This window comes from Suillus plorans, assembly GCF_016647745.1.
Source record: "Suillus plorans strain S12 chromosome Unknown HD556scaffold_83, whole genome shotgun sequence".
Taxonomy (NCBI): domain Eukaryota; kingdom Fungi; phylum Basidiomycota; class Agaricomycetes; order Boletales; family Suillaceae; genus Suillus; species Suillus plorans.
In genome coordinates this window covers 806-67,258 of record NW_024537467.1, presented here as the reverse complement: position 1 = coordinate 67,258, position 66,453 = coordinate 806, and the positions used below count along the sequence as shown (strand labels likewise).

Sequence of the window (66,453 nt, the reverse complement as noted above, 5' to 3'; positions counted from 1 at the left end):
ATCGCATCAGCAACAGCTCTCTCCAATTGGACAGAGTGGATATGCTGGACCGGGGTCTGAGGGACATGGGTATGCGCAGCCGGCAAGCGATGGTTATGGGGCGCCCGCACCAGATGGCTACGCTCAGGGTCCGCCGTCAGGGCCAGGGTATGGGAGTTCTCCGTCCGAGTACCCACAAGGTCCCGGAGCACATGGTAACGTGCATACTTTACAAAACCAATTTTTGGATATGTCAATTGGAGGTCCGCAGGCTCCGACGTCATGAGTGAAGATGCATGGATAAATGGACGAGTGTTTATAAACGTTTCTAGGTGACCCTAAATTATTGTCTCAAATCTGTGATATGCGAATTATTCTCGAATTTTGCGGTGAGGGTATGAACGTTGTTGTAGGGTCTAATCATCGCATATCCTTGGGCCATCTACAGCTGTGGCTGGTCACATTGTACTCTGTATGACTCAACAAACGAGCAATCGGTAAACGCCTTCGCATTTCTTTTGATCTCCTGCGTCATTGAAAGCGTGTTGGCGGCACCATCTTAGGAAATCATCACACGTATCATCCCACTCCTCGCTTTGTGGAACCAACTTATGGCGGAGATATTGCCATCGGCAGATGTGAGGTCCTCCAGAAATTGCTGTCCTCCGCGACTGGCAAACGACCAATCAATTCCTCAAAGAGGCCTGCCATCATCATGGACTCGGTTTCACAACATCCCCGTTGAAGTGCCTGATCTCCTTCACCTCGTTAAGTCTGTTAGAACATTACCAAACTCACCCCGTGCTGCAGCCTCCTCGTCGCCCCAAGTCTGGATCCAGGTCGATGAATTGCGAAGACAAGGAGCAGGGACGGTAAACATGGTCAATCAAGTTCATTCACAGACCTGGCGTGCCCTCGAGAAGCAGAACCAGGTGGCGCAGCAGTTGATGGTCTCTACCTTTGCAGCGCTCTCTGCAATACATGCGTCTTTAGAATCCACCTGCGGTTACCTTAAAGAACGGATGATTCGGTATCGGAAGACCCCTGAAATCAGACAATCTCTGCTCAGCGAACAAGGCTCGACTCTCTTTTATCAGAAACCGAACACGAACACGGTCGAGTGGAAAAGGAAAAAGATACTGTTGCCCAGCAGCTATCTGCTTTACAATTTGCACAGAGCGCACAGTTCCTTGATCAATCAGCCTGAGATTCTTGGGCGAGTCTACCATAAGATTACTGCATGAGTGATGTCAGGACGACTGGTGGTCAGCATGAACTTGCCCGCTGCATCAAGTACAAGCTCAAGTGAATTGTCAATGTCAGGACCTAGCGTAAATGATTCGAATAAATACTATGACGAAAATATTGCCTAAACCTACTCATTGAAATCTACTTTAGGACACCAAATAATTATCTCAGTACATGACAAGGCTTACAAAACACGAATTTTCCTGCTTCCTGCAGAGCACCAGACACCATTCACATCTCGTGTGTTATACACCACTGCCAGTTGATATATGCACACGCTCCTGGAAAGCGATTGAGGTCATGCCGGTTGCTGCGTCAGAGTTGGTCACGAGGTTAGCGTGGTATGTACGAACGCCAAGGATCAGGCGTGGTCCCAGCACAGACATCTCCACGACCTCCAAAATGTGAACCAAGCCAAAAAAAGTCTGAACTTCTAGAGAACTTAAGTCCTATAGAAATGATGAACCGTGGTCGCATGCAGAGGTAAGTGAAAGATCGACATACCGTTATGGGTGTTGGAGAGAAATTAACAATGAGCTGGAAGCAAGAAACAGCAAGAACGCTACCACGTCCGACCCTTCAGTGAAAAAAAAGGAACAATAAGCACAATATGAGCTTACCTCGCAGAGTAAACCACGTGAGTTTTCATCAACGTCATAAAACAGTCCCTGATCATTCCTCCTGCCGAATGCTGTCGCAATTCACGAAAGTGTTTTACTGCAATCCAGAATGCGAGACACAGTGTGAGGACCTCCCACACAACGATGAGTATCCAAGTAATGGAAACCAGAGGTGGGATATCTTTTGCAGAGTCAGTCGAGCACTGATAGCTGTCAGAGAGAAGGAATTCCTCTATTCATCAGTGAGCCACATGCACGTTTGCTTTCATCCACAATGAAGCGTACTATGCATCGTTGCAATCACGTTAGATACTCCACCGAAGGTGTTGATAGCCAGGAAGGTGACAATGAGAAATATCCGGATCTTTCTGGACCGCTGATACATGGCATGCAACCGAGTGATGATGATGACTTGCAGCATGTGTCAGTCAAGTCGATATCACCGAGGTCTCACAAGTGCCAAGCTCACCCCATAGCATCACAAATACTAGACCGCCAGTCCAATTCCACATGACGTACACGATCCAGCCTGACGAATCCAGTCAGTGATCGGCCTTCGGTAGCACACACCAACGACTCACATCTGTGCCATTATAACGTGACAGTTATTAGTGAACCAACAAGTTAGCAAAGAACTACACGCACTCCTACGGGGCATCACGATTAATCAGAGAGAAATAGCAGGCATCTATGCAGAAGACTCACTGTATCCGTCAGCGAGATGGTCGGAACACCCGCTGTATGCCGTTGGTCAGAAGAAGCGGAGACAGTGGATGTACTGAGGAGACATACTCAGCATGCTCAGGCTGATTATGACAGATGGACGATTAGCACAACACCCATTACTTAGCCTTCCAAACATACGCAGCATATAAGATTCCAAGGTAGCGCACCTAGTAGGGTGATTTCAATTCAGTACAGCATGACAACCGTGAAAAATCGGCTACGTACACCGAGATACAGAACCGTCATTAGGGACCAACGTTGCCTCTGTAATTGAGTTTATTATCGTGGTTATTCTTTTGACATATGACTCTACTTACCCAGACCAACTCGACCTATAAGAGGATTCTTAGCGAGATGGCTGCTCCGGTCATAGTGTCGACATACCTCTTGCCCGAATGTAAGTGCTGAAAATACTTTCAGAGATATCAGCAGTCATTTAATGCTTTCATGCTCACCCCAATCATATGTCACTCCAACAAATGCAGCAACTATGAAACCGCCGTCAGGTTCAGATTAATACATCGGCTTCAACATCCGACTGTTCTCTACGAACCTATGAAATAGCTGGAAAAACGATATGCATTGATGGTCAGCCACCAAGTGGGATCATTTGAGACCATGGCCATATTGGTAGAGAATGGGTGTGGATGAGAGGCGAACTTGGTAGACGCATGACAATGACATTCGCGCTATTATATACCACTGAATCCAGTGCTTACCAGACTCCGCTTCCAAGTTGGAATTCGTCAACGTTCTGTCTATTAATGTGAGTGTGAAAGTCAGGACGATCGGCCGCAAAGTTTACTTGATTGTGAACGTGTCGGGTGCCATTCGCCGGACACTTGGAGTTCCTGTATTCTTTATATAGATTATAGAACATTGTTGCTGACTATAAGACACCTTGAAAGCGTTACTAATCAGTAATTAGGAGAAATTTAAGGTGGGAGGGGTTTCCTGATGTTCCTGTAATCAAAGATACAAGAGCCTTGAGTTGTAGACCTCGATCAACCCTGCGCCCCAACATCTCGGTCGATGGTGAGAGTGTGAGAACCATTTGTATTGAGACTCATTGATGCAGCAATTGAATAAGGACTACGACCACCATGCCATCATTAGGTGCAACAGATCCAGTAACTCGATCACTATAAACAATGTCAAGGGGTCGCAGTGCGTGGCGGAGAACCTGGAACCACAGTGACCAGTCTCTTGCTGATTCTCTTCCCCATTTCGTCAGTTACATCCTCAAAGCGAACGATGATGTCCTCCCTATAGTCTTCCTGGTCTTCATCGTCATCACATAGCTGTGATTCAAGTCTTCCGCCAGACGCCGCGATGATCAGATCAACGGGATCAGAAAAGTCGAAAGATGGATCGGAGGCAGTGGGTTTTTCTTGCATGAGGCTGTACCCGGCGGCCAATATGGTGGCGCCCCAGATCACGGTGAGCACCACCAACAGAAAAATGTACGTGTAGGATTGGCTTTGCCAGCCGTACGTCGTGATATACATCGTACCGCTCGTCGACCTTGCCATATTCGACGGAACTCCAGAAGCAGAGTATCCGGATCGAAGTTGCTAGATGCTATTTTCAGTGATATCCACGGAATGCATCAAGGTCACTTACAGTAGAGGAGAATTCCGCAATACCGCGCCAGTAATCTTCCTGCAAATTAATCAGTCATGCTGATGCCAGAGGAAGGGGGAACACTTACCAGTTCACTATACATCACTGATACATTGCTCGTACCGTACGCGGTCAAAAAGTCACCAATTGTATTCTTAGTTACGGCTTGGTTTGACGCCGCCTGATAATTCATCACAGTCGCGATGTACTGAGATAAAGGAAAATTCGAACTGCTTGTTGAGCCAGAAGACGTGCCAATCCGATCAACAGATATGATACCTCCATTATAAGTGACGCTGATTGTGGTCAGGTAGGGGGTGACCTCGCAAACGATCGTTGGCAGAAAGCTGTACTTGTACAAGCCAGACATGAAGATATCTGCAAGCAGTTCAGTCGCAAGACACCGAGGAATATAGGAAAAGCCATACTAAACTTATATGGGTTGAATGCCGTCGAGTTTGGGTCGGGACATACAACAGTGGGGAGAATTCCATCAGTTGCATTGTTTGCCTGACCGTTCGCGTTGCCAACGGTGAAGGAGGTTATTGAATTTAAATCTGGAGCTGATTAGCTGTGGACGAGTCCATGACTGAGATGGACGCACTTCCTGAACAATTTGCAACGACCTCCCACGTCAGGAACGTGATGTTCAGGCCCGTAGGTCCTGGCACCGCTGTTGGGATGAAAGTAAATGTGTTCTGGCTGCGGTTGATCGGCCGGCATGTAACATTTACTGTGACACCTTGCTGTGTAATGCTGTAGTTCTTCGAGATGCCTTGAGTGCCTGAATCATGTCCGAGGTGTGCCCAGTCAAAACTGGTATTAACTGGTACTTGGCCTCCAGTGAACGCCAGGCCGACGTCAAAACCCGGCACAACCGATGATCCAGAGTACTCCTGTATCGCGGGAAGAATTCCACCTTTCACGGTTGCAGTGAGGACGTCATCTTTGAACGCCAAGGCACTCACCAGTCGACTGATTGTATGAAACTCCGTTGAAGCTAAACATACTACTCGTGTCCACACCTCCCTGAATGTCAACCGCAGCAGTACCACTGAGGAGAGTCAAGACATTCAAGACTTCAAAAGCAGGTGCTTGAACTGGAACGCTTCTTCTTCAGCACCCCAACTATTGCTAGCCATTGAAATTGAAGCGGTTACATACCGGAGTTCGCATTGGGGGTAGTAAGGTCTGTACTCAACTGGTCTACAAAGGCAGCAGATCCTAAGTCTAGTTCGGTTCCGAAGGTTCCCACAGGCCATTCGACAAGGGTGGGTAGGAGCAAAGTGCTCCAACTGCATAAACCAGCGTCAGATATATCTCTGCTGGGTTCATTAAGAATAATGCAGACCTCGTGCTCAGAAATGTGACCATCGCGTAAACTACCAACGTGAGGAGCGACAGCTTGAGAAATCTCCATCGCAATACCCAGGTCGGCCTGCTCAGCGCTATTGCAGTACGAAGCTTGAACAGTGTAATCGATGGCCCCTAGAGATGGTGCCGAAACGCTTCTTTGAGGGCAAATGTGGAGAACCTGTACAATAACAGCAGGGTAGTATTTCGGACTGAATTTGTAAAGGAAAACGCACATTGAAGTAGTGATCGACAAGGCAGTTGAGATCAACGTGACTATCAAGGTCAGCACGGTCGGATGCTCTACGATCAGATGAACGACATTATCAGGTAGCGCGAGAACCCCTGTGTACAAGATTGCTCCGGTGAAGCCCCATGCAAAACCCATGATCACAGTCTGGCCGAAGATAGTGAAGAGGAGCAGAGAAGTCGCACTCAGGCGCTGCAAGAAGACCCAATCAACGAGGCCCTGGAGAGTAATGAAGGTTGGCTCACGATTTGGACAAAGTCTGCGAAGTGCATCTTGAAGGTAGGAGCGGGGAACCGCGATGAGAACCTCTGTCTGACATCTTAAATATTGCTGCAGGGCGGTATTAACTCAGTGCATATCACGGAAGGCGAGAAGCGAACATCGTGATCTTTGGACTGCAACACACGTTGATCCATGCTGATTTTGAAACAGACTTTCATATCAGAACCCTGACTTACCATTTAAGTTCAGGTCAAGCAAGGTTTCTACTGATGCAGGAGGCTATTTTTGAGTTCCTGTGTAGCAGGATGACGGTCATCCACATGCCGCGGTGTATTTTCAGCAAGGAGAAACTTTTTCTCTGCTTGCTGAGGCTGCCACGGAGTGCCACGGTGAGGGTCCACTTTCCAAGCTAAAGATTCAGGTGACCTGGGCCCAGCATACTGCAGTGGTGGAGGATAATATGGAGCATTCTGCCAGTGATTCTATTTTAGTGGTGTAGTGCAAAGCGAAAAAGATACGGTACTCTGTGCAATGCGCAAACGAAAGTGTGAATGATGGTCGACGGTAACTACGTAGCACTGCTAGTGTACTACTTGGACATGTACAGCCGGTACCTATGACTAAAATTCAAACTCCGTGCTCGAGACTACGATAATTGGCTACGGCCCAAACTCGCTGAACTCGCTGTGTCTTTCCCCGATACCAAAACTGTAAGAAAATCAGCAACTCCGATCCATTCGACTATGTAAAGTCAAACACGTCCCATGATGTGATTATCGATAGCAGAATTTTACCAATACCTTGTGATTCGGAAAGTTCAAGCAGCTTAATTATCGAAAGGACTCTGCCAGAGTGCCACACTGCGTCCGAGCCAAGCGCATCGTCCAATTTGACATGAATTTTCTTTCGAAGCCGTGAGAGACGTTCACTTGATATCGAATCGAATTACTGTTAACAACTCCTGTATCTGATCCAATAGCGACTCTACCAAATAATCTCCTCTGCCTCGTACACGTCATGATACGCACGGTTCGAAATACAATGTTTGCAAAACGAATGTCTACTTGTATGACTACCAGGCTCAAGCTCTTCACAGGAACTGGATTTCGGCGCGGCATGCTAAGTGGAAGTGCATTCAACGCCGAGGCTCGCGCAATTCAGACATTCGATTATTACGTTCATCGCAAATCGTGTCTTGCCACATGAGGTGTTATGCCAGATCAGCGTTTTGCAACTTCATTCTTACCCACAAATCATCAGTGGACCTTATGAGCGATCATTTCTGGCTCCGAGGCAACAAATCGGAAAATTGAAGTGTAAATTGGTTGTACAAATGAGTAGAGGTATACAGTCCTGAAGTCCGGAATAAAATAAGTCCTTGGTAACAAGTTCTGCATGGTCATGACTAGATGCGAAGTCATTAGAATGGTTTCATCAATAAGGTGGCAGGACGCACGGAATTGGTCATATGCCGATATGCACGAACACTATGCGCTGGGCCAAGGGAACTTGAATGACCCTATCGCTAGCTAACGACTGAACCGCTCGGTGCAATGCTTGGGCAGCTCGTTTGGAATCCATCGTGCCATCCCCGCACAAGTTTTTGTAAAACTTCTCAACAAAACGCTGCACAGTGCTGTCATCGACCTTCCATAACGTCCCAACGACACTCTTAACCCCGGCAAACTGCAGGCCAGCTGCTAGGTGTATCACTTCGTCGGGAGTTCTGAAGTCACCGACTGCGGTTTCACAGGCAGAAAGGAATGCAAATTGATGCCGAGACATATCCATTTGTGCGATATCGAGGAGCGAAAGCGGTTGGTCCTGCATAAGAAAGGCCGACTGGAAGGGTTCGTCAAATCTCTGCGTCCCGTGACATGCAAGATGGAACCAGGTATTGTCTTGCAATGCGCGCAGTGCTGTCGATTTTGTGGCATCGACACTGGTTATCTTGGAGAATGAAACAGTTGGGGGAGGGGGCATGAGTCTGCGCACCAATTCCAGCTCAGGCTCCACAGCATCCAAAGTGAATAAGGCACCGGCTGGGTGATTTTGACCAATAGCAACAAAGGGCACCAACGGGGACCTATCATGACTCGCGCGAGCCTTGATCAGCGCGGTGAGCGATGGGGTGTATGAAGAAATATAGAGCCGTGAAAGGGACCCTCCGTCCTTCTTGTATCTACCAGCAGCGTGCAATGGCAAGAAATTGAAGATAGACGTCGGACACCACCATATCCGAGAACCTTGCCGTACAATTCTGCCCAGATTTTCGACCACTGGCTGGACAACAATGTCCCACAACTCTGTCAAAGCCCCCATCAGCGCTCGTTGCTTCCCATCGGGATCGGGATCTTTGTCAACTGCCTCTCGGAATCTGAGTACCAATTCTATGAGTTTTTCCAAATTGGTAGGGAGTTGAATGCTAGTAGGATCTTGTTCGTGCGGGATAATGATGGCATCACAAGACGATCTGCTTGCGATGAGCATGATGATGGGCCCATCACGACCTGCATCTTGAAGATCAGATCATCAGAGAACAGAGGGGGAAGCAGGAAGCGAGAGAAGCCCTCGATCTTCCGGATCTCTTCTACAGTTCCATTCCATTCCTCCACTAGACGTCTGTATCGAGTTTCTTCTGCTTCTACAACAACTCTTGAGGCGCCTTCTGAATGACTCGCAGGAGGCTTATTGAGGAGGGAGCTGAGGTCTCTGAATTTCTTCATCAGGGTCACTGCATGATCGCCGCAAGTCTCGAGGCTATCAAGAGGCGTGCGGAGTCGCGCCATCTGGGTCCAAATGATAGTCCTGCCTTGCTCCAACAGCTCAATAGCGCGACGCGCATCGCCACTGCGAAGGGCACATGACGCAGCATCCACAGCAAGCGTGCTGGGGAATTCCTTCATGACATCATGACGAGACGACACAGAGGCCGTCACAGACATGTAAGCGTCCAGGAGTTGCATAGAGGTCACATAAGCCTCCAGTTGAGTGCCATGTGAATGTTCACTAGCATGGCGCACCCAACGCAGACTTCTTCGCAGGCGGGATAGCAAGCCTCCAGAGACAACATTTGCTGCTGCCTTCAGATGACGCATGGCAGCATCCAGATGGTCTGTATTGTCACCTGCGACGGTGCCGGCAAGCCCTGAACGATGGAATAATAGATAGACCTCAGCTAGCGACTGATGGACTACCAATCGACGAGGATCATGCTGCCTCAGCAGAGTCAATGCACAGAGTAGGTTCTCTTGTGACTCATTGAGGTCTTCGTCATTGCCTCGGTTCTGAAAGCGGGAGGAGAGATGATTCGCGAGGTTGTTTAATGACCCAGACCGATCTGTGTGACCGACCGGGAGCAAAGCCAGCGCTTCTCTGTGAAGTGCGATAGCCTCATCCAAGTCTTCGTCGTTGCCTCGGTGCTCAAAGCGGGAGGAGAGTTGAATAGCGAGGTTGTTTAATGACGAGGACCGATCTGTGTGACCAACTGGGAGCAAAGCAAGCGCTTCTCTCTGAAGTGCGATAGCCTGATCCAAGTCTTTGTCGTTGCCTCGGTGCTGAAAGCGGTAGGAGAGTTGAATAGCGAGGTTGTTTAATGACGAGGACCGATCTGTGTGACCGACCGGGTGCAAAGCCAGCGCTTCTCTGTGAAGTGCAATAGCCTCATCCAAGTCTTCATCGTTGCCTCGGTGCTGAGAGCGGGAGGAGAGTTGAAGAGCGAGGTTGTTTAATGATATGGACCGATCCGTGTGACCGACCGGGCGCAAAGTCAGCGCTTCTCTGTGAAGTGAAATAGCCTCATCCAAGTCTTCGTCGTTGCCTTGGTGCTGAAAGCGGGAGGAGAGTTGAAGAGCGAGGTCATTTAATGACATGGACCGATCTGTGTGACTGACCGGGCGCAAAGCCAGCGCTTCTCTGTGAAGTGCGATAGCCTCATCCAAGTCTTTGTCGTTGCCTCGGTGCTTAAAGCGGGAGGAGAGTTGAAGAGCGAGGTTGTTTAATGACATGGACCGATCTATGTGACCGACCGGGCGCAAAGCCAGCGCTTCTCTGTGAAGTGCGATAGCCTGATCCAAGTCTTCGTCGTTGCCTCGGTGCTTAAAGTGGGAGGAGAGTTGAAGAGCAAGATTGTTTAATGACCCAGACCGATATGTGTGACCGACCGGGTGCAAAGCCAGCGCTTCTCTGTGAAGTGCGATAGTCTGATCCAAGTCTTCGTCGTTGCCTCGGTGCTTAAAGCGGGAGGAGAGTTGAACAGCGAGGTTGTTTAATAACCCAGACCGATCTGTGTGACCGACCTGGCACAAAGCCAGCGCTTCTCTCTGAAGTGCGATAGCCTCATCCAAGTCTTCATCGTTGCCTCGGTGCTCAAAGCGGGAGGATAGTTCAACAGCGAGGTTGCTTAATGACATGTACCGATCTGTGTGACCAACCGGGTGCAAAGCCAGCACTTCTCTGTTAAGTGCGATGGCCTGATCCAAGTCTTCGTCGTTGCCTCGACGCTGGAAGCGAGTTGCCAGCATTAGAGACAGATTGCCCAGCAATTGCCCTTGGCTAGCATTCCCGGTGTTGTAGAATCCCAAGGCATCATAATGAAGGGATATCACTTCATCTAAGGCACCAGGTTCAATTCTCTGCAAACACCACTCTACTCGACGAACAAGTTGATTCGGGGATAATGGAACCATCGATGTGGTGGGCCGCTCCTGCCCAATCTCATTTGCATCAATCCTTCCAGCAGAATGCAGAGCCCCCATTTCCATTGCGATCAAAGCCGCTCTGTAAATGTGGCTGTTGGCATGGCAGACTTTGAGAACTTCGCTCAGCAACCCCTTAGCTGCATCAGCATCTGTTTCAAATCCCCGTTTCGCGAACCGCGAGAGCAAAGCGATGGCAAGATGGAGCTGTGTGGCGCTTCGATCCGGATGATCAGTTGCACGCAACTCAAGGGCCTTTTGAAAATGAGAGATAAGAATGTCGAGGTCGAGGTATCTTCCGTCAGCTTGGCAACTAACAAACTTTGCCGTGGCCAGATTGAACAGTGCTGCAGGGTGGTAGGGATGATCCATGGGGCAGAGATTCAAGGCTCGTTCAAAGTGCTTTATGGATTGTTCAATATCCCCGCTGTTCTGTGTCCTGCGGTATCGTGCGAGAAGACTATGTCCGGCGTCCGTCAGCAGTGCTAACGCTTCCATATCGTGGCATGCAACCTGCACATCGTAGCTCTCAGCGTCAGAATGCTAAACTGTATTTATCACTCACGGTAGTAAGGGGACGAAGAACTGCAGCATCATTTTGATCGCAAAGTTGCTGCTCCACTCTCATGAACAGTGAAGTACAGGCCGATATGACTTCCCCCTGCTTTGGCTGAAAGGTAATGGCTGAGATGCTCGTCAGCATTTGTCAGGCGTCGTTTGCAACTGACGATACTGACAATGCAAATTTTCGCTGCGATTCAGTAATTCTCCGACGGAGATCTCGAATGTGCGGAGGCCTTCTCCGTGACAGACCATGGGACCCAATTCAAATGAGGCATACACGCTGACTCGAACTTTAGAAGATGGATCGCACGGCCTACAGTCTTTCTCAATGCCTGCAGGACAGACGAGGTTAAAGGTTGACTTACAGAACGATGCGCTCTTGCCATTCGACGTCAGTCTGGTCTACGTTTACAGATTTATTGCTTGTCTCGTATTCACCGCTGTCAACCTTGACCACGGTATGGAAGCCAGCGGGGATCCGTCGGAGACCAAGAGTGAGATCAGTTGCGCGTATGGCTTGGGGTAAATGATCAATATCAGCCGAGCGGAGATAGACATCACATACCAGTGATGACGACTTGTTGCGGTCCACTGAGTTGCATCTCTCCCGAGTCCTGGGTGGGTTCCCGATAGCTTGGCTGCTCACTAAACAAAAAGCAAGTTGTCAGGCATGTGGATGATCGGTGCTTCATATACTTACTCGTTCTGTTCTTGCCTGGAAATGCAATTAAGTTCATGCACGTGCTATATAACACATCGACATACGATCGTGGACGTTTTGGACTCTTCATCTTGTTGTCGTCATGGCTGTCTGATGACTTGCGTTTACGTTTTCTCTCTTTGAAGGGCTCAGTACTGGTAGCGGAATTCTCTATTAGAGGAGTTGGGGAAGAATTATGCGGAGAAAAGTTTGATTCTGATTCTGATGAGCCTGAAGACTCGGAGGTGACACGTGGAGGACGGACCATCATAAAAATGATGGCTGATGGATGATTCAAACTAACACTTGAGAGTATATAAGCAGTCACGAAACAAATACTACAGCACCTGGAACGTCCTGAAGGATTATAATGGAAGGAACTACAGCATGCACATGGTATCCACGCTGTGCAGTGCCAATGCAGTGAACAGATAGAAGCCACTCGCAGAATCCACCCATAGCCTTCATCTTTACCGTGAGGCCGCATCAGATTTATACAGCAAGAGGCATGTTGACTCGTAGGTGTTATGTTACATGTAAAACAGGCGAAACCAGAACTTCGGCCGAATTCGAAGAAGAAGCACAAAAATTCACATGCCTTGCATACTATATGGAACACCAGGAAACCTGGCCAAGAACCTTCGTGGACTCGGGGATCAGATCATATCCGATTTGTGATCTCGCTCTCTATGTTCGCCGCCCGTACTCACCGGGCTATCTCAAACAGTTTTGCTCACAATCTCAGGCTAGCCCGGCATCCTTATCTACAACTTGAGGCAGCTTTAAAATCTTCTATGAGCTCCTTGCAAGAATGGGATCCCGGATAAGACACGATCATGAAGGACTGCCTCTTTTTCAAATTTAACTCTGCTTCATTTTGGTACACGTCATTACACATGCACGGGTCGGAATACAATGTTTGCTAGGACGTGCACGCACTCAATAAAAGTAATGCAACCTGACCTTATCAATGCAGGAGACATGGTCATCGGGAAACTAACTATATGATAGTTAACCATGACCGATTGGGTTGGTTGAAACGTCATGGCATTAATATTGCCCGTGGTTCAGTGCTCTTAACCTAAGCTTCTACTCGAAGAACCGGGAACATGAACATGGCACAATAGGCGCCATATACGAGGCTCAACTTGAAAGGTCAGTGGCGCCGTACTAGTCAGGATATGCAGCTATAGACGAGCTCACGAATAAAATTTCAGGCTCGATCAAGGTTATCGCCAGGTTCTTTTCTGTGCCCGTAGATCACGCCATAGCAGATGGTGAATATTCGTGTGCAACCTCACTTGCACGGACGCTGTAGAGTCGGATTTGCCTTATCATGTGTCATTCGCGATTCCTTCAAGCATCATGATGTTCACCCGCGGAAAGCAGTGTCGTATGTCCTCCGCGACTGGCAAATGACCAGTCAATTCCTCGAAGAGTTTAGCGAAGGCTTGCCATCATCAAGGACTCGGTTTTACAACATCACCGTTGAAGTGCCCGATCTCCTCCACCTCGTTAAGTCTCTTAGAACACTACCAAATCCATCCCGTGCTGCAGTCTCCTCGTCGCCTCAAGCCTCACATCCCTGGATCTAGGTCGATGGATTGCGAAGACAAGGAGCAGGGACGGTAGGCATAGTCAATCAGGTTCTTTCACAGACCTGGCGTGCCCTCGGGAAGCGGAATAAGGTGGTGCAGCCGTTGATGGCCTCAATCTGTGTTATCTCTACCTCTGCAGGCTCTCTGCGAGACATGCGTCTTTAGAATCCACCTGCGGTTGCCTCAAAGAACGGATGATTCGGTATCAGAAGACCCTTGAGAACAAACCATTCTCTGCTCAGCGAACAAGGTTCCACACTCTTTGATCAGAAACCGAACACGAACATGGCCGAGTGGAAAAGGAAAAAAAAAACTGTTGCCCAGCAGCTATCTGCCTTACAATTTGCACAGGGCGCATAGTTCCTTGGTCAATTAGTCTGATATCCTTGAGCGAGTCTACCATAGGATCACTGCGTGAGTGATGTCAGGACGATTGGTGGTCAGCATGAACTTGTCCATTGCATCAGATAAAAGCGCAAGTGAATTTCGATCCGCTAAAGTATCAACTGCGGAAGAGTCGCGGAGAAGAGACCCACAGGAACATCAATCGGAAGTTGGATCAGAACTTCAAGGAGCTTGCTGTATGTGTTGGACTTAGCCGTACATGATGAAGGTACGAGCACAGGTGAGAAAGCTTAGTAATATGTACAGGAATGAGTAATGTAGGGAACACCGACTTACCCGGGAATAGCCGGAGCGGTGTCGATTTGTAATCATAGCACGGAACAAACACAAGTCCGTTCGAGGACCGGTAACATAGTATTAGCGAATCGTAGTATATAATCTGTACAATTATTTAGATTCAATTCAGTCAAAATATAATATTCAAATCCTACTCTAAAAGTCTACATACTTCTACAGGTTATGAGCCCTGCTTCGACTATGGATAGTACCATGCTCCCCAGCTCCAGCTCCGCACTCTACAATATACCCCAGCTTGCCGAAGATGGCTCGAACTGGATCATGTATAAACAAAGGGCGAAGACGGTGATCGGCGCTCGAGGTTTGATGCGGTACCTAGACGGTCGAATTACGAAGCCAGTCCCATATGGGACAAACACAAGTGGCCAGGTCACGAAGCCAGACGGCTCGATACCAACAGCTACTGAAATTGAAGACTTAGAGAAGAAAATTGACGAACATTATCAAAAAGACTCACTAGTTAGACAGCATATATTCAGCACGATAACAGATCGGCTGTTGCTGCGAGTCCAGCACCTGGATGAAGTCTCCGAAATATGGAAAGAGATAGCCGCTATGCACGAAGGCAAAACGGAACTAGTGCAAATAGACTTGCGCCGAAAGCTGCAAGAAATGAGATGTGAGGAAGGAGGAGATGTCAAAGCGCATTTCGGAGAGATTTACCGAATTCGCGAGTCGCTGGCAGGAATGGGAGTAACGATTGAAGACAAGGATTTTTCGGCCATCATTATGGGGTCTCTTCCAGAGACATACAGGCCCCTACTCTCATCTATCAATGCTGCAGCAAGAATCTCGAAAACACCACTCACCTCCTATGAACTCGTCAACGTCATCTCTGAAGAACACGAGCATAGACAGTTGATGAATCAGAAGCCAACAAAGAAGGGTGGGAACAGCGCATTCTCGGCCAAGGACAGTACGAAAAGAAATCGTACAAACACCGCAAGCAAGGATGTCACGTGTTTCAACTGCGAGAGGAAGGGTCATTACAAAACCGATTGTTGGAGACCTGGAGGAGGGAAAGAAGGTCAGGGACCAAGGCAAAGTGGAAAGGCACCAAGGCAAACGGCTAATGCGGCAGACAAGATCGAAAGAGCAAATGATTATGCTTTTGTCACGTCAGATCTAGCAAACGTGGCAAAAAGGATCAACATACCTGCCGAGAGACAAGGAGCCATTATCGATTCGGGCGCAACATCCCATTTCTGCCCCGACCGCTCGAAGTTCATAACATTCACCTCCATCGAAGCACAAGATGTGCACACTGCAGACGGTTCTACCATCAGCGCCATAGGAAAAGGGGATATAAAGATAGACCTACCTTTGGGAACAAAGAAGACCACTGTGACTCTCAAAGACACCCTATATATGCCAAAGATGGCATTCACGTTAATATCGGCCAACAGGATCGCTACCGCCGGTTTCGCATTACACCTCGAAGATAACATGTGCAGGATATTGACCCCAGCACCAGAGCGAAGACCCATAGCCGAAATTCCTCAAATAGAAGGACTATATCGAATCGCGGCATCAGTGACCCATAGCGCAAACTCAGCAATAACGAAACATACCATCGATGAATTACACCGAGCATTGGGACATGTATCCCACGAAGCGATCACAAATGCTATAAAGAAGGGCATGATCAGAGGTATAACGTTAGATGAAAGTTCAAACCCTACCTTTTGCGAAACGTGCGCAAAGGCCAAAGCCACTCGACAACCATTTCCAAACGAGTCAAAGACCAGATCATCCGCATATGGGGACCTCAGTCCATACAGATCTATGGGGTCCGGCACAAACCGAAACGATAAACGGATGCCTGTATTATATCACCTTTACAGATGATTTTAGTCGGGAAACGAGGGTAACATTCCTGAAGAGAAAGAGCGACGCACTTACCGCATTCAAGGAATACGAGGCTTATGTAAGCCGACAATATAATGCGCGTCTGCGCAAAGTACGGTCGGATCGAGGAGGAGAGTACCTAAGCAAGGAGTTTGATGAATATCTGAAGGAAAAAGGAATAAAGAGACAACTCACCGTGCACGATTCCCCACAGCAGAATGGTGTAGCCGAAAGACTAAATCGAACATTAGTCGAACACGCGCGAGCCATGCTACTCGAAAAGGACCTACCAAAGTTTTTATGGGCCGAAGCCGTCAATTACACAACATGGCTCAAAAATCGCCTACCTTCGAGGGCGAATCCCAGGATACACGTCCTATGAATTGCTACACAAAGCAAAACCAAGTTTAGTAAACGCACGGGAATTCGGCGCACGACTCTATGTGCACTCACCGGATGGAGGAAAGCTCGAAGCTAGAGCAGAAGAAGGTCAATTTGTGGGAATAGACGAGGAAAGTAAAGCTTACCGAGTATACTGGCCGAAGAAGAGAAGAGTATCTGTCGAACGCAATGTTAGCTTTGTCCCGCCGGACGTCATCGTTCGTAACGACATACTGGACGAGGGGGAGTATAACCAGGAAGAACGGATCAACATACCGAATATCGTCCAGCCCGTCGCAACATCCCAAGTCCCACAAACACCAAGCCAACCTCCCAAAACGCCACCCCAGAGTACACAGCAACTTCCAGACCCAATAACGCCCAGAACCACGAGAGTACGACCCCCTGCAGGATACTACAAAGCGTTAAATGAAGGAGAAAGAGCAACCATAGCAATGGAAAACTCACCGGACAACACTCAATCGAATTCTTTTCCATATATGGCCATGGCAGCCGCAGAAAAGGAACCGACGCTTAGAGAAGCGTTAAATGGACCAGACACGGAGGAATGGCAACAAGCCATAGACTATGAGATTGGTCAATTAGAGAAACTCAAGACATGGGAAATTGTGGACCCACCTAAAGGCGCGAATATAATACCTTGCCATTTTGTCCTAGCGACAAAGCGTGGACCAAACGGCGAGAAGGTAAAGCTGCGTGCGAGACTTGTCGCAAATGGTCAGCGCCAAGAGTACGGCGTAGACTATCAAGAAACGTTCGCACCTACCTCAAGTATGACGACAATTCGTACTGTCCTAACGATGGCAGCTAAGCACAACTGGGAAATACATCAAGTCGATGTTAAAAGTGCTTACCTCAATGCCAAGCTCAATGACGACATATATATGCGCGCGCCGCCAGGATACTTGAACAAAGGAGACGAAGGAAAGGTATTAAAGCTATTGCGTAGCTTATATGGCCTAAAGCAGGCCGGTTTTGAATGGTCCGAGGAGCTAGAAGAATTTTTCCTCAGTAACGACTTCACGCGCTCGCAAGTCGATCAAGCTGTATACTATCGACAAGCCGAAGAAGAACATACCGTTATCACCGTTTCCGTCGATGACATGGCCGTCACATCGAAACACCTAAAGCACATCCAAAAGTTCAAAGATCAGCTTCGTGAACGATTCGAGATTTCAGACCTGGGAGAGCTTACCTGGCTCCTAGGATTAAAGGTGGAAAGGGACCGGGAAAGGAGAACTATAACACTATCCCAAGAAGCGTATATAAACGCGATTGTCGAAAGGTTCCGACTCGAAAACGCGAAACCTGCCTCCACACCAATGGAAACTGGAGTAGTTCTAACGAAAGAATCATCAGACCATTCGGCAGGCACCGAATCTCAAATACCCGAACAACACGTACCGTATCAACAGGCTATCGGATCGCTGATGTATGCAGCGACATGTACACGCCCCGATATAGCCTTTGCCGTCTCGATACTCTCGCAATTCATGCGAGAACCAGCTAGTGCGCACTGGGAAGCTGCAAAAAGGGTCATACGTTATCTGAAAGGGACAAAAGATTTTAAACTCACCTTAGGAAAAACAGACGACGGACTTCAAGCTTTTTGTGATGCGGATTGGGCATCACAGCCGCACAGGCATTCTATGTCAGGGAGTATCGTGACATTATATGGCTCACCAATCGCTTGGAGCGCGCGGAAACAGGCGCTGATTGCCTTATCCACTGCGGAAGCAGAATACATAGCGCTGACGTCGGTAGCGCGCGAAATCCTATACCTGAAAGCTCTCATCAGCGAGCTATACGAACCCATAGACGAATGTATCCCCACCTACTGCGATAATCAAGGTGCAATAGCGTTAGCATCAAACAACAAATATCACGGACGTACCAAGCATATAGATCTGCGCTATCACTTCATCCGCGGCCTCGTCCAAAACAATATCCTTCAACTCCAATATTGTCCAACGGCCGAAAACGTTGCGGACGCCTTTACGAAAGCGCTGCCGGCACCAAGGTTCAAAGAGCTGAGGGAGAAGATGAGGATAGGCTGTGCTCGAGGGGGAGTGTTGGACTTAGCCGTACATGATGAAGGTACGAGCACAGGTGAGAAAGCTTAGTAATATGTACAGGAATGAGTAATGTAGGGAACACCGACTTACCCGGGAATAGCCGGAGCGGTGTCGATTTGTAATCATAGCACGGAACAAACACAAGTCCGTTCGAGGACCGGTAACATAGTATTAGCGAATCGTAGTATATAATCTGTACAATTATTTAGATTCAATTCAGTCAAAATATAATATTCAAATCCTACTCTAAAAGTCTACATACTTCTACAGTATGCTGCACGGAACTGAATCTTCTCACTGCTTGGGCTTCTACAGCAGTGGAAATGAAGCGTGCTTCGCGGTCGATCAATGAAGAACAAACTAGGGCGTGACATGGGTCGACCCGGGTTATACCTGCATCCTATGATCTTTAAGTTACAGGGCAAGTCGCAGCCCAGGAATGTGTCCACCTTCCGGGGTAAAAATCGCTCTGGTGCAACAAACAGTTTACGAAAACTTCCTTTGGATACATGCATGAAAATGCTGCCCAACAGTAAACACTTTCACATACACTCAAGAGTATCTTGTGGTGATTAATTGCGATCGAACGAATCCCTTGACCTGTAATAGTCCCGTAATCCAGAAAAACAAATTTCACGCGATGAGAGTAATTTTCAAATATTTTGTGTACATCTTTTCGAAGCAATGTTAGAGATGGAAGCTTCGAGTAATTAATCGCTGGAACTGTATCATTGAAAGCGTTTTTTGTAAAGTCCATTGGAAGTTGAGAGCATTCAAAGTGCATATGGATAGGCAATACAGAATTTGAGGTTGAAGCTCATCATTTGGGTTGGGTTGTGTGATGAAGTTTTGTTTTTAGATGACGGCACAAGTAGAACGTTCCGCAATGATAACCAGATACCAGCCTAGTTTAATTGGGAGTAACACGACACTAAAAACTTATATTCCAACTAAAACATACTGAAATTTCTGAGAACTTCCAGAAATTCTGGTCTAGACGGCTGTTCTAGGCAACCGCCACAGGTTGGTTATAAGTCATGCTGGCCCCTGGGTGTCTGTACACGGCACAAACGTCACTTGCAAACATTCAAACTGTAACGGTGCTTGCGCACCAGTCCCCGAGTCCCTCATTGAATTTTCACCACAATTCGCATTGACTTTGGTCTCAAAAGCGGTACCAATTCGTTCTCATGGGCCGAGAGGACACTGATTCTCATTTATTACTACTAATCGACACTCATGGTTATCGGACGGTGCCTTTGGTGCTCTCAACTCCTTATGCCCAGAATGTCGATTCAGTTACACACCTGGCAAACCATGGAAGATATTCATCAGCGACCAATGAGAACATGCCGGCAAGAGATGTTAGAGACATGGGAAGTCAAGTGAGAGCTGGATTTGGGACCACAGTTAGGTTTCATATCGGTTGCGCGGACTACGTGTCAAAAAGACAAGGATCAGGCGGAGAAAGCCAGGCAAACAGGCACAGCGAGGAGCACCTGACAGCCGTTGACCCACACATGAAGCCTCTACGCAGACTGAGGGTAAACACCAAGGGCAAGTATAGATCAACAAGTGAGTCTGGGAGACTCGTTCAGCGCACAGAAAGACTCTTGGTCCAGTGCGAGCTCCACCTATACAAACATGGACATACAAGCACCCACCTGAGGCAGGCGCATGTAGAACCAGAGCTGCCTCCGCCTGAGGCAGAAGTGGTCAACTGTGGGTAGAGAGGAGGGATATGGAAAAGCCGCAGCAGTAGGTAAGGCATCATGCAGAATGTTTGAAATGTTCAATCATCAGAAGTCAGGTTTGAGTCGGAGTCTCAAAACAGCGCGGGAAAATGTAACACAGCATTGCAGATCGACTGACGCATGGGAATACGATTGTGTTCGACAGAGCCCTCCCCCACTAACGTGGGACTCGGGGACTCCGTGCTTTGTCAAGGCGTGGCCGGAACCACAGTGACCAGTCTCTTGGGGATTCTCTTCCCCATTTCACCAGTTACATCTTCAAAGCGAACGATGATGTCCTCCCTGTGACCTTCTTGGTCTTCGTCGTTGTCGCAAAGCTGTGTTTCAAGTCTTCCGCCAGACGCCGCGATGATCAGATCAACGGGATCAGAAAAGTCGAAAGATGGATCAGAGGCAGTGGTTTTTCTTGCGTGAGGCTGTAGCTGGCGGCCAATATGGTGGCACCCCATATCATGGTGAGCACCACCAACAGAAAGATATACGTGTAGGATTGGCTTTGCCAGCCGTACGTCGTGATATACATAGTGCCGCTGGTCGACCTTGTCATATTCGACGGAACTCCCGAGGCAGAGTATCCGGATCGAAGTTGCTAGATACAGTTTTCAATGATATCCACGGAATTCATCAAGGTCACTTACAGTAGAGGAGAACTCCGTAATATCGCGCCAGTAATTTTCCTGCAAAATAATCAGTCAAGTGATACCAGAGGAAGGGGGAAAATTTACAAGTTCGTTGTACATCACTGATACATTGCTCAAACCATACGCGGTCAAAAAGTTACCAATTGTATTCGTGCTTGTGGCTTGGTCTATCCCCGCTTGATAACTCATTACATCCGCGATAAACTGAGATACAGGCAAATTTGAACTGCTTGTCGAACCGGAAGATGCGCTAATCCGATCGACCGATATGATGCCTCCATTATAAGTGACGTTGACAGTGGTCAGGTAGGGAACGACCTCGCAAACGATCGTTGGTAGAAAGCTGTACTTGTACAAGCCAGACATGAAGATATCTGCAAGGTGTTTACTCGCAAGATACAGAGAAATATAAGAAAAGCCGTACCAAACTTATATGGGTTGAATGCCGTCGAGTTTGGGTTGGGACATACAACAGTGGGGAGCAATCCCTCTGTTGCATCGTCTGGCAGTCCGTTGGCGAGGCCAACGGTGAAGGAGGTTACCGAATTTAAGTCTGGAGCTGATTAGCCGCGGACGAGTTCATGGCAGAGATGAACGCACTTCCTGAACAATTCGCTTCGGTTTCCCACGTGATGAACGTCATATCCGAGCCCGTAGGTCCTGGCACCGCGTATGGGGTGACTGAAAACGTATTCTGGCTGCGGTCGATCGGCTGACATGTAACATTTGCTGTGAGACCCTGCTGCGTAACAGTGTAGTTCTTTGTAATGCCTTGAGTGCCTGCATCGCGTCCGAGGCGTCCCCAGTTAAAACTGGTATTAACTGGTACTTGTCCACCGGTGAACGCTAGGCCGACGGCAGAACCCGACGGGGTTGATGATCCGGAGTACTCCTATATCGCGGGGAGAACTCCACCTTCCAAGTTTCAAAGTGAGGACGTCATTTTTGGGTGCCAGGGTACTCACCAGTCGACTGATTATATGAAACACCATTGAAGCTGAACATACTACTTGTTTCCACACCTCCCTGAACGCCGACTGCAGCAATACCACTAAGGAGAGTCAAGACGCTGATGGCATCAAACGTAGGTGCTTGTACTGAAACAGTTCTTGAGCATCCCGACTGTTGCCGGCCATTGAATATGAAGCAGTTACATACAGGAGTTCGCCTCCGAGATCTTAAGGTCCGTACTCAACTGATTTACAAATGCACCAGATTCCAAGTCTAGTTCCGTTCCGAACGTTTCCACAGGCCATCGAACAAGGGTGGGTAGGAGGAAAGTGCTCCAGCTGTATAAATCAGCGTCAAACATATCTCTGCTAGTTTCATTACTAAGAATAGTGCAGACCTCGTGCTTAGAAATGTGACCATCGCATAGACCACCAACGTGAGGGCCGACAGTTTGAGAAATCTCCATCGCAGTATCCAGGTCGGCCTGCTCAGCGCTATTGCAGTGCGAAGCTTGAACAGTGTAATCGATGACCCTGAAAGGTGGTGCCGAAGCGCTTCCTTGACGGAAAATGTGAAGAACCTGTGCAATAACAGAAGGGTAGTATTTCAGACTGGATGTGCAGAGGAAGACGCACGTCGAAGTAATGATCGCCAAGGCAGTTGAGATCAACGTAACTATCAAGGTCAGCACGGTCGGATACTCTACGATCAGATAAACGATATGATCAGGTAGTACGAGAACCTCCATGTACCAGATTGCTCCGGTGAAGCCCCATGCAAAACCCATGATCACAATCTGGCCGAAGACAGTGAAGAGGAGTAAAGTAGTAGGACTCAAATGCTGCGAGGAAATCTAATCAACTAGGCCCTGGAGAGTAATGGAGGTTGGCTCACGATTTGGACGAAGTTTGCGAATCGGAAGTGCATTTTGAAGGTAATAGCTTTGAAGGTAGAAGCGCGGAATGGAGGTGAGGACGCACGTCCGACCTCTTAAATATTGCTGCAGGGCGCTATTATTTCAGTGCGTATCACGGAAGGTGAAAAGCGAACATTGTGATCTTTGGACTGCAATACGCGTTGATCCGTTCATCATGATAATCTGCTGTTTCTGTCGAAACAGACTTGCATATCAGAACACCAACTTGACATTTAAATTTAGGTCAAGCAAGGTTTCTGCCAATGCAGGGGGCTGTTCTGGGGTTCCTGTGTAGCAGGAGGTTCATGGCCGTCACCCGCATGCCACTGAGTGTTTTCAGCAAGAATAGAATTTTGTTCCTCCTTGCTATTGTCCATGCCAAAGATTCAGGCGGCAGAGCATACTGCAGTGGTGGAGGACAATATACAGCCAATGATATATTTTGTCGGAGTGTCCTATGACAATTTTAGTGCTGCAGCGCAAAGCGAGAAAGGTAAGGTACTCTCGGCCGGTACAACCGGCACTTACTAAAATTCAAACTCCGTGCTTCGCCTCTTCCAGAGGCTACGCTGAGCGCTGAGCGCTGAACGTTAACGATTTTAATTGGTTGACGACACTACGGATACTCGACTCGTCCGTGATTAATACATGGCTGGTCCCGAGCCCCCGATCACAAAACTGTCAGCAACTCTCCATTCCTATGTAAGTTCATGTGATTATCGATAGCAGAATTTTGCTGATGCACTGTATATTGCTATAGGCTATAGCATTCAAATCTGTCCACAGTCGAAAAGCAAAGAGGAAATGAAGTCTCGGAAAGTTCAAGCAGCTTAATTATGAAAGGTAAAGATGGGGGCTCCGAAATCAGTTGGCCGATTTCGTGGTTCTGGACAGACGTATGACCCTGATTTCTTTTCGTCCAGGGATGAACAACGCCCGACAGAGACGTCATCTCGCGTCACGACATTGTAAGAGGACGTCGCGTACTCATTGTTTGGTATCTTCGGTGTCCATCTACCTGGAATCTACGGCGAGAAGAAGCAGAACGCGCTCGGACGACTCTTGCAGGAGATCGTGGCTCGGTCGGGAGACATCACCGTCCTCGACTGGATCGGACAACCTTCCAAGTTCAATAGCTGTCTTCCAACCTATATCACTTCTTACGCCACTCCTCCACATGCCCTTCCATCTTTCTCCGAAGATCAGATTCAAACAACTATCTCTTCCCTCCGAGAAAATCTCATGGTTGTGAATTTAGCTTCGGAACTTTACGACCGGCTTAATAACACGAGCACTGCTCGTTTCTCGAATTGCAGACTACATCTGCCTTGCATGGTATTCCGTGTCACACAAGTCAGTCTGAGCTATTGTACATCCCAGGAAACTCGATATAAAGTCAAGGCACACGGGCTTGATGACCTGCTGATCGCCACCAAAAAGCCGATCGTCCAGTCCTTGCGGACAAGGCCCAATCAACAAACCTTCGTGCTCGTCCGTTCCTGGGATCGGTCTCTCCTCGAGTTACCAGACTTTGCAGATCTTCAAGACGACACAGAGAGCGAAGGGGATGATTGGATGCCGCCCCCGTCTCCATCTGACGACTCACTTAGCCGTTCTGTTGTAAATCGGGAAGTGAATGACCTAGATTCGCGAGAATATTGCGGTTGGTTGTTTGCCTTGGGCAGCCTTTTGGCGCATTTTTACTAGCGCGGTAGCGTGGTGGAGAATACAAAGGGGTCGCGTCGGATCGTGATATCATTGCACAGGCCAAAGATGTGCTTCTGTCCGGGACCTGATGAACGTCAAGACGATTGAAATACTGTTGATGCATTTTCCTTTGAAGATTAGGGATCTGAGCGGTTTTCATTTGTACTTTCGTATCATACTACATGCATGTGTATTGGACTAGTTTCCTTTCAAAGCAGACCTGGAGATCTATCTGCAGCATTTCCACGCCCGATACCACTAGACTAATGTCTCGTGCTCATCACCTACCTGCATGCATATTAATTTTGGTGCTCGGATTCAACTTGAGCTCTAAGTCTCATCACTTCCCGATGTACCACCCTTCGTCTTCTAGAAGTGCGACAAGTTGACTTAGTTATCCGTAAGTCAGTGTCAGGCATATGCATTCGGTGAATTTCGGTCACTAGTGGTACATCTCGAAAGCCTGAAAACATGTACTCGGCCACCCCCACGGCCCCATTAACAGAACAACAGTCAAACGGAAATAAATAAAATTCGATAAGAAAGCAAACTCACGAACGCAAATCATGCCTCGGCGGAAGCTTGGCCCTAGGCCTCAACTACTGAACCGTGATTTAAGATTCTTGGACAAAATTTTCAGCTACGTCGGGGAATACCAACCCAGAAGATATTCCATATCGCGGAGAGAATGATGTTCGTCTGGCATAGACCCAGTCCAGGTCTGAGTTGCACATGATATGGTTTGGTATGGAGAAAACAAGGGTAAAGAGGTGTTCTTACCGCACATAATACCGCCGCTCGTACGATGATGAAGGCAACATCTCATATATTTATTCAAATACCAGATGAGACATCCTCCACTACGTGGTTTGCATTCAAACCAGTAGTGGCGGCCGATAGAGTCGATACCACCTCCCCAGCCTTCTGCACCACCGCGTGCGTACTCGAGGTAGAACTTGGTAATAATCTCGTCCAGAAAAAGGCGATACGTAGCCCGCGGTCGATGATGCGCTGCTTCAGGATGAAAAGGACCACGAGGCCGAAAAACACGAGGCCGGCGATAATAAGGATGCGGTCGATCCAGTCGGTCTTTTCGAGTGCGGTAATGAGTTGTTTGGAAGTGCCCAGGATGAGATCGAGCTTGTCGTGCGTTGTGGATACGGATTGGATAGTTGCGGTGGATGACTCTGTGTGAAGCGGACAGTAGGTATTAGAGAAAAACGATAACATTAAAAACTTACCTAGTAGTTGACAAGATAATACACTGCGCTCGAGCTCTTTCTGCATGAGTCCCATGGTTCGTTGCAGCGCTTCTGTGACATCATGATTGGCTTTCATGAGTACGTCGTCGCTGTAGCTCACAAGTTAGCCATATGGGAGGGTATGAATGCATCAGCGTACGAACGTTATTTTTTCGCTCGAAGAGCTTGTACTTTTCGGCAGAACGGCAGGGGACCTCAATAATTCCTCTCGCTGCGACCGACTTTTGGAGTCAATCGCATGTTTCGACGCTAGGATTGCTGCTCGAGCGTCCTTGCGTAGACTAATATCAAGAGAAACAGACGTGTCAGAGGGTGGAAAAAAATACTCAAACGGTTACATACCTTATTAATGAATCACGAAAAAATTCGACCTTTCTCCTCAGCTCTCTCCTCGCCCGCTCGGTCCTGTGGTCGTCAACCAGGACATCCAGTTCCTACAAGTAGTGAGTATGGATTGAACCTAAAAGCGTGAACTGAAATACTTCAATTTGCCTTGCCAGACCTTCGATGTCCTCCCTCACCTCCGCAGCACATGCTTGTTGCGTGGTCAAAGGACCTGTACACGCCCTCAGACGAGGAATCTGGAAACTGGAAAGGTCGTTGTGGTGCCGTTCGATGGACTCGATTAGAGAGAGTGTTTCACCATCTATCGTTGTCGGTATAGGCGGCATGTTTGAAGGCGGACGCTACATAGCACAAATACAAATACAGCGGGCCTTAGGATTTTACCGCATCGTACCGGCGCTTTCGGGTGTGCGGCAGTGGCTGTGCACCACCACCTCCGTGGCATACGGTCATGGACAGAAGGCAAGCAAGCGGCAGTGTCTCAATGCTGCATTGCCCAGCTTTGTTTGCTATCTATTCTCAACACTCCCATCTGGCATGCGCAGCCGTGAGGATAGTTGAAGCCTCATATGCATGTAGTAGTCTTTCTGTCAAATAAATCTTTCGAATATAGCCTAAGGTCGTCCGACTGGGACTCTTTCGGTCCACTACAATATCCTCTCACGGGCCCCTGGAAATCTTCTTTTGCCAAGTAAAATGATTTTTGCGGATTGGGGGAAAGAGCGAATCTCGATTGAGCATGATCGGGAGTGACGGAAAAGCAAACAAGAACTAGAGAGCGATACATATGTTCTTGACTTGATGCTGGTCATCCTCACCCAATTATCATACCGGGCCTACGCACTTGATGACAACACCAATGTCTGACTCGAGGCGCGATAGTCCAAGAAGCTGTCACGTGTGGCCAGGAGTTCTCGACCAAGGAGACAAAGACAGGCAACCATCCTTAGATCACAACGGTGGTCGCTACGGGGTATATGTGAGCATCGAGGGAAGAAAAACTCGATATGACCGTCGCACCTAAGTATCTATCGGCATCGCGTGTGTAGAAATCGGTGTTCTTTTCCCTTCTCGCCCAAGTCCAGCAGCCCTTTCTGCTTCTTCTATCGTATATGCAGGCTCCTTCAAAATTTTACACCGTCGTTTGTGCACTTTGCCCCTCCAATGTGACTGGAGCGCGGTATCAGTCTCAAAGTATCTTTTTGACGACATGATCAAATTGACCGAGAGAATATGGTAACAGAACAACTTACTTTGCACATTCAACGCAGTAATGCTGGGCAAGGCCAGGTTTCTCGAGGTCAATAGGCTGTGCTTCAAGACCAGCTCGATTCTATGTGAGAGTTTAGACGGTGCGCATGAGCTGAAGAAATTTTTAGTACCTTCGGGTCTAGATCAATGAGCTGGATTTGATCGAGATCTTTTGTGCGAGCCTATTGAGAGTCAATAAAGAAACAGAGACCAGAAAGCATGTGCATACCCTTGTACGGGATGCGCGATGCACGTCGCGTTGTGCATGATGTGTACGAGATCTCCGTACCCGACCCATGATGTATGCAAACAAAACCTGTCTGACTAAAGATTCACCGAGTCTCAGTTGAATTCCCTTTTTAGGGTTGTCCATTTAGCACGCGCTCGACCAGAACTTCACTTGACCTCACTCGCAAACAGCAATGGCACTCCCAACAAATGGGCGAGTGATAATCGACACAACTGCAGGAGAAATTGAAATTGAACTATGGTCAAAGGTGTGCACTGCATTCGTGGAGTATCTGACTTGGTTGCTGAGCGCACACCCAGGAAACACCAAGAACATGCCGGAACTTCATCGCACTCGCGCTAGAAGGTTAGGAGTTGAATTTGTTCTGAAAACGAGGCGCCCAGCTCATTTGGAGGTTAGGTTATTATGACGGCGTCATCTTTCACAGGTTAGTACCTTGCTCAAAGTCAGCGTACTCGGAAAGGGTCCCTAAATTTCCTTGCAGAATCGTACCAGGTTTTCTAGTCCAAACCGGTGACAAAACAGGGACAGGTGGAGGAGGGGAGTCATTCTATGGAGGTGGGTCTTTATCATGGTTTACCTCGATGCATGGTCACAATACTTGGCCAAAGAACCATTTGAGGATGAAATCCACCCGCGATTGCGGTATGCCCACCGTGGGCTTGTCGCTATGGCCAACAATGGAACGAAGAATTCTAATGATTCCCAGTTCTTTATTACCCTTGGTGAGAAATATCTCAATGAGACTTGGGAGTTGAAGATCTTGACGTCACTCCTGTGGCACAGACAGAGCGGATGAATTGCACGGCAAACACACATTGTTCGGGAGGGTAATTGGGGACACCGTGTACAGTACGTTCGGAGGTTAGACATGGTTTCACATTCCTCACTTATTTTGGCTTAGACGTCATGAAAATTGGAGAGATGGGTAGGTGATTCTTATTCCGGGGGTTCGGTCAATTAATATTAATTCACCCTCTTCCAGAGATTGGTGAAAATGAACGACCCGTGTAGTAGGTTTGACACAAACTTGTGGCTACCTTTTCCTCTCAAAGCTCACTAGCCTTCATCACCCAGTCCGCCCAAAATCAAGTCGATAACAATAGTCGACAATCCATTCCCAGACATTATACCCCGAATCACTGCTGCCGAGAAGCGTGCTCAGCAGCGAGCTCGAGAAGCTGGCCAGCGTGAACGAGAAGAGGCTGAACGTCGGAGAGGTGCTAAAAAGTGAGTTAGGAATTGTAATTTACGCTTGTATTGCTCACTCTGTGAAGGGATGTAAAGCTGTTGAGCTTTGGCGGAGATCAGGATGACGAAACGGAACCCGTAGCGTTCAAGAAGAAAAATATTGCACGACCCGACTGTGAGTTTACTCATCAACGAGCATGCCAAAAATACAGCTGAGCAGAAGGTTGCAGTGGTCGACAATCCTGATGCCGCAGGCATTCCGATGCCAGAATCTCTACTCGGCCCTCCGAAGAAATCCAACGAACCACCTCGAGAGCGTGCATCTGAGAAGGAATCACCCAAGGTACATACTTTACAGCTACTGCCGAATAAGGAATAACACGGCCTAGCATCAGCACGAGAAACCTTCAAAAAGTAGTAAATCCGAGGGTGCAGATAAGGACATCAAGAAAATTCGTGAAACACACGCAAAAGAGAAGGCTTCCGGAAGGTTTTTATATCTTATAGCCTTTTGTGCTCCAAGTTGACACATGACTCTAATAGTGACGCCCGACGCACTGAAATTGAGCAGATGGAGAGCGAGATCCGCCGACTGACGCGCAAACGAGAAGGTGGTGAGGATAGCGACGAGGAAGCTGCGCGGAAGAAGGCAAAACCAACAAAGTCCTATCTCGAGGAAGAACTTGCCAAGTACTCCAAGGGGCGGGGATTGCAGAAGAAAGGGAAGGGCAAGAAGGATGAGGGTGATGTCCTAGCTGCTTTGAACAGCTTCAGGGGATTGTTACAGTCAAACGCGAACTTGGAGATGGAGGACGGTCCGGAAGAGGGCGATCGTGTGGGCGACAGTGGAGGCGGAACCGTCCCTGGTGGAGAGGATCCGGGTATTGAGGTGGATGACGACCGCGGATTCATTGGCCATGCTCTGCACTTCCCGAAAGACGATGGAGAAGAAACGAGGAAGGCTGAGAAAGATTATGAGGTTATTGATCCTCGTCAGCGTGGTGCAAGGGCACGGGAAGAGGAGCGGGAGAGGAAACGAACTGCGATGAAGGGAAAGAACGGGCGCGGCCGTCGGTGATACACCGTCCTTTGGCGCCGCCCGCCTTTGTGCTCAAAAGCACTGGCGCTACTGGACCATCCTTGTGTACCTAGGGATATCATCTCATCACTGATCTAAACGCGTACACAACGCGTTTGACTGTCTCAGCGAGGTTATAAAACAACGCTCAAGCTATTTGTAATGATCAGACGTACTGTATAGTACTTGCTAATTAGGCAGAAAGAATACTAATCAAGGATGCGAACACTCTGAGAACTCATATTACAACAGCACTCATGTCAAGCTCAAAACGCGGTGCATTCATTGTCATCGAAGGACTAGACAGATCTGGAAAAAGTACTCAAGTCTCCCTCCTCCACGACCGTCTACAGGACGCGCAAAATGCAGGGCCTACAAAGGTAGTCATACTACACTTCCCCAGTACATTTCCAATCCAATCCCTCACTCAAACTGAATACAAATGCATTCCCAGTCCGCACGACAGCCATCGGGAAGATGATCGACGCGTACCTCCATTCCGAGTCCGAACTAGACGACCACACCATTCACCTCCTCTTCTCTGCTAACCGCTGGGAACTTGCGTGAGCACAATCACTGCTTTTACCATCCCCTTCGCGTTCAATGACACGGTCTATATTTCTCTGCGCACAGATCTACGATTACAGCTCATCTTGAACAGGGGACGACCGTCCTCGCTGATCGATACGCGTTCTCTGGTATCGCGTTTTCAGCTCGTAAGGGACTACCGTACGAATGGTGTCGTGCTCCCGACGTTGGACTGCCCGCGCCAGACCTTACACTATTCCTTAATATCAGCCCAGAAGTCGCAGCTACCAGGGCTGGATATGGGCTAGAGAGGTATGAGAAAGAAGAAGTGCAGAAAGGCGTGAAGCAAGTCTTCGATAAAATTGGGCGGGAGATGCAGGAAGACGGCGGGAGTGAGGGCAAGTGGGTGGAGATTGATGCAGGGAAGACAAAGGAAGAAGTTGCGGAAGATCTCTGGAAAGCGGTCGAACCGTTTGCCAATGGCGTTCAAGGATCTATCGGTAGGCTATGGGAAAATCTCTAATCCCCGATACCCCAAGGTTGGTCGCACTGCAGCTTTGTAAAATAATCGAGAGCAAATATTACATGCCAACATCTGAGGAAAGAGACAATAAGCTCCGTGCTGTAAAAAGTGGTGTTGTTTATTTCAATGAAGAAATTTGAAACACAAAACCGTGATAACTAAGTATGTATCCTCCATACATACATGATACAATTGGTCCATATCTTTATTGTTATCCAATCATGAAAAAAATGAGAAGAGAAAAAAATATGGCACAGGGTAGTCCCAGTCCTTGATATGTCAAGGGCTCGATGACAGCCGTGACACAATGACGGCGAAAGCGATCAGCACACCCCATCTCCATTTCTCCCACAAGACCTGGCGCAGCTGCCCTGTCCACCCTTGCGGTGTCGTAGTTGGCTTGTTTGTAGATGCCAAGCTACTAGTATTTACGACATCGCTTGTGTGCGACGTCGTCGTGGCAGCGGGAGCCTGTGCTGCCGGTCGTCTATCACACACCTGCAGCTGGTGCGTCGCTGTGGTAGATCTCGAGATAGAAGGAGAAAACGGACTAGGGCTTATAGGTGAAGTGGGTGTGGCTGCCGTATCTGGTTTCCCTCTCTCCTGCTCGCCCATATTTGGTAGATCTCGGAGAGTATCCGTACAGTACTGCGGAAAGCGTGGCATTAATCAGTTAACCAGGCACAAGCTGACACCGGTAAAAACAAGTAACACTCAGGAGCTTGGGTATGACACCCTGATCCGAATGAAACGGAACTCCTACCCCTCTCGGGCTTCTCGTATCGTGGAGAATAAATTTAACATATGACACTCACGTCTGGGAAGGCTTCTCTAAATCTTGGTTGTGTCAAATTATGAGAGTGACTGCGAGCAGCATAGGCTCGCTTGTGACCGTCTGAGGATGTCACCGAGCCAGTAGTCATCTCGTCGGAGAGCATGAAGGACAGTAATCCTGTGAGTCTAAATGTATCTTGATGAGTAAGCGCTCAGGCGGGTATGGCGGGGAAGTCGGTGAACAGAAAAGACAACGATCGTAAGCATCAAATACCCCTCTATCAATCAATTATGTCGGGGTCCGGACAAGAAAAAGAAACCGGGTCGTTAAAATCAAGCGGGGCACTCACATCGTAGCGACACTCCAGGCGGGATTCCACTAATAATGACTCAGTGATGATGACCTTCAGGATGGTTGAACAGGACGCACGGTACCAGGATGGAAATCAGACATTGAGAAACAAATCTTCTTGTCAGGTTGGAATCGACCGGAAGGAGTAAACATCTGTTGCATCATATTGGTCATAAGTCGTCGGAGATAACGATGATGAGAGTCAAGAGGAGCACACCTTGATGCCTGGTGGCTTGAAGGGATATTCTGCGGGGAAAATGAGTACACCGTGATACTCGCCGCCAGCAAAAGGCGAATCAGGAGGTCCGCGCTGTATAACAGAAGTTGTTGAACAATAGTTATGGCGCTGTCTGCTCAAAGAACGCACGATAAGGTAATTCCCTGGATGTAATGCTTCAAAAGCATGTTTCTGCATGGAAGATATTGAAACTTACAAGTCAAGATGTTCTTTTCATCCGGTGTTGCCCAAACAAACGGCGGCGGCTCTTTCTGCATGCTCACATACTCCTTAGCGAGCTGGATTTTGACCTATCAGCGACATCTTCAGAGTTAAATGTGTGTTCTTACACGTTTGTGTGCTGCTTTGCTTGCCATGATTGCGGGGTCGATGGGGGCTGTGGAGAGTGGAGGAGTCGTGGATGAGAGTGCGGGCGACTTGATGCTGGCCAAACCACCTGGTACACGCAACAAACAAGTGCAAATAGCTCAAACAATTTCTCCCTTGCCATGGCGGCCAAGGTTCCACGCTTCCTTTAGGAGACTGACTGGTTTTTGTAATTCACATATACTGTATACCATCGTGCCAGCTGGCATGCTTGGACATTAACAGGTCTATGGCATTTATGCCCTACTTCTTCGCGGGTATGGGAAATAATGCGAGCTCAGTGCGTGGCCATCATGATTATGTTAACGTTCTTAGACCCGTATTTGTGCCTGGTGACCCCGTGGCGTTTCCTATGTGCATGACACTCGCAGGAGCCATGGAAATGCCACTGTCATCATTAATTTGTCACTAGTTCGTCATGGGTTTGACGGTGCAGAGGTTTGTATAGTACGTTGGTGCTCAGATGCTACGCTTGTGAAGCGACTTCAAGTTCTGACAGATCTCTGTCAAGAGTACTATCTCAGCCAGTAAAATATTTTCACTGTCGAACCAGTCTCCAACAAGCTCGGAGTCCACTTCTATATGCGGCCTATGCTTTGCGCAGCCTGACACGCCGTCGTGCTCGGGCGTCCCCTGGCCAACTCGTCCAACTCGTGAAACACGAGCCTGTCATACTTGTCGAATATCACTTGGCCGCTGCATCGTTATGCACGTTGAGCTCGCACGAGGCAGTTTCGCTATTAGGCTCATTGCAACTTCACAACATGACATTTCTACAGAATGCGATCCTTACATCTCCTTCATCTCCATTGCTACATAAAGTAATTCCGAACAAACACCGCTCAATTGATGCATTGCGGAGGTGCTTAGCACTTGCATTCTCCCGCCTTGCAGGAGCACCTGGATATTCTAAATTAGACACCGTGCACAAGAACAAAAGACAGCGTCACTCACGAGTTACCACACGAACAGGTAGTCGACGACGAGTCGTGGTAAGAAACAGGGACTTCAGTGACCTGTGAAGGAGTATTAGACAAGGAAATGCTTGCAAGAATTCGTGCGTACAGTGAACATATTGGATGGATTGATGCTGATGCTGGGTTGTTGTCAAAAGTCGTTTGGGCTTGTGCTGAATTACGACCAACGCAAGGGGGATCCTTTATACCTGCAGTGTGTATGGCCTTGTTGGCAAATTCTTGATCAAGTTGAATGTTCCATTCAGTTCGCTGTCCTTCCGGAGTAGATGATCAGTGATCGCCTACCGTCATCCATCTAATCACGCAACTAACCGCACTGATCTGATGACAATCCATCAAATGCCTCAAAAGCCACTCTTCAAAAATACTCATGATGATGCAACGAACTGATGACATGGAATGCAAGGTCCGGGTACCAAAGAAGGGCCAGGAAGAATCCGGGCCATTCTGACAGTTCTGATTCTTCCGCACCCTTGCTGTCATGGATCCTGGTTCCAGACCGTCAATTTCAAAACACCATAATCGCACATTGTGCCGATCAATCAAATACCTCGGGAGCCGCTCCTATGTTCTTCCGTTATGTTCCCCCGAGAGTAGAGCGGCTCAGTGCATGCTGCATTTTTCCACGTTAGGAACTCGAGGCTCCGACCAGTCTTTATGATCCTTATCGTGAGTTTATGATTTACAAGGATTGCCCTATTCACGCGACTGGGCCTGGGAGTTGTCCAGTTGTCGCAGCTACCGCAATTGGTTGATGAACAGAACGGACCAACGGCAAGGGTGGACAACAACAGACCCTTTTTCTGAGATAGTACTAACCCATCCAACAAAGATCTCTATTTATATAAGCAGAATCTCCATCGAGCGCGTATCACAGAACGTTAAATCGGAGCAGGGAATGTGACCATATGATAATGCGATGTGATTGATATCGATCCTCGTGGGTTAGGGTACCGCGTTCCGAGTTTCCTCGTTAAGGCTGCAAGGATACCTGCAGGGCAAAGTTCATCTAACTTTGAATCAACTTTCGCTGCGGGCCCCATGATACATGATGCCTCGTGCAGACCACACAGATCAAAATGACTGTATAATTGCTTATTCGAGAGTCGAGATAGTGAAAGACGCACATAATGACAAATTCACTCACTCTCAGGGTCGTGTCAAGTGCTACTATTCACTCAAAGCACCGGCGGTACGAGGAGTCGTGTGGTACTTACTATATGCGACACCTTCCTAGGAAGCACTAGACCCAAGAGGGAGAGCGTCTGTTTCAAAGCGTTTAGATTAGAACAACAGACTCGTGATTTCGACCCGGGTACTACCCCGCGCCCTGACATCTCGGCCGACGGTGGGAGTATGAAATACATTAGACTCATCAATTGAATAAGGACTACGATCACCGTGTCATTATGAGGCGTGACAGATCCAGTAACTCGATTACTATACAACGTTAAGGGGTCCCCGGAGGAGCCACAGTGACCAGTCTCTTCTTGCTCATTCTCCTCCCCATCTTGTCAGTTACATCTTCAAAGCGGATAATGACGTCCTCGTTATGATCTTCTTCCTCATCATCCTCGTCATGAAGCTGTGGTCCAAGTCTTCCGCCAGATGCCGCGATGATGAGATCAACGGGATCAGAAAAGTCGAAAGATGGATCGGAGGCAGTGATCTTTTCTTGGACGAGGCTGTACCCAGCAGCCAATACGGTGGCGAACCAGATCAGGGTGATTACCACGAGCAGCAAGATGAACGTTTGGGACCGGCTTCGCCAGCCGTACGTCTGGATATACATCGTGCCGCCCGTCGACCTTGCCATATTCGGCGAAACTCCAGAAGCAGAGTATCCGGATCGAAGTTGCTAGACACAGTTTTCAATAATATCCATGGAATGCGTTCAAGGTCACTTACAGTGGAGGAGAACTCCGCAATACCGCGCCAGTAATCTTCCTGCAAAGTAATCAGTCATACTGATGCCAGAGGAAGGGGAAACACTCGCCAGTTCGCTGTACATCACTGATACATTGCTCGTACCGTACGCGGTCAAAAAGTCACCAACTGTATTCTTAACTACGGCTTGGTTTGACGACGCTTGATAATTCATCACAGTCGCGATATACTGAGATAAAGGAAAATTCGAACTGCTTGTCGAACCAGAATATTCGCTAATCCGATCGACAGATATGATGCCTCCATTATAAGTGACGTTGACTGTAGTCAGGTAGGGAACGACCTCGCAAACGATCGTTGGTAGAAAGCTGTACTTGTACAAGCCGGACATGAAGATATCTGCAAGCAGTTTACTCGCAAGACACCAAGGAATATAAGAAAAGCCGTACCAAACTTATATGGGTTGAATGCCGTCGAGTTTGGGTTGGGACATACAACAGTGGGGAGAAGTCCCTGCGTTGCATTGTCTGGCAAACCGTTGGCGAGGCCAACGGTGAAGGAGGTTATTGAATTTAAGTCTGGACCTGATTAGCCGCGGACGAGTTCATGGCAGAGATGAACGCACTTCCTGAACAATTCGCTTCGGTTTCCCACGTGATGAACGTCATATCCGAGCCCGTAGGTCCTGGCACCGCGTATGGGGTGACTGAAAACGTATTCTGGCTGCGGTCGATCGGCTGACATGAAACATTTGCTGTGAGACCCTGCTGTGTAATACTATAGTTCTTCGAAATGCCTTGAGTGCCTGCATCGCGTCCGAGGTGTCCCCAGTCAAAACTGGTATTGACTGGTACTTGTCCTCCAGTGAACGCCAAGCCTACGTTAGAACCCGGCGGGGCTGATGATCCAGAGTACTCCTGTATCGCGGGAAGAATTCCACCTTTCAAGTTTTCAGTGAGGACGCCATCTTTGAGTGCCGAGGTACTCACCAGTCGACTGATTGTATGAAACTCCGTTGAAGCTGAACATGCTACTCGTCTCCACACCTCCCTGGGTGTCAACCGCAGCAGTACCACTTAGGAGAGTCAAGACATTCAAGACTTCAAAAGCAGGTGCTTGAACTGGAACGGTTTCTCTTCAGCACCCCAACTGTTGCTAATCATTGAGATTGAAGCAGTTACATACCGGCGTTCGGATTGAGGGCAGTAAGGTCTGTACTTAACTGGTTTACAAAGGCAGCAGATCCTAAGTCTAGTTCCGTTCCGAAGGTTCCCACAGGCCATTCGACAAGGGTGGGTAGGAGCAAAGTGCTCCAACTGTATAAACCAGCGTCAGATATATCTCTGCTGGGTTCATTAAGAATAGCGCAGACCTCGTATTCAGAAATGTGACCATCGCATAAACTACCAATGTGAGGAGCGATAGCTTGAGAAATCTCCGTCGCAATACCCAAGTCGGCCTGCTTAGCGCTATGGCAGTGCGAAGCTTGAACAGTGTAATCGATGGCCCTGAGAGATGGTGCCGAAGGGCTTCTTTGAGAGCAAATGTGAAGAACCTGTACGATAACAGAAGGGTAGTATTTCGGACCGGACGTGTAAAGGAAGACGCACATTGAAGTGGTGATCGACAAGGCAGTTGCGATCAACGTTACTATCAAGGTGAGCACGGTCGGATGCTCTACAATCAGACGAACGACATTATCAGGTAGTGCGAGAACCCCTGTGTACAAGATTGCTCCGGCGAAGCCCCATGCAAAACCCAAGATCACAGTCTGGCCGAAGATAGTGAAGAGGAGCAGAGAAGTCGCACTCAGGCGCTACAAGAAGACCCAATCAACGAGGCCTTGGAGAGTAATAAAGGTTGGCTCACAATTTGGACAAAGTCTGCGAAGTGCATCCTGGAGGTAGGAGCGGGGAACGGAGATGAGAACCTCTGTCCGACATCTTAAATATTGCTGCAGGGCGCTATTAACTAGGTGTGTATCACGGCGGAAGGCGAGAAGCGAGCAAGCGAATTAGGTCTAAGTTCCCCCTGCTGTCACCACCTGTGTGAGGGGCGCTATTAAGAAGCAACGAACCATCGGAGTTCCTTGCAGAATGGAAGAGGCTGCTTACCACCTGATTGGCGCGCTAATACATGCCCCGCGGGTGTGCTGAACCCTGCAATCCATCATGAGATACCACAAACTTATTACCTTTGAGACAATTGTGGTACATATGCTGAAAAGCCAAGAGGACACGACGTCTCGGAAAGTTCAAGCAGCTTAATCGGATACGAAAGAGAATAAACGTAAAGATGGGACTCCGTCAACAAGTTACTGCATAGCCTAGATTGGCGTAGCGCCAGGCGTCCTGAGTACTTACCTCAGTATGCTAGAGTATGCCTCGCGCGAATCATGATGCAGCTGTGTCGTTATATTCTCGCCCTTCGTCTGCTGAGGAGTCTGAGCAGCTGCACTGCAGAAAGCGTGGCTATTTGCATGGGCAGTTGTAAAGTCATCTGTCCCACTAGTGCCCGATATAATATTGGAACGTACTTACTAGGAATCCCCTGGGGAGTAAACATTCAAATCGAGTGTTGTGATGAGTGTGATTTAAACTTCAGCCAGGCCAGTTAACGGCAGTTGATCACGATCGACGAATATTAATAGCCAGTACCCCAGCCACCCCATTCTGACATTTATTATCGCTTTTATTTACTTGACAAACAACACTAGGGTTTCGCCTGCGACTGCGGAATCATACCTTTTACATGAGTCTCTCCAGGTTTAAGCATTGGCAGATTTATCTGGGGGGCCATTGGATTCACATGCTTGGCCCTGTTCCTGATAGCATGTATCAATTTCTCGTGAGTCTGAAACCATCAGGCGGAGTTTGTCATGTATTCGTAAATGTACTAAGCCCTCTAGCTTGATTGACGCTAGCGCTCAACGTCTCAACGGCAATATTAATTGTTCAACGTTCAACGTTGCAACTACCGATTTGGGTGCATTTCAAAACCTGTCAGGTATGTCCGCAGAATGCCCACTTGAACTTTGCAGTAGACTTTATGTGCATTTCTGCGAAGTCTAATTCTTGATAGCTACCGACCCCGAAGTTCGAGATTCAAAACCCCTCCCATCTGAATTCCTCCCTCATTCGGCCTGCTGCATAGTGGGTTTGTCTAGAGAAGCGTCTCAACACATCTCATGTTCAACACATCGCATTCAACTTGTATAATGCATATGAGCTGAGGTTGCGAGTACTTGAGGCTTGGCGGTATGATTATGTACGTTACCATCATTACTGGTTCCCATAAAATCGAATTCAGCCTTCCTGAAGCAGACCACCGCTGTCGACTTCGAGTTTTGTTTCCAACTCCGAAGAAGTCTCTTATGATTCTTGCGGAGTAGATGCTCAGCTTTCGGGCTCTGATGAGCGCTCTCGTTCCAACGGCTACTAGTGAGTAATATTCATGTGGAGACGATCTTTGGTAACCAAGGCGGGAAGCGTACTAGCACTCTAGCTTAATATGTACGATCACGCAAGACCTCCATGTGGGCCCAGGGACCGTCAACACTGCATCGGAAATTTGCGCTTTACTGTTACTCCTGCGCCCGCGTTCAGCACTAAGCATTCCCTGGATCACATCTGTTCAATCTATCCGGGTTCTTTGCTACTCCTTTGAGATTTTTGCAGACAAAAAATATGGTGGTGATTCTGGGAAAGGCTCGCAATGATTGGTAGGTTCCGAACAAAGAGGCATGCCCTGTCTTGAACCTAGACTTAGGCTTTCAAGGAACCGAACGAATACAGGCCTGACCCACCTGACGCCATCACTCATTTACCAGCCTCAGAAGATTACTGTCTTCTGCAACCTCAGTTTTAAGCCCAGCACCCCGTTGATTTTACGTGATAATGTGTCATATCTCACAGCGAAGTGTCACAGTTCCATTCCGCTGTGCACTATCATGATTCGGTGAAATCGTATACCGGGTGTTCACGTTCTGCCTATGAGCTTCCTGACTCGGGGTCTGTCCATACTGATATTGTTACAGTGTGGAATTACATTAATGAGCCCTTTTCATATCAGCAGAATGACATGCATTTTCCCGCTAGGGTTTTGTGCTCGAAAAAACCGCATTCCTGTTTTAAATGGTATTTTCTTCGCACGGTCATGTGAGACTAGCATTGTATCGATTTTCTTTAGTTGTCGATCTTCTTCTATCTATCATGAAGTCCTTGGATATTTTGCTGATGCTTTCTGCTGTTTTCGCATCAATGGTGCGATTCCACTGTGTCCTTCTGCACACTTATAATGTGCCGCGTTCTGTTTCTGATCATAATGGAGTGACTGTGGAGTGACTGGAGTCGACTTCTGGTCCGGTGCTACTGTCAACGGTTGGTATGATTCTCGACAAACATATTGCCCCGTCTATCTGGATGGGTGCGATGTCGAACTTGGCTGTTATTGGCTCGCATTTGTAAATGCGAAGTTCGATGACTTTCGATTTCTTCGGCCTTCGGAGATGGATCTTGCGCAGTTTTCTGCTTGTCATATTTGGAATTTTCAGCCTGGAGGTACGTGTATTCGTCCGAATCATTTTTATATGGCTCCAGGCTAAATAATGATTCACAGAGAATATGTCTTCTTCGCCTGTTATCCAAGTGGGATTATGTCTAGCTACCCAAACGGGTTCTAAAGCTCAGGAAAGTCGGACACTCGCTGAACGATGAGGGACAACGGGTCTTAAAATCCTGCATCGTGGAAATCAGTCACTTGTCAGATGAAGCACTCCCGAACTTGTCTCCGCACCAAATCCCAATAATTGAGGACTCCGTAGAGCTCAAATTTACCTATCCCAACTCCAAGAAAATGTGTCGTGTCACTCGAACGCAAGTGCCAGTTCTTTCAGGGTTTGTGATCACTGCACATAAGTCGGAAGGACAGACACTTGAGAAAATAATGATTGATCATATGTAATGGTGTCCCGTAATCTGTACGTTGTAATTGATTCACATTATGACTAGACAAAGAGACCGTAGTGGGCTCTGCCGCGAGCGGCCTTTCGCGTTATTTACAAACGTTGTATATCGTCCACAATCCTCAATGCACAAAAGAATTCCGAACAAAATGTATATAATGTATAGTATGCGAATCCAAGCCAAATGCGTTCAATGCCAAAAGATTACAGATGCGTATGTCCTTGATCAACCATCCCCTTTGCCAGTTCGTCACGCCTTCCCTTTCCTCTCAACACATCCATCAATGCCCTCGCCGCAGAGCTCTCCCTACTACCCTTCCCAACCTTATCCCCGCGAGAAGGCGAACGTGCACTTTGATCATCCCGAGAAGACAACAAAGAAGAACGAGTGCTCTCAGTCCCACTCTCCCTTTCTCCGTTCCTTACCCACGCCCGCGCACCAAGCACGAGCGAAACTCGCTTCCCCCACCCACCATGCAAATTCCCAACAGGAGCGGAACGTGCTAGGACAGGCACCGTCTGCACCGCTACTGCAGGCAACGAGAACCGTTTCTTCTTCCTGGTAGTATCTTCTTTCTTTTTGTGAACATATCCGGGTGTGGGCTCGTGTTCGCGAGGTTGTTTTGGTTGTCCTTCGTCGTGAACCTCCTCTTCTTGATGCATGTCGTGCATCTCCCCTCCCCTACCATGCACATTCACTCCCTCGTAGACGGCATGTACCTCCTCATGGTACACCCGGTCATCAATCCTCGACGCTCGCTCCTCAGCCACAGCACCCAAAGAAGTTGCCACAGAACTAGCCACGCTCCCACCCCTCGCGTGAACCTCGAAATCATCCAATATATCATGGTAGCTCCGTGGGCGCGGGCGCGTGGAGGGGCGAATGCGGATGGGGCGGGATATAGGAGCGCGGAGGGTTGGTGCGGTTTCTTGGTATCGAGATTCTTGATCTAAAGTGGGGGCAGCGTAACAGTCCCGTGTCGATGGATCACGCACGCGCATAGTGGGCACGTCTGTATCTTCGTCTTCATATATGTCGTCTTGAGCCGTAAATCGGGAGGAAGAAGGAGAGAGCGTAGTAGGAGAAAGCGAGGGAGAATCGCCATCACCTAATAAAATCCGCGGGAGATGACGGGTAGGACTAGGTGTGAACCCACGCTTGCTTGGGTTTGTGCTGAGCTCGCGTTTGGATGGTCTTGGGCTCGCGTTTTTGCCAGATGCAAATCCAGCATGACTGGCACTCATACCAACATTTCCCTCCATCTCTCGCTTACTCGCACTGGAACTCAATCTCCTCCTCGACGGACTCGCACCCGACACAATTCGACCCCTACTAGGGCTCAACGTCATCGCCATCAACGCGTGAGCACCACTACTCCCTTCAGTGGGGATAGGCGTAGAGAGCCAGGCTGGGATACCGTGGAGGGTTGGGGAGTGGTGTGTAGACGGATTTGCTGATAAAGTAGATGGAGTACTAGAACCACCGGTGATGGACTGGACGAGAGGAAAGGCAGCTTCGTAGCACTCGTTGCATGCGCGTGCAGGTTTCGCTTTGGTGTTTTTGCCAGAAGGGGATTGGGAAGATGGGTCGGTGATGTAGAATGTCTGAGTTTAGGAGTGTTAGTTTGCGGCGTGAAAAGCAAAGGATCAACTGTAGCGAAAAAGCAAACGAACGACAGAGAACGGCGAAACACAGCTGAATAAAATACAAGACTTACCCGTCCAGAACACTCAGCACACACAACCCTTCCACAAAGCCTACAATGATGTCGTCTTCTCCACATCCCTTCACCACTCCCAGGTCTTCCTTCACCCCCACCACTCCCACCTTCCTGTGCATTTCTCTCGCTGCTCTCGCCCACACCTTCTTCGTCCGTGCCCTTATCCTCTTGACCTTGACTCGCACTCCTCCCCCACTCAAACGAGGTAAACGACGGTAAAGAGAAAGACACAGACATCGATAGAGGTACCGTGAACCTCACAAGCCCAAACGGGCGTGCACACCGCATACATGCGTCTGTCTTTGCGTCCGGGACCCAGACCGGGGGTAGGAAGGGCAAGGGTGCGCGTTGGGGTCGGGCGGAAGGAGGGAGCCCTTCTACGTGGTTTGGAGTTGTTAGTTTTGGTGCTTGCTGAGATGCTGAATCGGGGAGCTTTTGCTGTCGAGTGTCTAAAGTAGGCACTTCAAATTCTTGGATCTGAGACACACGTTCATCCCTCTCCTCAGGTTCATATGCCTCCGCCCACAACACCCCACGCATCCTAACACCCCGGAGCGCAATTGACGGATCACGCGCCAGAAGCGCAGATCGAGCCTGACGCAAAAGATGGAGAAAGGTATGTAGAGAAGTATCGTTCGATGCCGAGGTTAAGGGAGTTGTACGACGAGTGGCCAATGCAGATTCCGAAGCAGAGGAAGAAAGACGCCTTGGCGATGGGGGTTGCGACGGGACCGCATATACCGCGAACGAGCCTCCAGGGCTCAACACCTCCAGTCGGGGCGGATGATGCGACGGATCGAGCACCGCCTCGATATCGACGAGGGAGAGATGATTTCTGTACGTGTATGTATGTCGCTCGTCGCTAGCGGTAGCATGTGCCGCGAGAGTGAACCAGTGGGAATCGCGCAGAGTGGACGGATCGAAGTCTAGCCATACCAATATGTCGTCGAATAGCAGAAATTCACATATGCGATCTCGCCTGCCTCTTCCTATTGCTGGGCCTTCTATGGCTACACCGCCAGAGTCTATCACGAGAGGAGCGCGGAAGATTAAGGTGCGGCCTGGCTGAACGAAGTGTAGGGTAGGCGGGAGGCCGAGGGTAGCGCGTTGCAATGCGAGGAGCGAGAGTGTATGTGCGTGCGCATGAAGAGATGTATTAAGAGATGATGTCACTGGTGGTTGTTCAATTTAGAGACACGGACGAATAAATAGACTCACCTTTCTCAACAAGGGTAAGGGCCTTTCCTAGTCTATCCCACTCTCCCTCTCCTTCCTTTTCCCTCCTTTCTACATTTATCAACTCCTTGAGCAATAAGACATACCTTGGGCACCTTTGTACGATGCTCAAAAGCCAATCCGTGAGTTTTAGCTGCCCGCAGCGTGGATCGCGCTCTTGTGTTCGTAGAAATATGGCAAATGGCGCGGGTGGACGGGAAAGGAAGGATATAGAACTTGGGAATGCGGTTATAAATGGGGTGTAAAGAGAGAGATAAGGAAAATGCGAGAGAAGGAGTGCTGAAAGGGGTGGTGGGTTGGGATTTGGGACATCAAGGTGAGACAGAGAGGGATGGAGCAGGGCAGTCAGGGCACTGAAAAATGCATGATGAAAGTTCCAAATGTCAATAAAATTTGAGAAAATGGTAGTCAATTCCGTGCGCGTAAGGAGCGGGCGAGAACTGTCGAGCGACGCTATGATCGGCGTCAAGAAGTGCTGCACAGGAAATCAGTTTATCTCATTCAAATCAAGGGCCATCAACACTCACATCATGCACGAGATCCAGTCCCTGCACATAACTTCTTTCTGTATCCCAAAACTCTCTTATTACCTTTGTTCGTTTTGCCTCTCGTGCTATATCTTCTGGTGCAGGTGTCCTGGATTGTTTGCGCTTCAGTGAACGACGTTTAGGGCGCCTGACGACTGGCTCCTCTGGCAGAGAATCGAATGATGCAAAACTGGCGACAGATTGACGGTGTTGGGCAGATAAGAGGCTCGAGCTCGGTACACTTGGTAGTGAGATCCGTCGGAATGGAAGGTGAGTAATTGGGGCAGCTGGAAGATTAGTACTAGAGTCAGTGCTTGGAAACAAAACTCTTGGTGTCATGGCCGTCGCATTGGAGAAGGAGCTGTGAGCCTGTGACCCAGGCTGGAATAGACTGCGACACACACGCCTTGGGGCAACAACCGCGCCCGTCCGTCCGCTATGAAATCACTGAAAGCTAAACTTGGTTTGTTCCCGCGGCTTCAGATATTTACTAGAATTAATCGCAATGTCCCCATTGTGACAGATACGAGAAGCAAATGCTTTCGAATATGGCACAGCGAGATTATGTAACGCTCGTCAAAAGCCGTCGACGATACGTCGACGATGGCAACCAAATATTAGCTTTATCATTCTCTCTAGTTACTCATTTAGTTTCTTTCTCCTTTAGTCCCTGACTTTCTTACCCTTCAGTATATAAGCCATCGCGTATCTACTTGTAGGGTAGTTGATTTTCACCCCCCCTTGAATAACACTTAGTTAGGACAGTTACCCTGTTCGAACCTTAAGACGATTCAAACCTATCGACTCTCTAGTGTGAACGTTTCATAAACGCCACATATTTTTAACTGCCTTCAAATCTAAAATCTATTCCTACTATAGTCGTTGTCTAAGAGGCCTGATCAACCTCCAAACTTCGACTCTTGTTAAAACACCAAATCTATCCCTACCCGAACGATATCGTCAAGAAAAGAAAAAGAAAAAATGCCTACTAGTGCACTAGAAATTGCCTCCCCACGTTCCACAAGGAACCTGAGCATTGATGACCGCGCCCACGAGCAAGACGGCGCGAAGTCTCGAAACAGTAGCCCTGTTTCTGGAGACGAAGGGAATGGCGGCCCAATGGCTAAACCTCCCTCCAAGTTCGGTCCTCGCGACCTGAACGAGGTGGACCTAGAGTCCACCCAGGCGAAGCGTGCTGTGAGCAGCCCCGCCCAGAGCAGAGCCCCATCATCAAACGACGCAGGTGCCGCTACAACCCATATCGCTCGAGGCGATGAGGACCCATTTGCACCAGTCATCGAAATACCTACTGGCGGTCCCATAATAGGTTGACTACGTACCTTTACATCGCCTGATAGTAATAACATACCACGCCTGCAAGCAGTCTTTGATTGGTCAGAGGTGACCGATGACGAGGAACTAGGGGACGTACCTGAATTCCCGGTACTAAGACCTAGCACAACTACCAGCGAGAGTAAGCCTGAAATTAATGAGGATCACTCCGAGAAAAACAAAGAAAACGACCTACATAAGCTCAGCACACTAACTAGTCACCTTCGTGACTGGACAGAATTCGATGAGGACGTTGCGGAGCTCAATCGTCCCGGATCAAACGAGTCGGACGAGTCACTTCGTCGACTGTGGGATGATGACAACAGGGCAGGATCCATCAGGATCCAAAACTTCGCCCTAAAAGGTTTTCGAAAAGCTGCAAAACAAGATTATGCGGAAAAGTGTGAGGAAGTCAGCGACTTGCTAGACCGAGTCAAGGAACTTGAAAGACTAGTAATCGAGGCACAGACCAGGGAGGAAATGGCGCAGCAACTGATCCGGGAGGCACAACGTGTACCTAACCCTGGCCCACCCCCAAGAGAGCACACTCCTTGTTACAAGTCCCCCAGCACAAAACACTGCAGAAGTGAATGAGGGACGACGCGCGACGGTGATAGACAGTGACCCACCAAGCATAAGGGAGCCTGTTAGTGACAAACCCGTCAAAGATAACACCAGATTCTGGAGGGCATCATCACTCCTCCCCGATAAAAGTTCGGTCAAACGAGCCATAGTTGGAGGCAATCCAAGCGACCCCGACTCTTCTGAACCCTCGCCAGAATCAGGATCTGATGATGAGCGTTCGTCTACCGAATCCTCTGGTGAGGACACAAGACGCACCAGCAGGGACAAGAAGAAATTGATGTCATCTTCTCTCAATAAGCACACGCGCAAAGACAAAAGGAAATTGAGGACAGCACCTGCATTTATTACCAGAACCGTGTCTGAGGAAGACGCCTCGGATGAGTCCGACTCGAAACTACTGCACTTGGAGCCAGAGTCCGACCATAGTAGCGACTCGGACAATACCAAACGACTAAAGAGAACAGCCCGGCGCAAGCATAGATCCCATATGAACCTTCTGAAATATCAGCAAGGTTTCTTAAAGCACGAACCACCTTTTACTTACAATGGGGAAGCCAATGCGTCCACTTTTAAGAAGTGGGTCCGCGAAGTACGAGACTGGCGGGACCGGGCCAGGCTATCAACCAAGCAAACAATCAGTATGGTCGGAAAGTACTTGGGAGGCAACGCCTATTGATTCTATGAGTGTGATGTCCTAGATCTTAAAAAGAAATACACACTTACCGATTTCTTCGAGCAATTATTTGATTATTCCTTCCCAACGGACTTCAGAATGATGCAGCGTCAACGATTCCTCGAGTGTCGCCAGGAGGGAAAACAGAGTGTGCAAGACTACATCCATCGCCTCCGAAACATAGCCGATACGACGGGCGACGTGGACGAGAGGGAACTTGTTCGACAGTTCTGGATGAACTGTAAACCATATATCAAAGCTTCGTTAGTAGATAAAGGATACGACCCAAACACCGTCAGTATGGACACGATTGAGAGAAAGGCTCTCCGCACCGAGAGAGCGTTCCTAGAAAACGCCAAAGATCCTAGCGTACTTTTAGCATTGACACCGACCCTAGCTGCCGGCCTTGCAGCCCAAGGTGCTCACAGCACCAGGCAGGACCAACATCATAGAAGGCGTGATAGGAGGCACCGAACCCACTCACTCTCTGCCAACGCTGTAAACCAATCCCAGCCCAGAGGCCATCATAGAGATAGGCGCCCTGGACCAGAGAGACGGTCTCGCGAGCCCCACAGAGGTCCTCAGACTGGCAAAAGCGCTGATACTATATGCAAACTCAGAGACTTGAATCAGTGTTTCGAGTGCGAACAAACAGGCCACTTAGCTAAAGATTGTCCCAAGAGACATCGTCTGCCTCCTCACAACTCACCCAGGGTCGGCACCCTCAGGTCCAACGCTGTTGGAATCACCTCCGCAGACATCCGATCGGCCGCTATCAACGAGGGTAACGCGCAAGGACTGTATGGATTTGCCATAGACATACCTAAGTCTGCAAACTCGTTAGCTGAGCCTGGAATCAGTGAACATCTGCTGGTCGTGCACCGAGCAATAACCACTCTAAAATTGGCAGTACCATTCCCCACTGACGAACTCTCTGACCCGCTGTACGACCCGTTTGGACCGGATCGCTTCTGCCTCACCAACTGGGGTGGCCCTGACACGTACTTATTGTCAGATAAACATAACTATGATGAGTATATCGTCTATTACTCACAACTGAGAGATCCCGGCTTCGACATCATTTCGTGGCTGACTGAGATGAAGCTACATAACTATCAGTACCTCGTGAGAACGAAGACATCTTTCAAACCCACCTGGTTCGGCCAGACAGCTCCTGCACCCGAAACACCCGCGAACGACAACGAAGATGATGATGAGTCCTCCTGGGCCACTACTGACTGCGAAAGCAGCGATGATGAGGAGGACAACTTCCCTGGACTGCTTAGTTGCGAGTCCAGTGAGGAGGACGAACCTGACGTTGGAGGTGAGCTCTTCTGTGGGATGACCTCTCGTACGAAAGCTGACTTACCAGATCTGCAATCCCTCCAGCGCCAATCAGCGCGTCCAAAGAACTCCACTAGGATCCTTCCTAGATCGTTAGTCATAGTCGTACTATTGAACGGAAAACCCTGTCGCGCACTGCTGGACTCCGGGTCTCTAACGGACTTCGTGTCAAGTACTGTAGTTGATCAACTTAAATTGAAATATGACTTACTTGATAAGCCCATTCCCCTGCAACTCGCTGTGTCCGGATCCAGGAGTTCCATGAAGGCTACTACCCGTGTTGAGTTAACATATCAAGACATTAAGGGTCCACGTACCTTCGACATCACTAACCTCGAGTCTTACGACGTCATCCTCGGGATGCCGTTTCTATTCCAGCATCAAGTGTTGCTGGGATTCAATCCCCCGGAGATTAAGATCCGTAGCCTTGAGCCGTTACCGATCCGCGGCTCGCAGACCCAGGTCCTCGAGCTAAAGGGGATGAGCCTGTCCTCAGATCAGATTGAGTCCTACATGAAAGAACTTCATGAGTACGCCAAAGACATTTGTAAGGAGGCAATTGAGACGCCATTACCTCCGCTGCGCGCGATAAACCACGTTATACCCCTCATCAACGAAGACCAAGTCTATTCTTGGCGTCAGTCTAAGTGCCCAGAGGCCTTGCGGCCGCTCTGGAGGGCCAAACGAGACAACTACATCAGAACGGGCAGGTGGGAGTTCTTTAGCGGTACTAACGCTGTACCTATGATCATGATGAAGAAGACTTCCAAGGACGATGAACTCCGTTTACGTACCGTTCTCGACACTAGACAACGCAACACGAACACGCGGAAACTCGCATCACCACTCCCGGACATAGATACCATATTGCGCAATGTCGCGTCACATCCCTATCGTTCCCTTCTTGATGGTAAGGACGCGTACGAGCAGATCCGTATCGTACCCTCCGACGTGCATAAGTCCTTATTTGCGACACCTGACGGGACAATGATCAGTCATGTCATGCAAATAGGAGATTGCAACGCGGGTGCCACTTACCAATCGCTAATGAACCATATCTTCGGTCCCCACCTAGGAATATTCATGGACGTCTATTTAGACAACATAGTAATATATTCGGACTCACCTGAGGACCATGTCCGGCACGTTAAGACGGTTATTGACACCCTACGCTCAAACCACTTCTTCCTGAGTGAACATAAGCTTCAATTCTTTAAGACCGAACTTACGATACTTGGCCACGTCATAGATGACGGGGGAATCCGTCTTGACCCTCACAAAGTCGACAAAATCCTCCATTGGAAGACCCCCACGTCCAAGGAACTGCTCATGCAGTTCATTGGTTCCGTGGGGTACCTTGCTGCCGGATGTGAAGGAGTTCGTGTGCATATGCAGCACCTATCCAAGGTAGCCGCACGGTCCACACGCTGGGATTGGTCTCCCACTGATCAACGCGCATTTGACCTGGTACGCGCATGCGTTAATACCCATCGTGACACCCGCCGGAAAGCACTCGACTTACCTAAGGCCGTCAACAGATCATACCCAGTGAACCTCGTCACAGACGCTTTGTTCACCGGAGCGAGTGGCGTCCTCTCGCAAGGAGATCCCCTACCAGGTGCTGACGTAGTAGCATTCTGGTCTGGGAAGTTTAACTCTGCTCAGCAGAATTATTCGGTGCACGAACAAGAACTATTAGCTATAGTAGAGTCCCTCAAACGATTCCGTCACTTACTGATCGGCGTGCCCTTCCGCATATTCACGGATCACAAAGGACTTGAGTGGATCACCACTCAAAGCAAACTGTCGCCAAGGCAGGCGCGCTGGCTGGAGGCCCTAAGTGAGTTTGACTTCAGTATTAAGTACCTACCAGGAAAGGACAACACCTTGGTGGACGCCCTATTTAGGATGTATAGCAATGAGCCTAAGGGAACCGTTAGAGCTGCTAGTGAATATGTGAGTGTAGAAGAAGAGGACGTACCACGCACACTCCTGCTAAACTTTGTAACCGCTCCGGTCTACACTGGTACACCCCTCTTCCTTGGTGCAACTGAGGAACGACGGTCTGCACGTATTGCAGCGAGATTGCCCGGGCAGGTGGGTGAGGACGAAGTGGTCACAAGGAAAACCCCTAGCCACCTCATGGCACCAGCCATTTCGAAACTGCCGAAGATGGCAAAGCCTCAAGGCACAAAGGGCGCGAAACCTGAACTAATGTTCTATGATGTCAGTGAGGTAGCCACTACACAAGGCAGAAAGGGCGCGAAACCTGAACTGACGTACCGCGGAACCACTACCCAAGGCACAAAGGGCGCGAAACCTGAACTAATGTTCCAAGATGTCAGCGAGGTTGCCACTACCCAAGGCACAAAGGGCGCGAAACCTGAACTAACGCACCTGGTGGCCAACTCAGGGCAGAACACCACCACACCAGAAGATCCTCGCCTGGTAGATCGGGATATCATGGCTCCCCAAGTAAGGGACCCAATGGATGACGCGAGGGACGCACCGGTCACCAAAATAAAGAAAGTAATCCTGCGAGTGAGTAAACCCCCTCCAGAATCACTGGAGGGCGGAAAGGTGACAGCACCCAAGAAAGACTTAGCCAAACAAAACACGGTGCACTGTTTGACAAACAAGGACCTACAGCAAGCTGACCTAAGCAATGATGTCAGAGTTCAGCAACCAGAAACAAGTGACATCACCTCACCTGACATAAGCATTGAGACCCAGACAAACAAGGACCCACAACCCAAAGTTGACGCCAACGTTGCCCAAACACTATTGTCCATGTCCCCTCCTCTCCTGACCGAAGTCATAGCTCTAGGTGACCCAAATACGGACATCCACGAACGGATCACCAATAAATATGGAGAGGACCCCTTCTTTGCAAAGATACTAAGCAGCCCATCCGCCTTTAAGAACTTTGAAGTCAGTAACGGCCGGATATTCCTCAGAGACAAAGGAAGACGCATACTGTGCCTACCGGACATTAAGATTGAGCAGCGGCGAGTAAGAGAATTAGTAATATCTCATGCTCACTCCATATTGGCGCATCTAGGCCCATCCAAGACCTTACTATACCTCCGCAAAAATGTATGGTGGAAGGGTATCACTACGGACGTCCAAGCCTTCTGTGAGTCGTGTCCAACGTGTCAAGTGTCCAAACCGTCGAATCACCAACCGTACGGATTGCTAGAAACCCTCGAAGTCCCAACGCGCCCCTAGCAGACAGTGGGAATTGACTTCGTTGGACCGCTCCCTGAGTCCAAAACCTTGCAAGGCGTGTTTGACATGGTACTAGTAGCCATTGACCACCTAACGTCTATGGTACATCTAGCCCCAACGAAGCAGACTTACCGCGCGAAAGACATTGCCGAGGTCATGTTCAATCTGGTGTACAAGCACCACGGTATGCCCTCTAATATTGTCAGTGACCGAGACACGCTATTCACTAGCACGTTCTGGCAGCGTTTTCACCAACTCACGGGCGTTGAACTGAGAATGTCTACATCGTTTCACCCCCAATCAGATGGAGCCACCGAACGTGCGAACCGCACCATAACGCAAATGCTTCGACAGGTCGTTTCACCCAACCAACGGGATTGGGCCATCAAGCTCCCCGCAATCGAATTTGCGATTAATTCAGCATGTTCCGAAACCACGAAGTACCCTCCGTTCGTTCTAAACTACGGTAGACTACCTCCACCGCTGATATGGAACACCAACTCAGAATTCCCTGGCGTACGAGTCTTCGCGCAGAAGATGAAGGACGCAATAATGGATGCCCACGACTCTATCATAGCAGCTCGCGTGAAGAGCACCACTAACGCTAACCGTCGTCGTACCGAGTCTCCCTTCGTCAAGGGAGATCTAGTGTACCTGTCGACTGAGAACTTATCGCTACCTAAGGGTCGTGCACGCAAGCTAGCACCCAAATATATTGGTCCGTACCGAATACTGGAGGACTACAAGAACAATGCGTTCTTACTGGACCTCCCTGCTCAGCTAAAACAACGTGGCCTCCACCCATCCTTCCACGCGCACCTCCTACGTCTCCACGTGCCGAATGATGATAGGCGATTCCCTGGGCGACAGCTCGACCAGGTGTCCGACATTGGACACCTGGAGGAATGGTCAGTGACCAAGGTCACTGACCACCAAGGCATCGGACCAGACGCTCTATTCGAGGTCGAATACTCCACCGGAGACAGGGTCTGGTTCCCTTACCACCAAGTCTCTCGCCTAGAGGCCCTATCCCAGTATCTTGAGGCCCTAGGCGTCCCCGGGATCGCACACCTGCCAAAGAAAATTAGCGCACCATCAGCAACTATCCCCGTTAGCACCATAGATCAATTTTCTGCGGCCCGGCAGTCTGTTTTCGGAATCGTTGACCGGATGGTCGACGATTTTGCCTCCGCCTCTCGCTTAAGCGGACTGCAAGATGCCTATTTAACAGGCCGACAGGACCTCCAGAGCCATACACCCCCTCACCATTATTCCTCCATGTCCTCCAACGCTCTCTCAGCATGCAACAATGACTAGGGATCCGCACGGGTGTACCCCCGGGTGTCGGCAGGTCAACCCGCACCCGCACCCCGAGGTAAACCCACACCCGCAGCAAGGGTACGGGTTGCGCAGTGGATAGCGAAGTAAGGACCCGGGGTACAACCCATCAAGGGTGTACCCGCGGGTCATAGATACTATATGGTAAATTTACGACACAGTGTACAATAGCTACTCAATGATAATATCATCCCACCCATTCTCGAGCTCCTCTTCATCACCTTCGACGTCAGGCAAAGAACTGACGTTGAGAACATCGTCGGTCTTGACCAGGTTAAGTTTGCTCCAAAAACTGAGGCACAGCAGTGCGCGTGTCGATTGTGCAGATAAGCGTGAGCGAACGTGTGAGAGCAAGAGCCGTCCTCGGCTGAATAGTCGTTCAACGTCGACTGATGTGGCTGTTGACGTTATTAGCTGTAGTATATGCGAGTTCAATTTAAAAAAAAACTCACCAGGAATGGTGAGGTAGTCCAATGCCATCCGCGATAGATGAGGGTAGGTGGTACGACGTTCGTGCCACCATGAAAGTGCATCACGAACATTTTCAATGTCAGAGGTGAGATAGCGCTCGAGCTCATCACGGAGATCAGTCGATTTTGGCGGAGCAAGGGCGGGCATGTCATCAAATATGTTTTTCATCTAGAATAGAATCAGTAGTCAGTAGTCGCAGTTAAAAAAAGACGTACCTTATGTGATTCCTCCTCTAAAGTCTCCATGTCCAAGTCGTTGTCTTGAAGGTTGGCATCCAAGGCTGAATAGAGAGTAAATCGGTCACGGACAAGCTCTTCGGCTGTGGTGACCCAGTCGTCCTCCCATCGAGCGTTTCTGAAGTATACGAGCTTGTGACGTGGGTGTAATACTATATATGTATGAATGTGAGCCGTCAGAACAGAGACAAAAAAGAACAAACCCATGGCAATGCGATAGACTTCGGATTGATCTGTAAGTTGATAGTACCGGTTAAGTGTTGCCTTTGCCAGCTGAACAGCTGAGCGGATTGAAGAGTGATACTGTCTGTTGCGGGAGTACGTAGTGAGCGTTTTGTCAATGAGATCCATGGCCGGAATCACGGTGGCTAGATTGGGTGTCGAGCGGGAGAAAAATAGTGTTGCGTCCTTTAGAATCTACATAGACCAAAATTAGTGAATGTGTCGTTCGGATGTATCCGGTACTTACCTTGAGAACACCCCTCAGCTGTTCGGCAATTGCCCACTCCTCATCATTCAGCTCAAACTTCCGCAGACCGAGATCTCGACGTTGAGTCACAATATCAACAGCCTCCCGATGCTCAATCGCATAATCCAACATATCGAATGTGGAGTTCCAGCGGGTCGAAACATCGCGTGGCATGAGAGTAATGGGCGCCTGCAAGTCTTCAAGAATCTTATGCCACGCTGGGAGGACTATAGTCGTCGAATGTATAACTTTGTATGCGAGTCTACGGAGCTGGAAGAGATATTAGACTTGAAGGTGCGTGTTGGTTTTTTTTGTTCTTACCTTCACAAGGGCTAACTTCACAGGAAGAATACTCTTTTCCAGCGTGAGTCGCTCATCAGGATCGAGCTCTTCAACTTCATCAACCCAACCGTCATCATTGTCCCTACCGTCATCATCCCCAACACCATATTCAGCGATCATCACTGCATCCTCCCCATCAATCCCCTCGCTCAATACCTCGAGCTCTGTTCTGTCATCACTATTCTCAGGCTTATCCAAGGCTTTGTGGGCCTCTTTCTTGGTTACATCAAACTCGCGAATGAGCGATTTTGCTACGAGGTTTACCGTATGAAGAAAACACCGTGTATGGCTTGCGGCCCCCCCAAATGCTGGTACCTCAGCCGCAAGGTTCTCAACCATGACATTGTTGTTGGAGGCGTTATCGCATGTCACACTCAAAATCTGGCCCGCACAATATCAATTTGTAAGTCATCATGTCTCTTTTGAAATTTACCTTGTCTGAAATGCCAAATTCCTCTAGCATCTTCGCAAACACATTTGCCAGCTCTTCGCCTGTGTGTGACTAACATAGTATTAGCCGCTGTGGATCTATCAAGGTAAGTTTCTCACCTTAGCTACTTCAATGATATCTAATGGTAGGCTTAGCGGTATGCCATTGTGCTCGAGGTGCACCGAGAACGCAACGAACGCTCGATGGTTTGGTGAACTCCAAGCATCCGTTGTAAAATTTATCTTGCCATCATATTCCTGGTGAGGTTTTTTTATGTGAATAATTCAAAGTGCATGATTTGAACTAACTTGTAACATTTTAGCAACTCGTTGACGAGTCCGAGCGAACACAAGTCGAACATCACGCGAAATTGTGGATGGCGAAGGTATGTAATACTCTGGCCTTCCAGTCTTCATCAACAACTGAAATCCTCGATCCTTGACTATCTCGAACGGACGCAGACTCTCTGATACCCAACGCACTATTTCTGCCCTGGAAGAAGACACTTTAGGTTTAGGTGTCAACGACAACATCAAGACCTCACCTTGTTTCTCCATGCGTGTGTTGATGGTGCGAGTAAGTTACTTTTCCCTTTCCCTTACGTTCGAAGGATGCCATGATTGACCCATTCTTTAGGATACCTCCGACGATTTTTGTTCGCACTTCATTCGCATCTTTGGCGCTGTCAGCAGCATTGAGCGTATCTTCCCCCCAACAAGATTTGACATGTTTGCGCATGTTCCCTGTCGATCGGGCATCCTTTTTGTCCAAGAACCGTCGGATTGTGGCCTTACACCCCTTTGCACGGCATTTGAATTCGTGTGCACGTCGACCACCAACTTCAGTGATGCGGGGTGTTGGGTCAAAGAATGCGTAAACAGGTGATACCCATTCTTTCATGAGCCTCTCTGTTGCTAATTAGTGGTGCTATATTTTTATAGCAGGAACATACTTCGCTCGTCCTCCGCACTCTCTGGACTTGAAGCCTCATTACCAGCCTCGCTTCCGCTTTTTTCGCTCTCATCGTCAATGATAATGGCATTGTCATACAATGCTTCTTCCTCTTCCTCGGTGCGAACAATGGCACGGCAAATTTTACGAGGCTCTGCCGCTGTTCCCACATCAGGTGGAGATGGAGAGGCCTCAGCGACTGGCCTATCTTTGGATGCACCGACAACCAGTCTATCTTTGGATGTATCGGTGGGAAGGTTTTGTTTTGCCTTCTTCGAGCTGTTGGAGACCGCACTTGCGCCCTTCGCATCAATCTTTCGCTTCCTTGACGGGCCAGTAGCTTCAAGTCTCTCTTCAAGTGCCGCTTTGGCCTTATCCGTCAGCTTCGTGACCCGTTTTGCAGCTGCGGTGAATATATTTGGTTGCATGGTTGGATGCGAGGTATGAGTCTGGGACAGGTTTGCTTAGGACGATGGGATGGGAGATTTTTTGACAGTTGTGGCTTCTTTAAGGTTTTGTTTTGGCATAGGTACTAGTACAGAGTTGTCAATTACGTAGCAATATATCGTGTTTGGATGGTCTAACCCGCGCATGGGTATGGGTAAGGGTACGGGTGCCGTGAAAGGTAACCCCCACCCATACCCCAGGTGTACCCTTACCCGCGACCCGTGCGGGTTACCCATACCCGTGCAGTTGCCTAACAATGACATGCTCGTTGACGCACCGTTCGACGGGATAGGGCCCGGCAACTATGCTGATGCTCCCAGACCAACTCGGTCTGGTCGAGGACATCCTGGACGTTATCATAGAGGGAGAGGAGGGCGCGTCCGCCCTCCCCAACAGCGCGAGCATGACTCTGACGCCCTCGGCGCGTTCACGCGTTTCTTCCGTGCTGAGGCACAGGCCAGTAAGCGCCCGTTCGGAGTTAATCTGGACCATCTCGCTGACCTTCGCCGCCATCCTCTAGAGGAATTGGCCACTAGAAAGGAGTCGCACGCCTTTGATGAGCTTGTGCGCGCCGAGCGCGCCCAACGCGCCTACGAGAGGTATTCCCCTCGTACTCGTAACCTCTCGTTGGACCACCGTCGTGGTCCTCGTGCTCGCTCGCCTCCTGAGGAACCCCCTCGTCGAGTACGTCGCGCGCATTCTCCACCTCGTCACCGCGTATCACGCGCTAGCTCCGTACCGAGCAACCGTTCTGCTCTCACCCCGGCTGCTCAGCTGATCGCTGACGTGACCAGCAACGCATCCATTATCCTCGCCCCAACTCCTGCCCCCAAGCCTCCTGCGGTCGACCCTGGACGCGACGTCGAGGACATAATCGCAGCTGCTGAGCAGCTCGACCTCGAGCAGGCTGGTCATATGCCTGGGGTCACTACCGAAGATGTCCTCGGTAGAATCATTCCTGTTTGCTCATTGTTAGTCAATGTGCTCATCCTAATACTTCTCATAGCTGCGTTCGCCTCCTTGGGATCTTCCCCGCGAACCTAAGGAACTCGCATCACCTGAAGAAAGGTCCTCTCGTTTAGAGGACCTGGAGGGCGTATGTAACACTCGTCAAAAGCCGTCGACGATATGTCGACGATGGCAACCAAATATTAGCTTTATCATTCTCTCTAGTTACTCATTTAGTTTCTTTCTCCTTTAGTCCCTGACTTTCTTACCCTTCAGTATATAAGCCATCGCGTATCTACTTGTAGGGTAGTTGATTTTCACCCCCCCTTGAATAACACTTAGTTAGGACAGTTACCCTGTTCGAACCTTAAGACGATTCAAACCTATCGACTCTCTAGTGTGAACGTTTCATAAACGCCACAGATTACTAAGACGCGCAAGAATAACCAGATACAAGTCAAGTCAATTCAAGAACGCCAACGTTACAGATAGCTATACGACGACCCTTTATACTATCTGTAAGTAGGAGCTTGTGATTATTCGTAACAGGCATGTGATAGATACTTGGTTTCAGATAACGAGGGACAGACCCGTCCAGGCCCTTGACCAAGTCCGAAGGCCCGATAGAGTCAAGTCCTGACGTGGGCGTCACATACCCCCCACCAGATGTCGTCCAGCGACATCTCATTTCTTCGGGATACGACCGAGTCCTTTCCCCTTGCCTTTGCCCTGAGCGCGCTCTTCCGCTCTGTCATCGTCCATCTCCTCGTCCTCGCCATCGACAGGAGGTGCAGGAAGGTCAGGAACCGGTGTAATAGGAGGGGGAGGAGGAATGGATGGAGTGATGGGGTTATTCAGGCCGGAGGGCCCAGCGAGGGCGTTGGTTAAGGAGGTGGAGGGTGCGAAAGGGCGCATCGCCTCATCATCCTCCCTTCGCCTCCGTTTGGCCTGGCGTTTGGCCACGCTTTTGTTGCGCCAAATGCGCTGCTTCTTGTTCCGCTCCAAGTTGTCCCACAGTGCGTGGTCCAGGAGCTCAGAGCGACGCGAGTCCAACCATTGGCCTCCAGCGTCTTCCCGAGGGTCACGAGGGGTGGGTGCTGCTCGTCAGGTGGCTTCCAGCCCAACGAGTTCAGCCAAGGTTGGGGGACGTCCGGTAATGCGGACTCCCTCGTCCCCTTCTTGCACAATGGCAACTTGCACGCCCGCCCCAGCATTCGAATTTAATGCAACGGCGAAGTCGTCATAGCCGATGGGTGTGATGATGGTGTTGGGGGCGGTCCCACTACGCAGGTCGGCATCGTACTGCAAGTACAGACGCAGCTGGTCAAGGGTGATAGCCAACGAGACGCCGGGGCGGTAACGATCCGCCATGATGAATACCCCGTTCTGGGCACGGAACAGGGGAGTTGGAAGCGGGTTAGAGGACATGGTTTTCGTTGATGAAGTGGCTGGTGAGGTAGAAGTCGATGGGGGAGAAGGGTTGTGGGGCCGGCTTATATGGTCAGGCCAGCCCAAGCCCATTGCGCCTAAAAACACATGTGAGTCAATGTTTGAGACATCGGTACTCACTGAGACCTCGTTGCCATCCGTTAGGCCGGAGATGTCATCGATGCCCAGGACGTCGAGGTAGTCACGGAGGGCGCCAAGGTGGTCAACCTGATCGAAGGGTAACCACGTGACGTCTCCCGCCTTCCATTGAACCTCGAACATTGCGTCAGCTCGGCTTCCCTTATGCGATAGAATCCGGTCGACGGCCCATTCTCATTCCTGAGTTTCAAACTCAGCGACCTGGTTGTCCAGGCGTCCTGGGAACCTTCGATCATCGTTCGGTACGTGCAACCTTAGGTAAGACACGTGGAACACGTTATGTATTCCCCTCTGCTTCAACCTGGCAGGTAGCTCAATACGATAGGAATTGTTCCTGAAGTCCTCGATTATTCGGTAAGGTCCGACGTACTTTGGTAGCAGCTTGCGTGCTAACCCCTTAGGAAAGTTTAAGTTCTTGGTGGATATGTACACCAAGTCCCCATGTGCAAACGGGCTTGGGCGCCGTTTCTTATTGGCATCCACCGTTTGCTTTACTCTTGCGCTAATGATGCTATCGTGAGCTTCCATAATGGTGCGCTTAATCTTTTGCAGGTAGGTTCTTACTCCCGGATACTCAGATTCCGATGGGTCGTCCCACACCATTGCCCTAGGTGTTCTTCCAGTGTTTGTCTCAAACGGTGAGTGTTTCGTTGATTCTGAGCTCGCGATATTGATAGCGAATTCAATCGCCGGCAGTCTAGGCACCCAGTCTCGCTGATTCGGGGCTATACACGCCCTCAACATTTGGACCACGGTCCTATTGGCGCGTTCAGTGGATCTGTCTGTCTCCGGGTGGTAAGCACTCGACATTTTCAGCTTGGCGCCGATTAACTTATTGAAATTGGTCCAGAATGCGCTTGTGAAAAGCACGTCCCTATCGCTGACTATGTACTTCGGTACGCCGTGGTGTTTATACACCTCGGTGAAGACTAACTCGGCCACTTCTTTAGCCGTGTAAGTGGTTCTACTAGGTACTAGATGAACCATGCCACTAAAGAGGTCGATAATGACAGTTATCGAATCGTATTCGCCGTCCCTGTCCTTTGACAAGGGTAGCGGCCCCAGGAAATCAATGCCCATTGCCTCCCAGGGTTGGGAGGGTACAGGTAAGGGTCTCAGCAGTCCATATGGCCGCTGGTTGCTGGACTTACTCGTTTGGCATGTCGCACAGGATTCGCAGAACGCGTGCACGTCTCGCACGATCGTTTTCCACCAGACACGGTCTCTTAAGTATGTGAGTGTCTTTTGTGCGCCCAGGTGGGCCAACAGAGTGTGCGCTTGACTGATTAGGTTCTCCTGCAGCCTTCTACCGTCGACCTTTACGTCCGGTATACACATCAGCGTCCTATCGTTCAGTCGAATATGGATGAGTCCTTCCGCAACCTCAAAGTTGCGGAATTGTTTAGGTGAGTTCATTACTTTCTGAAAGAATGGGTCTTTGTAATATTGACCTCTGATTTCCGCTAGAGTCTCATCCTCCAGTTCCCTTCGTGGCAGCTGCGCCATTGGGGTGAACCGTTCCTCGCCGTGGTCCGATTCTGGCTGCTGCGTCTGTGTCTGCTCTGCAGGGAGGTGAGCGTCACCTTCCTCCCCGCCCTTCTTTCGTTCACCAGGCCCGAGCAGAACGAAACGATCCCGCAGCCTCCTGGCAAACTCCTTGGACGTCTCAGGGCGTCCACTCTCCGCAGGGACCTCCACCCGTTGTCATGCATGGTATGTGATTCATACCATGTCAGATGTATATAGAGAGTGATAAGGAAGATATGAGAGACTGTCTAGCCCTCTGTCACTGAGTTACCTCTCTATTTTTCCTCTATTTCATTGTCTTGTATTTTATTTCTCAGACTTATTTTACCTTGTATTTTTATGAGCATGTGACCTTCTGTTTATTTCTCATTATTTATTTTTATTTGGCTTCTTTCAGCCACAGATTTGTTTGTCAAAGTTTTGTATCTCTTTGTTTATGTCTGACTGTTTACTTTTATTTGGCTTCTTTCAGCCACCAGATTTTATTTGTCATCACATCATGTGACTGGGAAATAATCTGGTTTGTAACATTATTAAAGCTGATTCAACATGTTTAGTCATGATTGGTCATGCTTTGTAACAACATTTAAACATGACTCAACATGTTCAGTCATGGTTGATCATGCTTTGAAAGTTCTTTGTAAGACACTGAACTTTGTTTGTAATGTACTTAGTAAGAAGGATGATTCAGCTCACCCAAAGGCTTGGTTTGTCAGCTTCTGCATGACCAATCCCTGAGAAGAGTCAGCACCTTTCTGTCATGCTTTGTAATTTCTTTGTAAGATTACACAGTATTTATAATGTATATTAGTAAAAGCTGATTCATCACCTGGTTTGTAAGCCACATTCTTACCAATCCATCTGACAGAATCATGCTTAGTAAGGGGATTCCAAAAGGTATAAAAGGACCCCATTTTCTCCCATGAAATATAACTTCCCATTTTTCATTCTTCTCTCAAACCGTGTGAGAGTACGTAAGAATAAAAGTGCAGGCAACGTGCCTTGAAGTAAGACTAAGACACATCATTATTCTATTCTAAAGTTATATACTACCTTACAGGGGTTGACTATATAACTTTCGTTATCGTTATTCTACTCTAGGTTATATACTACCTTACAGGGGTTGACTATATAACCATTGAACAGCTCTCATTCTAAGCTTTACGTGTATACATAAGACTCTCTCTTTCAACGGAAAGTGAGACACATATCTAAGGACGACAAAGTTGAAACAGACTTTCATAGGTTGAAACACGACCTACTAGGCTGAAACAAACCTAACGAATTTATCCAGAACACAGAACATTCCACAACACTTCGTATCAGACTACACAAGAAGAGGACAACAAACTAAATCCTCCCAAGAACTCACCACGTTACCTCCCACGAAGTAGAAAAGTCGGAGACCGTGGACTTAAGGACTGGCAAGAAGTCTTCCCTGTGTATAATTGTGTTGTCATTATACACAACTTTTATATAAGACCCTTAAGTAACAAGACACCGTCGTGCCCTTCGCTCACGTAGTGGCCGTGGGGCGGTAGACTCGCACGGTACTGAAGGTGCAGAGGTACCCTGTGCTGGTTCGGTAGATTCGCACAATACTGATTGGTCAGGTGCGTCCGGTGCTGTCCCTGTAGATTCGCACAATACTGATTGTTGCCTGACCCGGCGACCTTTAGGCAGCCAGGCTGGCACCACCACCGGTTTTGCAGCAACCCGTGAGCTACGCCTCAAAGAAGGCTCCATTCTCGGTTCGCCCGCCACCATGGGTATCGACGCTAGGCGTGTCGTGCCCCCGTCACCCTCCTGGTCCCCATCATGTTCTGTATACTCGCTGGGCGCGGCTCTGGGTCCATCAAAGGAGTACATACGTGATAGGGCGTCGGGCAGGAGGTTTTCCTCACCCGGTATGTACTTAACGTCGAAGTCAAATTCACCTATCTTCTCAAGCCATCGCGCTTGCCGTCCACTAACGTTCTTCTGATTCAACAGATGAATCAAACCCTTATGGTCTGTCAGCCAAGTGAACTTGGCTCCCTGCAGTATGTCCCTATGCCTCAGCATGGTCTCTACTCCGGCTAACATTTCTTGCTCGTGCACAGCGTAGTTGCGCTGTGCGGGATTCAGCTTCGTGGAAAAGAACGCTGCAACCTTTGCGTGTTTCCAGTCCTCCCCTTGGCACACAACCCTGCCTATACCTCCCAGGCTAGCGTCTGTCATGACGTAGATGGGAGGCGCGCTCTTGGCATAGTCCAGCGGAACACGGCAGTGTGGCGCACATGCGGCCACATACAGCTTGACTTCCTCAAATGCGCGCTGTTGCGCGAAGTCCCACCGAAAAGGTACTGTATCTCCCGTTACTTCAGACAAGACTCCCAACGGGATCCTGACCTTATAAATGTCGTCCGCTAGGTACCCCACGGAGCCGATGAATCCTCGGCACTGGTCCCGGTTTGTGGGGGTCTTCCAGTTGAGGACTCGGTTGACCTTCTCCGGGTCCATACAGATCCCATCGCTGTCGACCACCCGGCCAAGGATCTTCACCTCGTCACACAGGAACTTCAGTTTCTTTTCACTAAGGTAAAGTTTCTCACGTTCCAATATGTTCAAAACGATCTTAATGTGGTCTATGTGATCAGACAGCGTGTCAGAGTAGAGTATTATATCATCCAGGTAAACGTCCATCCATTTGCCGATGTACGCCCCAAACAACTGATTCATTACAGCCTGATACGTAGCCGGCGCGTTGCAGTCGCCTTGCTGCAACACCTGGCTCACCATGTTGCCGTCCGGCGTCGTCATCGCCGTCCTAGGTACGTGTTCCGGTATCACGCGGATCTGTTCGTACGCATCCTGACCATCCATTAGGGACCGATAAGGTTTACGCGCGACCCGGCGCAAGATTCCCTCCATATCCGGCAATGGTGACGTCAGTTTGTGAGTGTTTTTATTTCTCTCTCTTAGATCGACGACCGTCCTCAAACGATCTGACCCTGGCTTTCGTATGAATAGCATGGGCACCGTGTTCCCGGCACTGGTTACCTGCCATCGTCCACTGGCTAGGTAGGATTGCCGTTTCTCTGCCCACTGTGGCCTCAGCGGCTCCGGGCACCTGGAAGGTCGCCACAGGTAGATCTTATTCTCGTCTATTAACGGGATAGTGTGGTTGATAGACCTCAATGGAGGTAAGCCTGTTTCGCTTGCCTTTGCGCACAATGGTTTTGCTAACTGTCGCAAATATTCGCGCATTTTCTCTAGGTCCTCTGCCTCCACGGTGGCCGCACACGATTCCAACGTAGTCACCTCAATGCCCTTCATAGGCAACGGTGATGCGCTCCCTATGGTCACTCGTGGTGGGTTTAACCCCACCATGACCTTGTGCTGAAACAGGAACGGGGTTCCTAGTACCAGATCGTAATTCTGTAAGTTAATTACGTCAAAGTAGCGTTGTTCGCTAATGTTCTGATACCTCATGTTCACTCTCGTGCCGTAGTTGACCTTAGACCGGGATCCCTGGACCGCAAGCTGCACCACCAACGGCTTGGTAAGTTCTACCTTTGGTACTTTCAATTGTTCTGCCAGAGTCACTGACATGAAATCTGATAGGGACCCAGAATCAATTAGCGCACGAGCCGGTCGTCCGTTGATGTTGACGACGACGACGACCGGCTTTGGAATCATTCGCTTGAAGTCTTTGGTCACTGCAGCCCCTCGCTGTAACGCCGGGTAAGTCCCAGCTGGTATTTGCTGTCCATTTAGCTCTAACACAAATAGGTACGACTCATTGTATAGGAACTTGGCGTCCGGGGTGAGAGTGTATATCCTCCTTGCCACATCGTCCAGCTGACATTCATTTTCGGTCAGCGGCCCCTGGTCCAACAACCGGAGCATGTTGAGCTCTTGAGAGTTCTGCAGTAGGCTATCACAAAGTTCATCGTGAGCCTCCCTTAACCTCTTATTGTACCAGGACGCTAACACGAACTTAGGATTTAACAAGAGGCGCAGCGGCACCTCTACCACGAACGATCGGACATAGTCCTTTATCCGGTACGTCCCGTCTCTCATTCTAACGCACTCGAATCGTTGGGGGTGCAGCGCGTTGCGCATGGGGTCGTTATCGTAACAGCCCCATCGTACCAATAGCTGCTCTACCCGAGCAGCTAACGGCGTCTCCATGGGCATTTTTGTGCCCAGTTCCTTCCGCCTCCATTTTCTCACTTTCTGGGGGTCTAGTCCCCGGAGCTCGCTAACCTTTTGTGAATACCATTCGGCCAGATTGAACTTCGGGTTCAGTAAATGGGAGGTGAGTACAGTCACTTCATTCTCCCTCCTATCCTCTCTATCCATGATGACGTGCTCCCGTTCAGACACGCTGTAAACGAAGAACCTCTCTGAGCTGATGGGCAGCCATGGCTCTCAATCCCAGAGGTAGAAACCCCCGTCCAGCACGTACTTGGCTCGCATGGCCAAAGGTTCGCCCATGGCGTCGATCTTTGTGCCTCTGGAGGCCCAATCTTCCCTCCCAGCGGGTCCATCATGCAAAATGGTGGGCTGGTGTCCGTGAGGTAAAGGTATTGCCGGGTCGTCCGAGTTGCTGACCCAGTCTACCTCGTCCCCGTCGTCGAAGTCGTCGCGCCAGACGCTCATCGCGGCGCACGACACATCCATAGCCCCATTGGAGGTCATGTTCTCGTTCTGGTGGGTCATTCGGTCCGCCTCGCTAAGGTCCACCTCTATGCTGAAGTTTTGTACTCCAGGGGGTGCCGTTCCAGCCCCAACTCTTTTGACAGTGGTCCTGTCCGGGCAATTCCTGGATATGTGCCCAGGCTGGTGACACACGTAGCAGAGTCCTTCTGCCGCGTGTCTCTCCTTCTCAGCCTGACTCAAACGATCAGGCTTTCTAGCAAGGTGTGAGTTCTTTCCTTGTCCATTATCCCTCCTCTGACTTTTATCCTGTCTGTTTTCAACAGCTGCAGCACGATTTCTGTCGTCGTGCTGTCTCCGTGGACCACCCTCGCCCCTTCGAGGCTACCCTGTCACTATATTGCATTACCATAGGATAGTTACAAGGAGGCTACCCTGTCACTATATTGCATTACCGTAGGATAGTTACAAGACACCCATAATGCATTTTCGATGATAGATCATGTAATGCATTGTGTAGTAAAATGAATCCTAATACATTTGGCTTCTTGCTGCCGGCAGTTTCAAATAGCCTCGTTGCCAAATACTATATAGCTGGCTTCTCTAGGCTTATTATTGATGTTTTCGTCCCACCATGTCCCTATGCCTTTGTACTACGTGCCAGCAGAATTGGTCCCCTCAGCTACTCACATACTGGCCCGCCATCCCGCACAGGACATATACCCTTGCTCAGCTTCTCCTTGCTAGGGCCTGTGACTCATGTGACTTGGACGATTTCAAGATAAGTAGAAGCCGTTGGCAACCCGCGTCGTCGAGACTCGAGAATCTAATTGATCATTACAACTCTGCAGACCACTCCCAGTCTCCAACTCGACCATTGGCAAAAATCCTCGCAGAAAAATGTTCCCAGGAGATAACCCCTCGAGCGCCCAGGGTGGATCACATGTGTTCACCCAGTTGTGTGTTGCATAATGAGGAGATGCGTGAGATCAATAAAGGTGCGGTGTCGAGTTTGCTCAAATGAATATATCGTTCACGCCCCACTTTCATTCATTAGTACCATCCAAACCAGTGATAGAGCCAGACAGTGATTTCGGGTCAGCACCATTGACCAGGCAATCTTCGCTGTTCTGGAGTCGCACGACCTCAATGTCATCTGTTGGACCCATGGGCACGAAGCGTGCGCCAGACTGCTTAGAACGCAAAGTCTCACCATGTGTACCAGTCATGTAAGTCATAAATTCTCTTCCATCCGATTAATGTATTATATCACGATAGAACTTTCTGCGACACTTCTTTCAATGTCATTGTGTATGCTATTCCTACTATTACTCTGGCTCTTTAGACTCGTGTGATGTTCATATTGTCAATAATAATCTTGTTTACCATCGAGCGAGACTCATACATCAGACACAATAGCATGTCTTCGAGAGCAGCTTGCAGACGGTATAAAAGCCTGATATTCTTCAAGTCTGGTAAGCCAAAAAATCACAAGCTAGTCTGGGAGATGTCGAAAGGTACTCGAATGAACGGACACACTGGGGTGGGATAGATATAAAGCGACTGGTGACTATCAAGTGAAATTGAAGGGATATCTTGACTGCCGACCAAAAAACATGCTATCGTAGGATATGTACAGATATAATAGACCTGAAACAAGTGCTAACCGCACTTCTGTTTTCTACGAGCCGTAAGTCTTTATTTGACAACTATAACATTGCAAGAAAACTTACTTGTTGACGTGTTGATTGGTGAGCTTGGCCTTGCGCTTTGTAGATGAGAGAGTGATTCCGTCATTTTCTTTGCCCTCCTGAGCTCCCGTCACAGCACAGACACGCGCCTTTGATGACCCAATA

The 66,453-nt window shown here is 49.0% G+C and overlaps 17 protein-coding genes across 17 annotated transcripts in view; 5 read left to right on the top strand and 12 right to left on the bottom strand.

The window, feature by feature from the left end:
• Positions 1-395: 395 nt before the first annotated feature.
• Positions 396-1,312, top strand: HD556DRAFT_991704 (uncharacterized protein). Its single transcript, XM_041312204.1, has 2 exons — positions 396-476; positions 543-1,312. Exon 2 carries the CDS (start codon positions 591-593, stop codon positions 1,221-1,223), a length of 633 nt encoding a protein of 210 aa, XP_041154500.1. The 5' UTR covers positions 396-476; positions 543-590; the 3' UTR covers positions 1,224-1,312.
• A 160-nt stretch (positions 1,313-1,472) lies between these two features.
• Positions 1,473-3,199, bottom strand: HD556DRAFT_1530635 (uncharacterized protein; the record flags this gene model as incomplete). The annotated part of the gene is made up of 13 exons (XM_041309464.1): positions 1,473-1,676; positions 1,732-1,789; positions 1,848-2,079; positions 2,133-2,258; positions 2,317-2,376; positions 2,549-2,584; positions 2,640-2,653; positions 2,712-2,740; positions 2,799-2,837; positions 2,891-2,905; positions 2,958-2,977; positions 3,029-3,061; positions 3,127-3,199. The coding sequence occupies 13 exons, from the start codon at positions 3,197-3,199 to the stop codon at positions 1,473-1,475; spliced, it is 939 nt and encodes a 312-aa protein (XP_041154499.1).
• Positions 3,200-3,727: 528 nt separating this feature from the next.
• HD556DRAFT_1410779 (uncharacterized protein) lies at positions 3,728-6,180 on the bottom strand (the record flags this gene model as incomplete). Its single annotated transcript, XM_041304159.1, has 10 exons — positions 6,045-6,180; positions 5,782-5,991; positions 5,548-5,684; positions 5,361-5,491; positions 5,165-5,296; positions 4,801-5,115; positions 4,625-4,753; positions 4,285-4,574; positions 4,197-4,235; positions 3,728-4,147 (listed from the first exon to the last, which is right to left on the bottom strand). The coding sequence occupies exons 1-10, from the start codon at positions 6,069-6,071 to the stop codon at positions 3,728-3,730; spliced, it is 1,830 nt and encodes a 609-aa protein (XP_041154498.1). The 5' UTR covers positions 6,072-6,180.
• A 1,305-nt stretch (positions 6,181-7,485) lies between these two features.
• On the bottom strand, positions 7,486-11,216 carry HD556DRAFT_1434508 (CHAT domain-containing protein; the record flags this gene model as incomplete). Its single annotated transcript, XM_041305332.1, has 7 exons — positions 7,486-8,494; positions 8,563-9,079; positions 9,156-9,169; positions 9,280-10,253; positions 10,278-10,388; positions 10,413-10,653; positions 10,897-11,216. 7 exons carry the CDS (start codon positions 11,214-11,216, stop codon positions 7,486-7,488), a joined length of 3,186 nt encoding a protein of 1,061 aa, XP_041154497.1.
• Positions 11,217-20,162: 8,946 nt separating this feature from the next.
• On the bottom strand, positions 20,163-22,880 carry HD556DRAFT_1539245 (uncharacterized protein; the record flags this gene model as incomplete). The annotated part of the gene is made up of 10 exons (XM_041309709.1): positions 20,163-20,950; positions 21,000-21,038; positions 21,065-21,376; positions 21,427-21,561; positions 21,603-21,782; positions 21,968-22,099; positions 22,161-22,291; positions 22,351-22,533; positions 22,589-22,794; positions 22,848-22,880. The coding sequence occupies 10 exons, from the start codon at positions 22,878-22,880 to the stop codon at positions 20,550-20,552; spliced, it is 1,752 nt and encodes a 583-aa protein (XP_041154496.1). The 3' UTR covers positions 20,163-20,549.
• Positions 22,881-23,031: 151 nt separating this feature from the next.
• HD556DRAFT_1503798 (uncharacterized protein) lies at positions 23,032-24,993 on the top strand. The gene is made up of 2 exons (XM_041309000.1): positions 23,032-23,362; positions 23,843-24,993. Exons 1-2 carry the CDS (start codon positions 23,245-23,247, stop codon positions 24,574-24,576), a joined length of 852 nt encoding a protein of 283 aa, XP_041154495.1. The 5' UTR covers positions 23,032-23,244; the 3' UTR covers positions 24,577-24,993.
• HD556DRAFT_990773 (Sec20-domain-containing protein) lies at positions 24,994-26,606 on the bottom strand. Its single transcript, XM_041312203.1, has 5 exons — positions 26,321-26,606; positions 26,181-26,272; positions 25,982-26,119; positions 25,818-25,927; positions 24,994-25,763 (listed from the first exon to the last, which is right to left on the bottom strand). The coding sequence occupies exons 1-5, from the start codon at positions 26,507-26,509 to the stop codon at positions 25,411-25,413; spliced, it is 882 nt and encodes a 293-aa protein (XP_041154494.1). The 5' UTR covers positions 26,510-26,606; the 3' UTR covers positions 24,994-25,410.
• Positions 26,607-27,203: 597 nt separating this feature from the next.
• Positions 27,204-27,732, bottom strand: HD556DRAFT_1449045 (uncharacterized protein; the record flags this gene model as incomplete). The annotated part of the gene is made up of 4 exons (XM_041307534.1): positions 27,204-27,381; positions 27,437-27,516; positions 27,566-27,616; positions 27,664-27,732. The coding sequence occupies 4 exons, from the start codon at positions 27,730-27,732 to the stop codon at positions 27,204-27,206; spliced, it is 378 nt and encodes a 125-aa protein (XP_041154493.1).
• A 72-nt stretch (positions 27,733-27,804) lies between these two features.
• HD556DRAFT_1410740 (cyclophilin-like domain-containing protein) lies at positions 27,805-30,182 on the top strand. Its single transcript, XM_041304158.1, has 13 exons — positions 27,805-27,931; positions 27,984-28,029; positions 28,084-28,111; positions 28,169-28,242; positions 28,296-28,409; positions 28,471-28,536; positions 28,589-28,612; positions 28,670-28,697; positions 28,762-28,914; positions 28,962-29,050; positions 29,106-29,218; positions 29,265-29,365; positions 29,419-30,182. Exons 1-13 carry the CDS (start codon positions 27,857-27,859, stop codon positions 29,951-29,953), a joined length of 1,446 nt encoding a protein of 481 aa, XP_041154492.1. The 5' UTR covers positions 27,805-27,856; the 3' UTR covers positions 29,954-30,182.
• On the top strand, positions 30,183-31,063 carry HD556DRAFT_1410738 (thymidylate kinase-domain-containing protein). The gene is made up of 3 exons (XM_041304157.1): positions 30,183-30,355; positions 30,408-30,516; positions 30,587-31,063. The coding sequence occupies exons 1-3, from the start codon at positions 30,211-30,213 to the stop codon at positions 31,002-31,004; spliced, it is 672 nt and encodes a 223-aa protein (XP_041154491.1). The 5' UTR covers positions 30,183-30,210; the 3' UTR covers positions 31,005-31,063.
• Positions 31,064-32,836, bottom strand: HD556DRAFT_1410734 (UBC-like protein). The gene is made up of 8 exons (XM_041304156.1): positions 32,698-32,836; positions 32,565-32,646; positions 32,498-32,511; positions 32,348-32,440; positions 32,209-32,283; positions 32,129-32,157; positions 31,820-31,964; positions 31,064-31,652 (listed from the first exon to the last, which is right to left on the bottom strand). Exons 1-8 carry the CDS (start codon positions 32,722-32,724, stop codon positions 31,284-31,286), a joined length of 834 nt encoding a protein of 277 aa, XP_041154490.1. The 5' UTR covers positions 32,725-32,836; the 3' UTR covers positions 31,064-31,283.
• A 2,067-nt stretch (positions 32,837-34,903) lies between these two features.
• On the bottom strand, positions 34,904-37,494 carry HD556DRAFT_1503726 (uncharacterized protein; the record flags this gene model as incomplete). Its single annotated transcript, XM_041308999.1, has 10 exons — positions 34,904-35,569; positions 35,620-35,658; positions 35,726-35,997; positions 36,048-36,176; positions 36,224-36,538; positions 36,588-36,719; positions 36,784-36,914; positions 36,971-37,153; positions 37,209-37,414; positions 37,468-37,494. The coding sequence occupies 10 exons, from the start codon at positions 37,492-37,494 to the stop codon at positions 35,162-35,164; spliced, it is 1,842 nt and encodes a 613-aa protein (XP_041154489.1). The 3' UTR covers positions 34,904-35,161.
• Positions 37,495-41,056: 3,562 nt separating this feature from the next.
• On the bottom strand, positions 41,057-44,321 carry HD556DRAFT_1191393 (uncharacterized protein; the record flags this gene model as incomplete). The annotated part of the gene is made up of 8 exons (XM_041296178.1): positions 41,057-41,259; positions 41,374-41,505; positions 41,890-42,166; positions 42,280-42,337; positions 42,539-42,752; positions 42,882-43,454; positions 43,501-43,993; positions 44,046-44,321. Coding segments are annotated over 8 exons (2,226 nt in total), but the record flags the coding sequence as incomplete, so codon positions are not given.
• An 11,714-nt stretch (positions 44,322-56,035) lies between these two features.
• On the top strand, positions 56,036-57,122 carry HD556DRAFT_1449037 (uncharacterized protein; the record flags this gene model as incomplete). The annotated part of the gene is made up of 3 exons (XM_041307533.1): positions 56,036-56,851; positions 56,898-56,987; positions 57,093-57,122. 3 exons carry the CDS (start codon positions 56,036-56,038, stop codon positions 57,120-57,122), a joined length of 936 nt encoding a protein of 311 aa, XP_041154487.1.
• Positions 57,123-57,523: 401 nt separating this feature from the next.
• On the bottom strand, positions 57,524-58,549 carry HD556DRAFT_1503705 (uncharacterized protein; the record flags this gene model as incomplete). Its single annotated transcript, XM_041308998.1, has 2 exons — positions 57,524-57,936; positions 57,988-58,549. 2 exons carry the CDS (start codon positions 58,547-58,549, stop codon positions 57,524-57,526), a joined length of 975 nt encoding a protein of 324 aa, XP_041154486.1.
• Positions 58,550-64,090: 5,541 nt separating this feature from the next.
• Positions 64,091-64,342, bottom strand: HD556DRAFT_1204188 (uncharacterized protein; the record flags this gene model as incomplete). The annotated part of the gene is made up of 1 exon (XM_041296436.1): positions 64,091-64,342. A coding segment is annotated over one exon (252 nt), but the record flags the coding sequence as incomplete, so codon positions are not given.
• A 1,984-nt stretch (positions 64,343-66,326) lies between these two features.
• HD556DRAFT_1503702 (uncharacterized protein) overlaps positions 66,327-66,453 on the bottom strand; it is a gene marked incomplete at both ends in the record, with an annotated part of 750 nt that continues 623 nt past the window's right edge. Inside the window, one exon of the mRNA XM_041308997.1 lies at positions 66,327-66,453. This exon is cut by the window's right edge and continues 175 nt beyond it. Within this exon, the coding sequence (XP_041154484.1) occupies positions 66,327-66,453 (127 nt within the window).

Coding starts and splice junctions, on each gene's coding strand:
- HD556DRAFT_991704 (XM_041312204.1), top strand. CDS start 591: ATGGCGGAGATATTGCCATCGGCAGATGTGAGGTCCTCCAGAAATTGC.
- HD556DRAFT_1503798 (XM_041309000.1), top strand. CDS start 23,245: ATGCCAAAGATTCAGGCGGCAGAGCATACTGCAGTGGTGGAGGACAAT. Junction 23,363..23,842: donor TGCAGCGCAAAGCGAGAAAG/GTAAGGTACTCT, acceptor CGACATTGTAAG/AGGACGTCGCGTACTCATTG.
- HD556DRAFT_990773 (XM_041312203.1), bottom strand. CDS start 26,509: ATGCCGCCTATACCGACAACGATAGATGGTGAAACACTCTCTCTAATC. Junction 26,273..26,320: donor GTCTGGCAAGGCAAATTGAA/GTATTTCAGTTC, acceptor CACTACTTGTAG/GAACTGGATGTCCTGGTTGA. Junction 25,928..25,981: donor TCTTCGAGCGAAAAAATAAC/GTTCGTACGCTG, acceptor TGTGAGCTACAG/CGACGACGTACTCATGAAAG.
- HD556DRAFT_1410740 (XM_041304158.1), top strand. CDS start 27,857: ATGGCACTCCCAACAAATGGGCGAGTGATAATCGACACAACTGCAGGA. Junction 28,243..28,295: donor AGGGGAGTCATTCTATGGAG/GTGGGTCTTTAT, acceptor ACTTGGCCAAAG/AACCATTTGAGGATGAAATC. Junction 29,366..29,418: donor AAAGAGAAGGCTTCCGGAAG/GTTTTTATATCT, acceptor TGACTCTAATAG/TGACGCCCGACGCACTGAAA.
- HD556DRAFT_1410738 (XM_041304157.1), top strand. CDS start 30,211: ATGTCAAGCTCAAAACGCGGTGCATTCATTGTCATCGAAGGACTAGAC. Junction 30,356..30,407: donor AGTCATACTACACTTCCCCA/GTACATTTCCAA, acceptor ATGCATTCCCAG/TCCGCACGACAGCCATCGGG. Junction 30,517..30,586: donor GCTAACCGCTGGGAACTTGC/GTGAGCACAATC, acceptor CTCTGCGCACAG/ATCTACGATTACAGCTCATC.
- HD556DRAFT_1410734 (XM_041304156.1), bottom strand. CDS start 32,724: ATGGCAAGCAAAGCAGCACACAAACGT. Junction 32,284..32,347: donor TCAAGCCACCAGGCATCAAG/GTGTGCTCCTCT, acceptor ATGATGCAACAG/ATGTTTACTCCTTCCGGTCG. Junction 32,158..32,208: donor CTGATTTCCATCCTGGTACC/GTGCGTCCTGTT, acceptor AGTCATTATTAG/TGGAATCCCGCCTGGAGTGT.